Source organism: Myiozetetes cayanensis, unplaced genomic scaffold (genome assembly GCF_022539395.1).
Source record: "Myiozetetes cayanensis isolate MyiCay16 unplaced genomic scaffold, myiCay2020 scf29, whole genome shotgun sequence".
NCBI lineage: Eukaryota > Metazoa > Chordata > Aves > Passeriformes > Tyrannidae > Myiozetetes > Myiozetetes cayanensis.
In genome coordinates this window covers 5,124,013-5,189,401 of record NW_026087510.1, presented here as the reverse complement: position 1 = coordinate 5,189,401, position 65,389 = coordinate 5,124,013, and the positions used below count along the sequence as shown (strand labels likewise).

The window sequence follows — 65,389 nt, the reverse complement described above, 5'->3', positions numbered from 1 at the left end:
CCTACCTGGTCAGCGCCGGGTCTCTTCTGGCCGTTGGCGCCCTGCAGGAGCCCCGCCTCTTCGGGAAGTTTATCTGACTTAACTTCAACTACAATCTTGTCTTTACGTGCCTCTGGCCTTGTGCTAGGGGAGGGAGGGAGGTGACAGTTTTTGAGACACGGTCTGGCGGTACCAAAGAGGGGCGACGTGGCCAAGCCCCGGGGCTCCGTCTCGGGGGGGACGCTCTGGAGTGGGGTCGGGGCGAGAGAAGCTCCGGCTCTCAGGACGCTTTGGCCGCCCAGCCCCTCCCTGGGGAGGGCACCCTCGGCTGCTCTACCACTCTGCTGTCCTCTCACGGCCTCCCTGCACGGCCGGGGCGAGCAGTGCCCTGTGGGAAGCTGGAGAAGCTGCCAAGCCCCCCGTGCGATGCCCAAACACCCCCCAGGCTGTTCCCCCCTCACTGTGCAGGGAGCAGCTGGTGCAGTGGGATGGGAAGCACAATGAGCGATGGCAGGAAGCAGCCCTGGCCCCGTGGGCTCCCCGGGGGGGCGGGTGGCAGTGCTTACATGTCCTGCTTCCCAGCGCGGCCACACGGGATCTTGCCTTTCTTGTGCAGGAAGTAGATGACGGCGCCCAGCACGGCCACCACCAGGATGGCCACGATGATGGCCACGATGATCACCCCCTGGCTCTCTGCTGTTGTCTTTTGATCTGAACACGGGCAGGGGAGGGAGAAATCAATGCCTGCCCCACCGCGGTGCCCTCTCTGTGGGCAAGGAAAGGATCCCTCCCCCGGTTCCCAGCGCTTCCCCAGCTCCCAGCAGGATGCAGATCCCGGGACAGAAAAGCTCTGTATGCACACAGTCTGCCCTGGGATGCCACGCCCCACGTGCCACAGGAGGGTGGGTAACAGGGATTCCTGCAAGGCACCAGGGCCATCCCTTTGCTGCCTTGCCCAGCAGGGTCTGGGCTGCAGGGTGAGGTGGGTGAGGGCAAGCAGGCAGCTCTGCCACCGCTGGGAACAGTCCCTGCTTCCCTCCCTGCTCGGCAGGGAGAGGAGCAGCGATAGATGCAGCCCAGAGCCAGCAGCCAAGCTCCCCCCCCCAGGCTACATAACGTGACTCCTGCCAGAGCCTGGGCTGATGGACACCATCAGCAGACTGACCTTTCCTGACAGACTCCACTGGAAGAGCAGGAGGGGAGAGAAAGAGCGAGCTCAGCCCCGCCAGTGCCCGAGAGAGGGGCACTGGCACAGCTTGGGGGGGGTTCCTGGGGCGCAGAGCAGTGCCAGGCACTCACCCAGCAGCTGGATGTGCTTCTCGCTGACCCCCAGCTCGTTGGAGACGCGGCACTTGGCCCCGGCCCTCAGGAGGTCGTGGCTCACACGCACCGTCAGGTTGCTGGCGATGTGCTGGTTGTCAACGTACTCGTGAGCCTGGGCAGGGGAGGCAGGGCAGGGTTCAGCACCTGAGCCCCTCACAGGGACCTGATGCCTTAAAATCTGCGTTGTATCAGGTTTTAGCACGGCTCATCAGCGCCTTCAGCTTGCTAAGTACCTTCTTCAGCTTGCTAAGTACCTTCTTCAGCTTGCTAAGTACCTTTGCTTTGTTTCTAAAAACGCTGTTTAACATTCCCATCAAGAATTCCAGCGGACAAAGAGGTTTCAGCAAGGTGGAGAAAGAGGCACAACAGAGAACATGACACCTGACACAACCAGGCAAAGCTATTCACGAGCCTTGAAACCATTCCAGGAGGTGTGATGCTGTGCCAAGGAGCACGGAACAAGACGAGGAAGACGGGAGATAAGGGGTCTTTGGGACCTCTGACTCGAATTTGGGAGGCGTGGTAGTAAAGGAGGGATGGTTTTGGAGGTGGGTGTGACAGAATGAGGTAATGCTTTGCATTATTAATCAGGTGAGTAAATAAAATCAAGGGGCTTTGGGAACTCCGTGTGCACGCTTGGGAAGAAATCAGATTCTTGTACCCCCGCTGTCGTAACAATAACAGAAGTTTTGCCTGGCAGGCCGAGCGTTGGGAGTTTTCTTTCAAGAGCCTGGACCCAATTCCCCAGCTCTCACCGTGCCATTGACGTTCCAGCGGACAGAGGGCCGGGGGAAGGCGATGGCCTTGCAGGTCAGGTTCACCACCTCGTCCTGCCGCACGTACAGCGGGGAGCTGCTGATGGCCACGATCCGCGGCTTGCCTGGGGAAACAGGAGTTCCCTCCATCAGCCTTCACCTGCACCTGATGCCCTAAACTCTGTATATTATGTAAAATTTCAGCACAGCTCTTCTGGCATAGCACTTTTAGCCCACTAAGCACAGCTGTATTACACTCCTAAAACACTGCTCACCAACGTTTCTGGGTGAGGGTTCCAACAGGCAAAAGTTTCTGCAGGGTGAAAAACATTTTATCTGTTAGAAAATGTCCCCAGAGTAAGACAGAGCAGGGTCACTCCACTTGATATAACCAAGTCAAAACTTGAAGAAGCCTTGAAGCTGTTCCAAGGAGGACAGAGATGATGATAAGGAGGAGGATGGGGATGAAGGGGTGGTTGTTTTGCGACCACTGACTCAAATTTGGGAGGCGTGGTGAGGGTGGGATGATGGCACGGGCAGTTTTGGGGCTGGGTGCAACCAATGAGGTAATGTCTAGTGTTATAATTCAATGGTGTTATAAAAGTTGTAAAGGTCTGTGCTGTTGGGGTGTGCAGTACAAATTAAAAATTTGTGCCACAATTAAAGAGCTGTTTTCCACCTTTCTACGCTCAAAACTGTCCAGAGAATTATTTCTGATTTTAGGTAGCACCCCCACTCCAGCTCTTACCCTGGACAGCCACGGACACCTGCTTGCTCTGCTCCAGCCCTGGCACGCTCGGGGCCACCACCTTGCAGCTGAAGTTGTTGGAGGTCTCGAAGGTGAGGTTTTTCAGGGTGAGCTGCTTCCCTTCCGCCACCATCCTGCCCTGTTGGGAAGGGAGACCCCCAGCCATCAGCCCCAGGCACTTCTGTGCTCAGCTCACACAGGGGCTCAGGCCTCCCTGCCACGCTCAGCCTGCAAGCACAGGACCTCCCTGCAGTGCTGGCCAGGAGGCAACGAGGTAGAGAGGGACAGTGCAGGTCCATGGAAGTGGAAATCCTTCCCCTGGCCTCTCAGGAGAGATGGAGCAAGCTCCTGACCCTGCAGCAAGCTCCTGACTCTGCCCAGTTTGCTGCAAAGCCCAGGCTGAGCCTGAGCACGACAGAACCCTGCCCACCTTCTTGTCAATCCACTGGTAGTTCAGGGCCACGGGGCTGTGGGCATTGCAGCTCAGGGTCACATTGTCCCCTTCCTGAAGGGAGGAGGACGGCTCCATCTTCACACGGACCCCTTCGATGTCTGGGAGAGGGATGGAGAGCAGGGCAGGGTGAGCAGGAGGCACGAGGCACCCGCCACGGGGTCCACAGGGTCCCACCCGGCTGTCTTACAGTTCACAACAAGCTCCACAATCTTCTCTAGCTCTTTCATGTCATCCAGGTCCAGGCTCTGGCATTTGTAGACGCCACTGCTGCTCTTGTTCACGCCGTGCAGGGTCAGGACCCCGCTGTTGGGGTCTGCCAACCACGACAGGTCCTGCCAGTCGTCCAGCTGCAGGCAATGGGGAGAAAGCAGAGCCCTCAGCACCCTCCACAGCCACTGCCTCCCACCCCTCAGAGTGCTCCCACAAGGGGCAACCAGGACACGAGGTGTTTGCCGAGGCAGAGGTGCCCAGGTCCCCCCTCTCGGCCTCACCTCTTTCTTGAAGAAGCTGAAGACAGGAGGTGGGTTCCCATCAGACTCACAGACCAGCTTCACGTTGTCCCCTTCCTTCACCAGCGCCGAGGACGGCACGACCTGCAGCGTCAGGTGCTCGGCGGGGTCTGGGGGGGAGAGAAGGGGCAGGGTCAGCGCCAAACCCTGCTGACCAGGCAGCAGCACCGCCCCTCCCGGCCCCCCACTCACAGAAGACGGTGATCTGGACCTTCTGGGACTCCAGGGCGTGCCTCTGCCCCCTCAGCCAGTAGTGCACGGTGCAGTGGTAGCGCGAGTCGCGGTCCTCGCGGGTGACGGGGGCGAACAGGGTGCTGGTCACGGTGTACAGCCCGCTGGACTCGCGGATCCGCGTGTACTTCACCTCTGCAGGGGACACAGGCGCTGTCCCCAGCCACGGCAAACAGGGGCCAGCCCCTCCTCTGGGCTGCCAGCCCCCAGCTGGCGAGGCCCTGGGCAGCGCCAGCACCCCGGCGGTTCCCCATCCCCACCCCACTCACGGCTGTCCTGCAGCTGCAGCTGCTCCCCGTTCTTGTGCCACGTGATGTTGGGGGGTGGGAAGCTGTTCTTGCTCTCACACCTGGCGATCTGTGGGGGCACAGACGGCTTTGAGCCCTGGGGGGGTGCTCCCGGGGGGAGAGGGGAGCTTGGAGCCTCCCCCTGCCCTGCGTGGGGCCGCTCCTCACCAGTGAGTTGTCACTGCTCTGCACAGAGATGCCTGCCGGGTTGGGCTCAATCTCAGGGGTCTCGGGGACCTCTGGAAAGAGAAGCCACCCCACAGGTGTTAGGAGGGATGGGATGGGATGCCCTCGGGCCCTGCAGAGCAGCTGTGCCGCCCCCCTGCCCCATCACTCACTGTAGACGTGGAGCTCGGTGCGGTTCTCGCCCACGCCGGAGCTCCCCGCTCCGACCTGGCACACGAAGGTCCTGGCATCCTGCGTGGTCACCTTGCTGATGGACAGGGCCTTGTCCTCCCCCACCGACAGCCTCTCCTTGTAGGCTGTGTCATCCCTCAGGACCTCGGTGTCCGTGACGTGGCACAGCCTCACCGGGCTGTTGGTGCGGTCCACCTGCAAGGCCAGGGGCCGAGGCTGGGCTGGGGAGCCCGGGGGAACGCCCTGGGCTGGCTGTGCCCCCAGCCCACCACCCAGCTCTCCTCTGCCAGGCCAGCACTCACGTAGAACCAGTTGATGTAGGTGTAGGAACCATTCCCAGGGATGTAGAAGTTGCACTCGATCCTGGCCGTGCCTCCGACCTCCACTTCGACCTCGGCTGGCATGGAGACCTCCAGCTTGCTGGCTGCAGCTGTGGGACAGAGCCTGCTGGTAGGGGCAGGAAGCCCTTGTGCCTGTCCCCATCTCTATCCCCCAAAGGGTGTGGGGCAGAACCGTGTCCTGTGCCAGTGTGCCCCAGACTGGGGATCTTTCAGCAGAAAATATCCCTCCCAAGAAGCTAAATGAGCCCTGGGCAGATCACTGCCAGAGCTGGAGCCGTCAGCACATCACCACAGCAGCCCCAGCTACAAACTTAAAAGCTCTATTAGGCTTAATCATAGAATCTGATGATCTAATCAGATGTGCCCCCACCCATTACCCAGCCCAGCAGGAGTGCCAGCCACGCTGCCTTCAGCATCCCCAGAGTGCCCGTGGGCTCAGGTACCAAGCCCCTCACAGCAGTCCCAAGAGATGGGGCATGAATGAGGCACTGGGTTCCTCCACAGCAGGATGGGCACACAGGGCAGCAGCTCAGGAGGGGTGTCCCAGCCAGCTGTGGCTCCCTGCTGCTCCCTTTCCCCCTCCAAGGGCCCATCAGGGAGGTGGCATGTCCCAGAACACCACGGCCGTGGCACAGCCAGGGCTCCCAGGTCCCTCCACAGCAGCAGGAATCCAGAACCCAGTGGTTGGAGCACCCATCCCTGCAGCATTGCCAAGGCAAGCCCCTCTCTGCCCATGCAGCAGAAACAGCTCTGCCCACCCATAGCATGGGTGGGAGACCCACACCTTGGCAAGAGGGACTGGCCCATCCCTGCACCCACCTTCCCTCCCTGCACCCCTGCACCCACCTTCCCTCCCAGCCCAGCCACCAGCAGCAGTAATGGAGCTCCTGGCCACGCTCCAGGACGGATGGGCAAGGTAATGGCTATTGATCCAGGACAGGGAACGGAGCAGCTTCCCAAGGGATTGGGAGCAGCTCAGCCCCAGTCGGGCACAGCCGAGGCAAGGGCGGCATCATCGCAACAAGGCTGGGAGTGTCACTGCCACCAACCCCACGGGTGACAAAGCAAGGGGGATCTGCACGCCCTGGGCTGGCACAGGGCCCTGCAGAAGGTCCCCCAGCAACAGAGCCAGCCCAGGTACGGGAGCTGGGGACAAGAGGCTCGGAGGAAGCAGCTGTGTCAACATCTCCCGTGATAGCGCGGCTCGGTAACAGCCACCCGGGCAACTTCAAAGGGCAGCGCCCGTGTCCACAAACTGCTCTTTGTTCAGAGTGGGTACGTGGTGGCACAGTGCCAAAGCACAGCCAGGAGCCCCTTCTGCCACACAGCAAAGGCCCCGGGCTCACAGGACCAGCCCATCAGGCAGGTTTTGGCTCGTGCCCTTCCCATCGGCAGGCACAGCTGGCACTGAGCGAAGAGGGATGAGCAAAGCATGGCACAGCAAAGAAAGTGCTAGAAAAACAGCAGGTGATGCCCAGAGATAAGAGTGCACTGGGGACAGGAAATTGGACCCAGTGTACATAGGAAAAGATAACTTTGAACCGCAGGCACCTGCCCACCCTGTGCAGCCACGACTTGGCTGCCTGGTCCACAGCAGGCACCTGCAGAACTGGGCAGGAATTGGGCAAGCCTGGGGCTGGGGTGTGGCCCTGCTGCCACCCTGCACCCTCCTCTGAGCCGCAGGCAGCCAGGCCAGACTTTGCCTCTCTGTCTGACCCAGGGCAGAGCCAGCCCCTGGGAAGGGGAGAGCTGCTGGCCCTCCCCCTGACCCGCTCGGCATGAGGGCCCTCAACCAGGCAGCGAAGCAACCGAAACCATGAGCTCAGAGCTGGAGAATGGCTGGCATCTGGGGCTGGCATGAGGCACACATCGCTCCCAACCATCCACGCTGCCCTTGAGGAGGCTGACACAGTCGCTGCAGCCCCCACCCTGCCTGGAACAAGGGCTCACTGCTCCCCATCTCCCCTGGGACGAGCTGGAAGGAGCACCCAGCAGCCAGTTGGGGGGACACAAGGTGTCCCCTCCCCAACCCTGGGGACACAAGGCTTCCTTCTGCAGCTCCAAGACCTCTTTGCTATTTGCGTGGGCAAGCCAGAGAGGCGCTGGGCACAGGCACCCTGGCACGGCAGGCCCTGGAGGCTTGGCCATCCTCCCTTGTGCCCAGCACAGCTGCAGACACCGGGTCCGGTGAGGGGACCTGGAGACCCCCGAGCAGCACCAGCTGAGGAGCTGAGTGAGCTCCGTCCGTCCACCCCGAGCGAGCGCCTGGCACAGCTCCAGCGGGAGACCCGGAGCTCCGGAGAGGGAGGACGCCTGCAGCCAGCGAGCAGGGAAGGAAGGAGAGCCCCCGTGCCTTTCCATCTGGCTGGCCGACAGCCGGCCGGCAGCCAGAGCTCCACAAGAACAAAGATCTGCTTTTAGAGCCCGGGAAAGGGGGTGGGGAGCAGCACAAGTCCCTCGCCAGCCTCCTGCGGAGCCGAGGTGTGCGGGGAGGCGGCGGCTGCCGCACAGAGCCCCCGGCGCTGAGCCCCCCGGCCCGGAGCGAGAGGAGGGGCACGGCAGGGTGTCTGGAGCCGCACGTGGGATGCCTGAGGTTTCCGTGGGTTTGTGTTCCCCCGTCTCAGGGAAACCAGCTGCGGCCAGATCCCGCCTGCTCCCAGCCACAGGCACACATGCTACCCTCCTGTTCCCCGGGAAAGCTGCTCCCCCTGCGCAGATCTCCGAGCCGGGGTGCCCCAGCTCACAAAGAACACCATCGCTCGCACCTCCTTTTCTTCATGGAGAGAAAGAACAGGATGCAGAGCCCCGGTCCTGCAAGGAGCAGCACCAGCAGCGCCCAACAGCACCCAACAGCCTCCGCCCCAGCCCAGCCCCAGCTTGCTGTGCCAGGGATGGAGCCAGGGCTCTGCTGCCGCAGGGACCAGCACCTTGCACCCCAAAACAACCCCATCACCCTATCAGGACCCTGTCATGTGCACCAGAAGAGGCCAGACTCTCAACCCCACCCCACAGCTCGGTGACAACACCCAGAGTCCCCTCTAACAGCCGGATCGCGGCGCAGAAGGGGCTGGGGTCCCTCTGGCAGCCCCAGGGTGGGCTCAGCCCCCGCTCCGGCAGCATTGGCTGGCCTGGGAATGTCTTGGCTATGGCCCCTCGAGCTTCTGGGAAGCATCAAGCCTTTTCACGTGGCTGGGCTTCCAAACACACCGACGCCGCCAACCATTGAGAGACTCCTGGCTCGGCACATGTGCTATGGGAAGGGGATCCCGGCACGGGCCGGGGGTGGGAGCAGCCTGCTTTAGACTCTGCTCTGAGCCTGACTTTGGCTCCAACACCTCGGCCCGGGCAGGTTCCCAGCGGCGGGGCCACCTCCGCAGCACGGCGGGGCGAGGGAGCAGCCAGCGCACCGGGACCGCTCCCGGGCCCCCGGCGAGGGGAGGGAGGGAGGGATGCGGGGAGAGGGGCAGGGCAGGAAACGCAGCCACCCCCCGAGGGTGAAAATGGACTGGAAAGTGGATAAAAAAAGAAAGCGCTGAAAAAAGCCAAGAGAAACACAGCGCTCAGGGGAAAACTCCTTAGAAGGAAAGGGGTGGATGCCTCCCAATAACAACCAGCTCGCTGAACGCACGTGGGGCACCCCTCAACCTTGGGGGGGCTGCAGAGGAGCCCCCCAGAGCGGGACGGGGCAGCCAGCCCCACCCTGCCGAGGATTGCGGGGCCGTGCGGGCGGGGACACGCGCGGATCCCACCTGGGCTCTGCCCCGGCCCCGCGATCCGAGCATTCCCGGCGCCGCGCCAGGCACCGCCCGAGGGGCGCAGCGCTCCGGGGCTGCTCGTGCTTGGCCCCGGCGGGAGAACCGCCGCCGGCTGCCCCCCGCAACGGCGAGCAAAGCCCCGCACCCCCCGCCGCACCCCGCGGTGCGCCCCGGGGGGACGAAGGGCATCCCCCCGCGCCGCGCCCTCCGCAGCGCCCCGGAGCGCTCCCGCAGGTGCGCGCCCCGCACCGCCCCGCACCGCCCGGCCCGGCCCGCAGCCAACTCACCGCAGCAGAGCAGGAGGCAGCAGCCCCAGCCCAGGGCGAGCCCCGCCGCCCGCCGCCCCCCAGCCATGCCCGCCACCACCGCCAGCCGCCCGCGACTGAAGCGGGGCCCGCGGGGCTGACGTCAGGCGGAGGAGGAGGAGGAGGAGGAGGAGGAGGAGGAGGAGGAAGGCGCGGTGCCTGCCTACCGCCCGCGGCCGCTTATCACCCCCCAGCGGCAGCCGGCCGGGCGCCGCCGCGCCCATCCCATCCCCGCAGCGCCGTGGCCATCCCCGCACGGCAGCGGGCAGCGCTCGGCTCGGGGGTCCTCCCCCTCTGGCGACCCCAAACCCCCAACCCCAGCACAGCCTCTCGTATTCCAGGCGTTCCCAGCGGTGCCGGAGGGGCTCGGCAGCTCCTGCCAGCTCCTGCCTGCCCGGGCGTGCACGGGCTGAGCGAGGCAGACAGCCGGGCGCTGGAGGTGGAATCGCTCGCAAAGTGTGGGATCGGGCTGTTTTCCGTGGGGTTTGGGGAATGCCGGCGACAGGGACTCAGTCCCCGAGAGTGCGGTGTGCAGGTGCCAGCGGTGACGGTCAGGAGTGACCTGCTGCCCCCGCTCAGCCCCACAATCAGCCCTAAAGCCCAGCCGCAGCTGCTGGGTCACCTTTGAACCCGCAGAGCAAACACACAAAAACGGGTGGTGTGGGGGGGAAACCACTCTTTGTCATTGTCTGGGCTCTGAGGAGGCACCTGGTGACAGCGGGGTCCGCGGGGCGCAGCAGGGTCGTGTCCCAGGCAGGTCACCGAGGTCTGCGGGGTTGGTACCCCAGACCCGCGCCCCCAGCCCCACGGAGAGCCCCATCCTGTCCCCGAGGCAGGGCCCCAGGGCACAGCGAGCCGCGGCCGAGCCCCCGCACAGCTGCTGCTGAATGGGGCGGCTGTGCAGGCGCTGCTCGCCGAAGGGGCCGGGGCAGCACGGCTGGCCCGGGGGCGGGGGGGTTCGCGGGGCTGCACAAGGCTCCCATTATCCAGGGGTAATCACCCAGCCGAACGCAGCCCGGCCCCTCCGGCAGCCCGAGGAGGAGCACAGCCAACACCCTCAGGTGCTGCGAGTTGCCCACAATCAAACCACGCAGGACGCAGGGGGCCAGTGTCCCCACCCTGTCACAGCCCGGCTCCGTGCCTCAGTTTCCCCAGGGTCAGTCAGAGCCGGAGGGGCTGTGTTGGAGGACAAAGCACTGGGGTTTTCTTCCCCTTGGAAGCCCTTCTGTTTACCGTACTCACTGCCCATTCACAGGACTCCCAAAGCCCACTGATTCGGGATCACCCCACCCGGGGACAGGCTCAGGGCTGTCCCCAGCTCTTCTCCTACTCTCAGCCCTGGGGGCTCTCAACCTCTGCATATTCTTTGCTCTCTCTGCTTGCTTTCCCTGCAGCATGATCTGTGCTCCAGGGCCCAGGCAGCACAGGCTGCCTATCTCTGACCCTGCTGAGCCACCCAAGGGCTGGGCTGCAGGTTCCCCTGAGGCACAGGATTCCTCCCGGGAATCCCCGAGCACCTCTCGAACCACCAGACCCTTGTGCTGGCCCCCAGCCCCAGCCCTGCTCCCCCGCTGGTGCCATGCAGCGCCCCTTCCCATGCCCTCCTCCTCCTCCTCCTCCTCCTCCTCCACCTCCTCTTCAGGCCCGACCAACACCCCCCCCCCTTCAACAGAGAGCCAAAGACTTGATGATTCATCGGAAATGATTAAATTTTTTTCCCCACAGGATTAGTTGCTTAAAATGGCAATGCTGGGCAGCGATAAGGCTCGGAGCCCTTGTGCTGCCGCTGGAGAGGGGAGGCCTCCTCCCTTCGCCGGGAGGAACAAGTGCAAGGGAGCTGAGGTGTCACCCACAGGATGCTCGGGAGCTGCTCTCCGATTTAAGCCCCACAAGTGCCACCCTGCGAGGGAAGGGGGCCCAAGGGCTGCTTGGAAAGCACCCACCAAGTCAAACAAACAAGCGGGAGGACCGAGATGGCACGCTGCTGGGTGCATTTTGTTCCGGGGCTAACTTTTATTCAGTGTTAAAAATAAAGCAGAATGTTGCTAAGAAAACCTCTGCAGGAAAATTCCCAGCAGTTGGAAAGGGCAGTGCCCCTCCCTGGAGAAAACAGGCTGGCCAGCCACTGCGGCGGGGAACGTGCCACCCTCAAACAGCCTCCTGCTCCCACTGCCTGGCTGTGCCTCCAGTTGGTTGGGCTTCAGTCTTTTAACCTTTGAAAAAAACTTGGGTTTTTTTTCCCCCTAACAAACTAATGGCTCTGGGGAAGGCGGGCAGGGTTTGAAAGCAAGGCAGGAACAGATGGCATGAAATCGCCCTGTTGCGCTGTGTGTGGCACCCAGTGGGCTCGGGGCTGGCCACCTTCATCTTCCCTCTCTGCTGCCTGATCTCACGCCCTCTTGTTTATTTGCTTGCTTAATGGATTTGGCGTTGGCACCCATTCACAGCCACGCACACAAACATGGATTAGGCTCCCCTGTCCTGGTCCCACGCACACAGCCAGGGTGGGAAGGTCAGGGAGCACAGGTCTGGACCCACCTGAGGCACAGAGCAGATCTCACAGCTCTCCCTCTCTGGCACTGGAGGGAATATTGGTGCACTATCCTCCTCCATCCCTCCTGCCACCTCTCAGGTGAGGCTGTGCCCGGGCAGGCAGCTCTGCCCCTGGCAGCGGTGGGGCTTTGCCAGTCCCTGGCACAGCTGCTGGAAACCTGGGATGCACAGGACCGTGCCCAGGGCAGGGCTCATTCCCCGGCGTTATCCGAGCATCGCAGGTTGCAGGAATGATCTGGAAGTGTGTAATTGCATTTGCCTCCCCTCCCCTGGCTCCCGCTGAGCCCGGCTCTCCACAGCCAGAGAGGGGCACAGAGCCAGGCACAGAGCACAGGCTGCATCCCAGCACACACCTCAGCCCCTTCCACCTTTCCAGCGAGATCCCTGCTGGTGTGGGACAGAGGGATGCTGCCAGAGGGAGCTGGGCTGTGCTCTCGCTGTGCGTGTCCCGACACGTGTCCCAGGTAGGGACAGGGGGCCCTGTGCCTTCCCCAACCCCTGCAGTCCCCAGCCGAGCCCGTGGGGCCCAGAGCAGCTCGGGGGCTCTGTGGGATGCTCTGTGCCAGCTCCCTGCAGCCAGTGCCGGTGGTGCTGCCGATGGAGCTGTCGGCTGTCCCGGCTCCCCGTGCGCTTCCAGGGGGATGCAGGGCAGCCGTGCAGGGCGGAAGCCTCGGCTGCATCCGCCCAGGCCTGCACCTCTTCACACAACACCGGCAGGGCCGAGAGGGGCCCCGCTCCCCGGGGAAGGGACGGGCTGTGGGCCAGCGCTGCGCTTTCCCACACCGCCCCAGCTGCTTCGCTGCCGCTGGGCCATGGCAGTGCTGAGGGTCACTGCCCTCAGGCACCTTCCTGCCAGGCCCTGGTGCTGCCTTTTGGGGTGCTCGAGGGCTCTGGGGTAAGTACAGGAACCTGCCTGGGATGTCCAACCGCTGGTGCCCGTTCCCTGGTTGGAAGACAACGAGGAATGGGGTATCCTACATGCCATGAGGGCATCTCGGGGCACCTCCACCCCACCTCTGTTCACCTTTGAAAGCCCTCTTCGACACCCCTGTTGTTCGGTTCAGGAAAACGCCTCCTTCCAACCCCCTTCCTCGGCTGGGCTGCCAGCGGCTCCTTTGTGTCTCCCCTCTCCTTCCTCTCCTCTTCTGCAGGGCCTTTCTGTGGGGATTATTAACCATGGCTACAGGGCCTTTGTTCAGGAGGGGCCAGGAGCGGGAGCTGCCAGGAGGGTGGAGGAAGGAAGGGAGCAGAAGGGGGGGAGGAAGGTGACATCTGGATTTCTGTGCCGGACGAGCGCGATCTCCTGGAGCAGCTGCACGGCGATGGTCGGGGGGGTCAGGGGGTGCAGAGCAGTGGCAAAGCCCCAAAAAGGAGCCGAGCTGGCAAGGGTCAGCCATCCCCAGGCCGTGCAGTCCTCCCCTCACACCCTGGGCATGGCTCTCGCCGTGTGCAGGGTGGATGGACAAGGACAGCTGGGGCAGCGGGAGCTCCTGGGAGAGCCTCAGCCAGCTGACAGCCCAGGCACAGGGAGAGGGAGCCCTCTGGCCAGCCTGTCACTCGGCATCTTGGGGGTACAGGAGCCCCACGTCCCCGAGCAGGTGCTGCCCTGGGACAGGCTGTGAGCAGCCACGGACTGAGCCCTCGCTCACACCCTTTCAGCCGGGCTGGGCACGGACGTGCTCCAGGCTCCCCTCCCAGCCCTGCCGCACTGCTGCCCTGGCACAAGGGGCAAGCTTTGGGGCTAGGTGGGGGCTGAGTGAGAAGCCAGAGCCTGGGGATGGTTATGTATAAAGCAGCCTTTTCCTTCAGAACATTTCCAAGTCCATCTCCCCCCAGCGCCAGCCGGAAAAAGGCCCCATTGTCCCGGTGCCACACGGGCCGGGGCCGGACACTCGCCCACACAAAGGGGCAGATCCTGTGCCTGGCCGTGGGCTCCAGCCCTGGGACACCTCCCTGGGAGGGGCAGCTGCTCCAGCCCCCACATGGAAACCCTGGCGTGGGCTCCCTGTGGGCTCCAGGCAGGGATGTCTTCCTGCCTGCTTTGCCTGCAGGGCTTGGGGCTCCCCCGGGACGGCTCACCAGGATCAACTGTGAGAAAGCCTAATCACAGATTAGCCCCAGATGGGCAGCTTTAGGCCAGCCCCAGCTCTGGGGGAGCCCCTCTAGCAGGGGATCCCTTTGGAGGCTTTGGGAAGGCTCCCCATGGAGAGGGGAGGAAAGGCAAAGGCAGACAGGGCTGCCAGGGCAGCCAGCAGGGCACAGTCCCCATCCCACCTCCCCACAGCACTGGGGACATGCTGGAGCACCAGGGCCCCAGGGAACTGTGGGGCTGGCGTGGCCAAGAAGGAATTTCTCCTCGCAGGACTTTCCCAGGGAAGAGGACTTGCTTTTCCCAGGGCTGTCTGGCTGGGCTCCAGGAGGAGAGAGAGATCCCAGCTCCCACTGTGGGGGGACACCCAGCCCTCCAGAAACACGGTGGGCAGCCCTCGTGCTCCTGCTCTTCCACAGGTCTGCAGGGTGAGCAAAGGCAGGGAAGGTGCCTTTGGCTGCTGGGGACACCGGGATGGGCTCCCTGCAGCTCCCAGTCCTTCCTGCAGCCTGGCCACAGCAGGCTGGGAGCAGATTCCCTGCCAGCAGGGATACGTGCCTTGGGGGATACCATCCCCTGCACCTCCAAGGCTAAGGGAAGGGCAGAGGAAGAGCAAGCCACATCATCCTGGAGCCGAGCCCGAGTGGGGACGGGGGATTTTCCGGAGCGGATGCACCGAAATGAGCCATTGTTCCAGCCTGGGCCGCGAGCTCGGGGCTGCAGCGCCCGCCCCAGTGCCCAGGGACCTGCCCAGCCCTGGGCAGGGCCGGCTGGAGGGCACCCGAGGTAGGTGCTGCTGGCAGTGCCCAGGACTTGTGCCAGGGCTGCCACGGGGCCGGGGGTCCGCAGGGGAGGGCACCCTGGGGATGGTGCCAGCTGCTGAGCCAGCTGTGGGAATGCTGGGAGTGCTGGAGTGGTGCCAGCAGGACCCACACTCCAGAAACTCCCTTCCTGCCTCAGGACAGCGCCAGGGAAGGGACCTTTGTCCCCCCCGCAGAAACCCGGGAAGGGCTTTCCATCCTTGCACCCAAAGCCCCGCTCTCCTCTGCTCCAACCAAATCGCTGTTCCATCCTGAGCCCCCTCCTGGCCTGAGCCCTGTGCCCCTCTCCAGCAGGACTGGGAGCTGGGCGATCCTACCGCGATGGGAAGCAGGCACAGCTCCCCTCCATCCCCCGGAGCAGTGATGGAGAAGCGCCTGCACGGAGCCACGGACGTGTGACCGCTGCAGCCCCTGCAGCAGGAGCCCGCCGGGGTACCCCGGGCGCGGCCGGCGGGACGGAGGGGGAGGCAGGGAAGGAGCGGAGCACGCCCAGCCCTCGGCTCGGCTCCCTTTGCCCTTCTCCCGCTGGGTGAGGCGATGAGAAACGCAAACATCTCCATAAATGCCGAAAGCATCCCGGTCCGTCACGTGGGGATGCAGGGACCCGGAGCCACGGCCAGCGCCCGGCGGGCAGGGAGGGGACAGAGGGACAGCAGGACAGAGCCTGGGCAGGGACAGAGCCCGGGCAGGGACAGACGGACGCGGGTGGCACCGGGAAGCACCAGCGCACGCAGCCGGGGTCAGGATGTGCCCCCTGCCCCGGCTCGGGGTGTTCGGGGGGGAACACGGAGGGGGAGGAGCTGCAGGCATTGTCCCCAGCCCCGCCGCTGTTCCCCGGGCTGTGGGGCTGCCCTCGCTGGGGCAGGTGTGGCTCAGCATCCGCCGCGCTCGCTCTGCCATTCCTTAAAAAGCCACGGGCTCCAGGGCTGGGGTTTCCTGAGCTTGTCGTCACCGGCAGCGTGGCAGGGCTGGCCCATCCCCTGGGGCACCTCGGCAGCCCCCAGGCCTGGCCGGGAGCCCGCGGGGAGGGCCGGACCTGCTCCAGGGCTGGAACCTTGGGCTGGGTCGCGGACGGAGCTTTATTCCCAGATGTCCTGCAGGAAACAGCGGGAGAACAGCTCTGAGCTGCGCCGAGCCAAGGCCAGGCTGGTCAGAGCTCCGGGCAACCCCATCTGGAGGAAGGTTAGCCCTGCTCCTCCTCCCAGGACTGGGAATTGCCCAAATATTGTAATATTAACATTATATATTGTTATAATATAAACCCCTCCTAGTAAAATAAAACTATCAATATTAAGTAATATAATTAATATCTGGAATATAATATTATATTTTAAATAAAATATTATATATTGGATTATATTTATATACTATATAGTATATATAATATGTAATGTAATAGAATATAATTTTCATATTGTAATATAACTCTTACATGGTAATATAATGTAAAAATACTCCGTTTCAGGGTTTAAAAAATTATATATGTTATAGATATGATGTCATAAAATATTATTTTATATTGTAATATAAAAATACTTAATTTCAGATTTTAAAAATTATATATACTATAAATATAATGTCATATAATAGAATTTTTATATTGTAATGTAATTTTTATATTGTAACGCAACTTTCACACTGTACTATAATAATAAAAATACTTCATTTCATGTTTTTAAAAGTTATACATATTCTAAATATAATGCAATACAATTTTAATGAAATAATTTAATATTAAAAATACTTCGTGGTTTAAAAATTATATGTATATTCTAAATATAATGAAATATAATTTTTATATTGTAAAGAGATTTTTGTATGGTAATATAATATGAAAAATACTTAATGTCAGGTTTTTAAAGTTGCGCGGGCGCGGAGCGCTCCCCGACAGCGCAGGCGCTGGCCCTTTAAATGAGCCGCAGTGGGCGTGGCCGCGTCCTCCGAACCGCCCAATGAGCGCGGCGCGGGGGCGGGACCCTCCCCTGCCATTGGCCCGGCGCTGCACGGAACGGCGCGCCAAGATGGCGGCGCCCATGGCGGAGGGTGGCGGCGGCGGCTGAGGCGGCTCCGGGCGGGCCCCGCGGTGCGAGGGGTGCGAATTGGGGGGGGGACACACCGGCCATGGACGCGCTGTTCGCGCTGCTCCGCGCGCTGCGCCTGGCGCTCGACCTGCTGCTGCTGGTGCTCGACCTCAACTTCTTCCTCGTGTCCTCGCTGGTGTCGGCGCTGCTGTGGCTGCTGTCGGCCGCCTGCGGCCTGCCCGCGGCGGCGTTGGGCGGCGCGCTGGCGTGCTGGGACGCGGCGGTGCTGGGGCTGGCGCGGGGGTGCTGCGGGGGGCTGGAGGGGCTGCGGGCGCTGGCGCGGCTGGCGGCGCAGGCGGCGCTGCGGGGCCGGGAGCTGGCGCAGCGCGGGCTGGGCGCGGCGCTGGGCTGCGGGCAGGCGCTGGGCCGGCAGGCGTGCGAGGCGCTGGCCATCGCGGGCAGCCTGCTGGTGTACCTGGCCAACAGCCTGGTCAACGTGTGCCTGCTGGGCGCGCAGAACCTGCTCACGCTGCTGGCCGCGCTCTGGGACTCGCTGGCCGGGCCGGCGCTCCGCCTGTCCGAGCTGCTGGCCGCCCTCCTGGCGCACGTGTCCAGCGGGGCCATCGCCCTGTCCATCCTGCTCTGGTCGCCCTGCCAGCTGGCCCTCGAGCTGCTCTGCACCAGCGCCCAGATCTTCGTCAGCGTCTTCTTCGTCAACGTCTACGGGCTGGGGCTGCTCCTCCTCATCGTGGCCGTGGGCGCCTTCCTCCTCAACCCCGGGCTGCCGTGGACGCTGGCGGGACACTTGCTGGGGTACATCCAGGGGTACTTCCACGCCCTGCCCGCCTTCCAGCGCCTGAAGAGGGACGCGTGGCGGCTCTACCAGGTGGCCATCCTGAGCGTGGGCATGGCCATGGCCTCCCAGCCCTGGCGCAGGCTGGCCCACTGGGCGCTGCAGCTCACGGACTGGAGCCTGCAGGTGACCAACTGGAGCCGGGGAGGCAGAGGGACCAACCGGGGCAGCGACCAGCGAGGGGCTGTGGCGGTGGCCAGGGCGCTGGGCCAGCTGCTGGACGAGGAGCAGGTGGCGCAGCCGCGCCCCGGGAATCGCGCTGGGACGGTCCCCACGGCAGGGTGGCCGCGGGCAGGCTGCTGGACGAGGATGAGGAGCAGCTGGAGGCAGGACAGATGCCGCTGCCACGCCCTGCCCTGAGCCGTGCTGCGGCAGCACAGCATCCCCAGGCAGCCAGGCAGGAGCCAGGCCCGTCCTGGGGGAAGGCTCCGAGGAAGCAGCAGCTGAACGCGGCAGCCGGGAGCGCCGAGGGAGCGCCGGACAACGACCCCTGGATGCTGCTGAAGGAGCAGGAGGAGCGCAAGAAGTGCGTCATCTGCCAGGACCAAACCAAGACGGTGCTGCTGCTGCCCTGCAGGCACCTGTGCCTGTGCCAGGAGTGCACGGAGGTGCTCCTGCAGCAGGCCATCTACCAGCGCAACTGCCCACTGTGCCGCCAGATGATCCTGCAGACCCTCAACGTGTACCTGTGAGCCCCACGGCACAGGAGGGGCTTGGGTTGTTCTCCCAGGAGCAGGTCAAAGGCACCCCCCCTGCCTGCACTTCCTTCCCAGGGCTGCCCCGAGCAGCTTCCAAAGAAACTGAGGATGATGCTGGAAGGGCAGAGCACTGCTGGGGGTGTTTGCTACGTACCTAGGTTGTAGCTGGTCACGTTTGCTACGTACCTAGGTTGTAGCCCTTGCTAGCAAGCACAACACTGATCTCTGCAGGGGGCTGGAAGAGAGTTACCTGGGGTTGTGTTTTTTTTTTTTGTTGACGACTTTTGCTGTTTTTCAAGGCCTGTTGTTTTGCCTCGAGCCTGCAGCAGCCTGAGATCCAAAGCAGAGCGATGCTCTGGTCCCTCGTAGCCAAAGCTGATGGAAAAGTTAAAGGCTCTGCCCTCCCAGGAGTCACAGGGGCTGGTGCAAGGCAAGGGAGGAGTTTTCCCAAGGTCTCACTAGAAAACTACCTGGCTGGCTGCATTCAGGCCTCTGTTTTCTCCTCCCACCGTGGAAGTGGGAGAGTTCCCTGGGAGAAGAAGGAGCACACTCAAGTTTTTTTGGCTCTGCTCCCAGAGAGCTGAGCCTGGCTCCCAGCTGGAGAACAGAGTTTTCAGCATCCCAGCCACCCAGTGGCTTTGGTTTCTGAGGGATATCCCTTGCCAGGCCAGCGTGGAGCCCTGCAGAGCTCAGTGTTGCTGCTGCTTCCACGCATCACCTATGCAAGACTAGCAAGCACACGTCAGGTTTTCCTGCAAAGGGAGTTGGCTGGAGGGAGTTACTCTTTCTGCTTAGGGAATCTGAGGGGTGGCCACCCAGCCACTGCTCCCATCCCTGGCAGCAGCAGCAGCCCAGCTCTGAGCCAAGGCTGGAGAACCCCCTCCAGATAATAGATGTTTTCAGGCTCAGAGCACCCTGGGACAGGCAGGTTCACACCAGAGCTTGCTCTCGCCTTCCTAGGCTGGGCTGGTTAGAAGGAGGAGAGGAGGAGCACCCCAAAGCTCCTGGGAGCTCACAGACATTCCAGCTCCAGGCACAAGCTCTGCACATCTGCTGGGATCTGCAGTTGTGTGCAGGGAGCAGCACCAGGACCACGGATATCTTGGATTAGGGCAGGGTTGTTCTGTTGTTCTGTCTTACCGTCTGTCACAAGTGTAGCTGGTTTTAAAGTGTCCACTGAAGTCCAACGAGAGCATCTGCTCCTGGCTGGGGGGGCCTGAGGTGGCTCATCCCAGCCTGGGCAACCAGCACCATTCCAAGAAACTGCTGGGCTGCCAGGGGGCCTTGCACTGAAAAGCTTTCCCTTTCCCAGCTGCTTGCCTGAGGTCAACCACACGCCACAGCCAACTTTGGCTGCAGCCTGGCTGGAGAGAGCTGCCTGCTGGACTGCAAGCCAAGGGCCTGAGGGCAATTGGCATGCTTTTCCTTCCCTATTTCCCTGCTTGATGAGCAATTTGAGCCAAAACAGAGGCAGCAGAGAGGCCTGGAGTGCTGGGAGATGCCTCTGTGCTGTAAAACTGAGCTGTGGCAAGGTACTACCTTGTGGAGTGGCTTTTGCTCTGGGAGGCACTGCCAGAGCTGTTTTCCCTCACATTTTTTGGGAGCTGGAGGGACTCCCTGGCCCTGGGGCTGTCAGCTGCTTCCACTCCACTTCAAAGAGATGCAAAGCTCCCTGTTACTCAGCCTCTTGTCCCTGTGCCTCCCACACACCTCCCGTGGCAATGTTTGCTCTCTCCAGCCGCCAGCACTTGCAGTTGAGTAGCCAAGCTCTCACCAAAGCAGCGAGTGTGACCCCCCAGGCTGTGCTCCCTGGGGTCTGGCTTTGTCCCAGAGGACACAGGGAGCTGCACCCTTCCCTGGATGTGCCCCTGGAGTCACCCAGGAGTGGGAGTGTGGCCGTGCTGGCCACAGGCAGCAGCTTTTGGTCAGGACCATCTCATGGGTCGTTGGGTGCAATAATTCCTACATGAGTTACAGGGTGGGGTGGGGGGGGGAGAAGGACACCTCCCCAAAAATGCAGTTTGTTCCCTCAAACCCTTTTTTTTTTTGTTGTTGTAGCAGTCACGCTTGTTGTTTTAGGGCCTGTTTGTCTGCTGTTTATAAAGAGAAAGCTTTGCCTTAAGTTTAACTCTTTGCACTATGGACTAGATACTGAGCAGATTAAAGTCTCCTTTAGCAAAAGATGCCTTTTTCTTGGGAAGGGTTTTCTTGTGTGTGTGTGTCTCCATCACTCCCTCACTAAGGGTCAGAGCTGGAGGATCAACACCACCAGCAAACTTGTTGCTCCCAGGAGGGCTGTGCTGTGGGATACTCAGATGGGCAGAGACTCCAGGAGTGGTGGCTGGCCCTGCCCTGCACTCACCTGCCTTGGCAGGGCCGTGCCAGCAAACTGGCTGATTTTAACCAGGATGAAAACCAACCCCGGGGAGATGAGAGCTGTTGGAAGGCCAGAAGGAGATGGATATCTGCTGCAGGATGCTCCCAGCCCCCCTTCTCCCTCAGAACTCCCAGCAGGGGATGGATGGGGTTTCCAGCCACCTCAGGCCACTGCAGCTGAGCTGGGAGAGGACAGGATGTGCAGGACATGGCCTTCCCCGGGGAGCCATCCCGCACTCGCCGGCCAGGCAGCGAGAAATTGGAGCAGGGAAATGCAACCACCCCCTGGCTGATGGGCAGGGAGGCTGCTGACAGCCAGGCCAGGCCTGCCTGCTCTGGCAGCGTGGTTTTTGGTGCAGGGCTGCCCTGCCTGGGCAACACACACACACACACACCACCCCAGGGCACGAGAGCTGGGGTTCCCAGGGGCACTCCCCGCTCCAGGACTCGCTCGGGAGCCTCACATGCAAGATGAACGGGCTGCTCTGAGCTCATCAAAACACCCAGACCCTTCCCCGGGGAGGGAGAGGAGCACGAGGCTGATGAGGCTGCCGCGTTACCGCGGTTTAGGAGCGCCGGGGTGGTCGGGGCTGACAGCTTGCCGAAACCGGGGGGCCCCCAGGCCCTGGGAAAATCCTTTTGTCAGCCCAGCTGCAGCTCCCCTGAACTAATGAGCTGCCAGTCCCAGGCTGGGGACAGTGGGGAGCCGGCGGGAGCAGATGCGCGGCAGCAGGGGCAGACAATGATACCCGGCCGGCAGGGAGGGAGGGAGGGAGCAGGTGAGCATCAGCAGCAGAGCCACGGGGGGCCTTTGGGCTGCTCCTGGCACCAGCTTGGCTCCCTCATTAGCTCCCTGAGCAGCCTCGGAGCCGCAGTGCCCCGGGGACACGGAGAGCATGAGGCTGGCAGGGATATGGAGATCACACAGCCCAGGGCAGCTTGCACGGGGCTCTGGCCAGCGGGGTTCCTGAACAACCTGCCCCTCTGAACAACCCCTGCCAAGGTTTGATCTCCCTCACAGGATGGACAGCCCTCTGCTGGGCTCTCTCCAGTGTATCTGTGTCTTTTACTGGACCTAGTCCTGACTGGTGCTGAGCAGAGGGGATGGGTCACCTCCAGATCACCTCCCTGGAGCTGCTGGCAATGCTCCTGCTAATGCAGACCAGAGGGCTGGGGGCCTTCTTTGCCATGAGAGCACACTGCTGGCTTGTAGTAGACTTGTTACTCATTGGGATGGACCACTTGAGTTTGGAGAAACTGATCCTTTGTTCTCTTGGACACCTCCTTGCACCAGGACATGGGATCCTCCCAAGCAGACCCCTGAAGAAGCCACTGCCTGCTCTCCTAAAATCCAGGCTTGTGGTCATTTCCTTGCCCGCTCCATCCCCACCTGAGCCAGGATTGTCCCCTGCCCATTCCCAGTTTAAAGCTGTCCTTACCAGGTCAGCAGTCCTGCTGGCAGAGGTCACCTGAAGATGGCTGGAGATCGCTCCCTGCACCTCCTCAGCATCGAGGGCACTGAACCTGTGCCGTGACCACAGGGGTTTGGGTGGAGCAGGACCCACCCTGCTGCTGCCAGGAGTCACCAGGACACCCCTCAGCATCGAGGGCATTTCCACATTCAAGCCTGGCAGCTGAACACTCTGACACTGGAGTTGAAGGTCTGGACTCCTGTATAGGGTGTCAGAGATGATCCCGTTGATCTCTGATGCCACACAGCCTGCTGACCTCCTCCAGTGACCTTGGAGTGCCAAGGACACTTGTGCTGCTCCGAGGAAGATGTGCTGGCGTTTATTTCTGCTTCTAAAAGCCCACAAACAAACCACAAAACCTCAAAAAGAAACAACAAAGCAACCTAACTCTCCATACAAACTGCTGCCTCTGCCAGCTGCACTACAGCACCTGTGGGCTGAGCCTGGCTCTTTTATAGGCTTCTCCTCTGCCCTGGCTGAGGGATGCTGGTCCCTCCCTAACCTGGGCTCAGCTGGAACAGGGGCTCCAGGCTCTCCTTCCTCAGGGGTAGCTTGTAGAGCCCATCAGAAGCAGCTGGAGCTTACTAAAACCTTGCCAGAGTCTCCTGTGCCTCTACTTCTCTTTTCCTTATCCTCTTCCTCATCCTCCCCAGGCACCCCCATGTTCCTCAGGGGGTTCCCAGCACTCCCCCCACAATCTCAGACAAAGACCAAGAGCATCCCAAAGAAGGCAGAGCCCAAAAGCTGCTGTGCCAAGCACTGTGTCTGTGTCTGCCTCTGCTGACCACGCTCCCACACTCCTGACAGGGACCAGAGAACGCTCCCAGCGCCTCCCCCCCTCCCCCAGGCCTCGTCTCCAGAAAATTCACTTTCCTCCTCCCAAAATAGACAGTGCTGGCCATCGATCTGTGGCGTTGTTTGCCCCCAGGCAGCTCTGCTTACACGAAAGGCCATCACGAGCCCAAACAGATGCTTCTGCAGCAACCCAATCCTGAGGGGGTGGGGGTGTGAGGGGCATGCAGGGTGGCATACCCATGGACCCCTTGGGGATTCCCTTTTGGGGTGGCACTGTCCCTGTACGGGGGCAGAGATGTGGCCCCACGGCTGCTGCCAGTCTGTCCCAGCTCCCAGCCCACACAGCCGAGCAGGGATGCAGATTTGCTCGTTTTGACAGGCACAGCACTACTGCTGGGGGGCCATCCAGCGTGGATGGGGGGCAGTGGGGATCTGCGGCAGGGGAGGGGTGTGTAGGGGGGTCCCGGGCTTCTGAGCGCTGCAGGGATGGCCAGAAGAAGTGCCGGTCCCAGCTGGCACCCCACTCCCCGGCAGGGCACCGCTCCCAGACCATCAAGGGGTTCGGCCGCTGGCCAAGAGCCCCCTCCCCCGGCCGGTCCCCGCAGGGACCTATTTCGGGCAGGAATGAGGAAGCTCTTCATTCCCCTGCTAAAAATAGGGACCTTTCCCAGCCGCGGGTCAGCGCGTTCACACTGGAGCGGGGGGTGGGCACGGGGGGCTCCGCATGGCCCGGCCGGGGAGAGAAGGGTACCCACCCCCTCCTCCTCGGAGCGGGGTCCCTGCTGGCCCCGGACATGCCCACTCCCCCCAGGGTGGCCCTGGTGGCACCGGGACCCTCCCTCCCGGCGGGGGTCTGTCCTCAGGGGGGACACCAGGGATGTTCCGGCCCCGCTCCCCCCTCCCGAGCCTCGGGCAGGCGCCGGGGGCTGTCTCAGCTCCGCTACCGCATCTCAGGGACGCCGCTGCCACCATCTAGTGGCTCCCGCTGGCTCTGCGGGGACAACCCCGGCACCGCGTGCCCGTCCTTCTGTCCCACGTCCCAGACGTGGCCTCCCCCCCGAGGGCGCCCAGGCAGCCGGCACACGCGTGGCTGAGCAGCCCTTTATTGAGGGAATGGCTGGGGCAGGACCCGCGGGACGGGGCTCCTGGCCCCGCAGACCCGGCCTGGGGAGCAGCAGGGACCGGGCACCGTGCGGTGGGTTCCGCACCACCAGGGTGTGGGGGCTCCCCCAGAGCCGGGTGCCCGAGATAATAGTGAGCTCGAGGGGTGCTCCCCGCCACCCCCCGGCATGGCAGAGGGGCTGTAATCCTACCCTGAGCAGGGCAGGGGTCCCGGTACCCTCGCTGCCACCACGCAGGGGGCTGGGAAGGGGCACATCCCCAGCCGAGGGCGGGCTCAGGCGAAGACGGCGGAGTTCTGCCAGTAGGAGTAGACGAGGAAGCCGGTGAAGGTGCTGTCCGTCTTCACGCTGGCGTAGAAGCCGATGTAGTCCCCCACTCCCACCTGCACCCACACCTCATCCTCGGGCTCCAGGCGCACCAGGGTGCCCCCCGAGAGCGAGGTGGGCTTGGGCCAGTTCCCGTAGTACTGGAAGAAGGAGGCGACGGTGTGGCCGTTCTTCACGATGTCGAACTGCAGGCTGGTGCGGTACACGGTGGCGTGCACGGCGAAGTAGTAGAGCCCGGGCACCTCGCAGGTGAACTTGCCCGAGGCGGGGTCGTAGTGGCCCTGCTCGTTGATGAGCACCACGTCGAAGAGGATGGGCTGGTCGGGCAGGGGGGGGCTGCGCGACTCGGAGCGCTTGGCGCTGAAGGCCGAGCGAGGGGCCACGGCGCACTCGCCCTGCGCCCCCTTCTCGCCGTGCAGCCCGTCCAGGCCGGGGCTGCCCACCTCCCCGCGGGGGCCAGGCGCTCCTGGGCGGGCAGGAGGGGGACAGGGTTACCTCTAGGACATTGCCACCGCCACCCGAGCTCCCCCAGACACCCCACCCGCCACACCTGGGGTGCTGCCCGGGGAAGCAGCACAAGTGGGGAGGGCTGGGCGTGTGAGATAAGTTGGCACAGCATCAACGGTTTGTTGGAGAAAGCCCACTGGCTGGCAGAAAACCCACCCTAGGAGCCAGGGAAGGGATGATACAGCCCTGTTCCTGGTGTACTCTCCTAAAGCAGGGCTGGAAGAAAAGGGTGACACTGGGGACGGAGACAAATGCAGATTTGCCAGTGACAGGGAGCTGCTGCCTTTCACAGGAGCACAGTCACTACAGGCAGGACCAGAGAGGGGTGGTGGTGGCATGGAAGGGGCACTTTTGCAGGATTCGCCCTCAGTCTGGCAACGTGGGGCTGTGCCAGCATCCAGGACTCACTCCCTGGCATGAGGGCATTCCCCACAGGCAGGGCAGGGCAGGGCAGGGCAGAGCAGAGCAGAGCAGATCCCCCTCCCCAGCAGGGGTGTCTCCTTTCTTACCAGGAGGGCCCATCTCGCCCTTCTCTCCGGGCATCCCCATGGCCCCGTCCCGGCCATCTCGTCCGTCCCTGCCTGGCAGGCCCTGGCCCCCGTGCAGGCCCGGGGTCCCTGGGATTCCTGGCTGCCCTGAGCACAGCCCGGGGATCTTGTTGTCTTCGATCTGCAAGGAGCTGGTGATGAGCCCGAGCAGGAGGAGGATGAAGAGCTGCTTCATCTCGTCTGCTGCTGAGGGCCTGGAAGAGACAGAGAAGGGTCGTGGCTTTGGGAACCTCAGCAGAGAGGGCTGGCAGTGCTCGGCAGGGAGTGGGTGTGGGGGTCAGCAGGGGACATTCCCCTCTTCTTTTCCCTTTGCCTTTTTGGCAGCTCCTTGCAGCTGCACCTGCTGCAGCATCCCCATGGCTCGTGTGCCATCCCCCCACCCTGCAGGGCCCGGGGGGGCTCCCGGGGTGCTGGGGACAGGGAACTGGGGAGGGGGCTGCAGCACGGGCAGCTCTGTGGGTGAGGCTGGGGGCTGTTCAGGGTGGATGCTACCCCATTGGTATCCTGCCTGGCTCCGGGGGTGCGGGCAGGGAGGATTGAGGGGTGTCAGTGGGTGGGGTTGTTGCATCTGGGGGTGGGTGGTGGGGCGGCAGCTCGGGGAGCGCGGGGCTGTGCCGTGGCCCGGCCCTTGGCAGCATCCCGGTGGCTCCGGCTCCGCTCCACGCCCGCCCGGCTCCCTGGGGGCTGCAGCATCCCCGGACCACCCCGGTGCCGGGACCACCCCGCTGCCCCCATCCCTTCCCACCACGAGAACAGAGCCCCGCGGCCAGAGCTGGCCCCCTACCCCCGCCCCGTGGCCTCGACCCAGAAAAGCTGCTCTCTCTTCCCCCCTCCACGACTGCAACAAAGAGGAAAAGGAGGAGAAAAAGTGCCTCTTCTCCGCCCAGGCGCCGGAGCCAGGAATTCAGGCAGTCCCAGCTGCCCCCGGCTGGGTGTCCCCACTCACTGCGGTCCCAAAGCTCCTGCCCCGGTGCCTCGTTGCTCTCCTGGGTTGGAAGGGCTGTGGCTCTTCCCGGCCACTTCGCTCTGACGAAGGCCCTGGGAGAGTCAGCCTCTCCACCCCCCCCTCCTCCTCACGTCTCTCCTCCCAAACTCCAAAGGAAATCAAGGGCCTTGGGAGCCAAAAGCTACAAGACAAGGGGAAGAAGAAAAACAATCCCATGGTGTCAGGAGTGTTGTGAGCAGGGGGAAGGGAGAGCGAGGCAAACAGCCTGGACAAGGGAGGGGATGCAGGGGCTGTAAACTGCCTCCACTGAACACATCTGGGCACCCAGGCAGCAGGATGGAGGGGAGGGAAAACAGGGAAAACAGGCAGTGGGGGGGAAAGGGAACAAGAAAGAGGCTGAGGGAGGGAAATCCAGCGAAGACTGGGAGGAAGAGGGAGCCCTCGGGATGTGAAAGTCTCCTGAGTGACAGCCTTGGGGCTGCCTCTGGGAGCAGAGCTAAGGCAAGGAGGAATGGCAGGGCAGTGCCAGCCCCGGGATCACCCATGGGGAGCTGCAGGAGCCATCCAGGGGGTGGCTGAGCGGGCAGGGCAGGTGGAAGCGCAGGCAGAGCAGCGCTGTGGCCGTGCCAGGAGGCAGGGCTGGCCCTCAGGGGACCGTGGAGCACGTGGGGAAGCTTTCGAGGGCGCTCCCAGCTTGCCTTTAACTTGTTCCAGAGCCGAGTGCATCCAAGGGACACGGTCAGACGCCGGGCAGCGGGGCAGTCCCGTGGCTGGGGGAGTCCCCGTGCCCCACAGCCAGTGGAACATGCAGGGAATGAAGGAACCAGGCGGGCTCGAGGCCCCTGAGCCGTGTGGGAATGGCGGTGCCGTGCTGGGTACAAGGGCACAGCGGGGTTGACCCTGGTGGGTCCTGCTCCCAGTGACCCCAGCCGGGCTGGGGACTTCCCCACATGCTCAGGAGAGGTGAGGGCAGCAGGAAGCACTGCTGGCTCTCTCCTCCCTGTTCCAGTGCCCACAGCAGTGTGGTGGCATTGCTGGCTGAGCCTTCCTGACCCCAGTGCCCCAGGGCCAGGCTGGGTGCTGGCAGGGAACCGCCTGGCTCCTCTCTCCCAAGGTGTGAAGGGACTGTTGTTTTTGGCCAGCTGGGAGCTGGTTTGTGGCCGTGGGGTGTTGCCAGGACTGTGGCCATCAGGGTGGCCTCCAGCCAGCACAGCCAGCTCAACTAGAAAGGCCACAGCTCTTGCTCAGGCAGGATCCCTCCCCTGCACCATGAGGCCACCAAAATGACCCTCTCCAATACCCATCCATCTCTCTGGGACTTTGCAAGCCCCTAGCCCAGTGAGGGCACAGCTGCCCATTCTCCCTTGTGCCCCTCCCTTCCTGCTCAACACCCCCTGGCTTCCCACCCTGGGCCCACGCCTCAGTTTCCCTGAGGATCTGGCAGGAGCCACACACAGACCCTCCCCAAATGAACCACTTGTTTCATTGGGGTTGGCAGCTGCTGAAGCTGTTTATTCTGCTGGCTTTGGGGCTGCAGGACACGGGCAGCCTTGGGCTCCTCTTCCTGCAGCCTGGCTCACCTCTGCCCGGCCTTGCTCCGTTTGGGAAGCATTAACCCTTTCCCTGGTGCCCCCAGCACAGCCCCTCCAGCCCAGGCCTTTCCCTGGGGGATGTGTCACCTGCTCTCTGTGGGCAGAGGGCCTGACCCAGGGCAGGTGAGGAGCCAGGCAAGGGGAGCTGCAGGTGGGGGCCACCCCAGCAGCTGGGTATTCGCACCAGGAGGAGGACGGGGTGGGACATTTGGGGTGGGGAGGGTGTCTTCATCCCCTGCAGGGTCAGGGCTGGAAGCACTCCACGGGGTCGTTGGAGTCGGGCAGGATGTTGCAGTTGATGGGCCAGAGGATGCCCAGGAGGCCGAGGGACTGCTTGCAGCGCAGCTCTGCCGCCAGGCACACGGCCCGGCAGGGCTGCAGGACCCCCCCGTCCGGGGTGCACTTGGGCACGAAGAGGCTGCAGATGAGCAGGCGGAGGTGCTGGAAGCACGGCAGCTCCATCAGCGTCTGCGGGAGAGCCGCGGTGAGCCGGGAATGCCGTGCGGGAGCCTGGAATGCAGCCCGGGGGCAGCCCCGCGGGCGCGGCTCACCTGATAGTCCTGCAGCACCTCGGCAGCTCCCTCCTGGTCCGGGATGGCCAGCCAGATGTTGGGGAAGGAGGTGGCGTTGTAGCCCAGCCCCAGGCACATCTCCACGTGCACGGGCTCGCAGACAGACCCTGCCACAGGGCGAGGGGCTTCAGTCCTTACAGCAGTGGTGTGCCAGCCTGTCCCCTGCCCCAGGGGGGCTCAGGAGGGGGCTGAGTGTTGAGTGGCACTCACCGAAGGCTGGGTAGGACACCCCGGTGCAGTTGAGCTCGTCGGTGCCGTCGGGGCAGTCGTGCCAGCCGTCACACACCGACTCCAGCGCCCGGCACTCGCCGTTCCTGCAGGAGAACTCCGCGGGGCTGCACGTCTCTGGAAGGGGACAGAGGCCAGTGTGGCAGGGCACGGGTGTGGTGGGAGTCAGCCTGCTCGCCACCCCTGTCTCTGCTCTTCTTGATCACTGGGCAGGGGGTCTGACAGGTGACTATCACCAGCCCAGCTTATGGAGACCCCAAATTCCCTGGGTTGTTTAGGGGCAGCCCTCAGGTGATGGATTGTGCAGGTCAGCCCCTCCAGGTCACATTCCCACCGCTAGGATCAATGGGGTTATAGGGTAATTCAGAGAACAGGCCCTGTGGGCCTGTAGCCCAACCTGTTACTCCAGGCAGGGTCAGCTCTGGGGCAAGAGCAGTTTTTTACAGGGTTTTATCCAGCCTGGCCTTGAAGACCCCCAAGGATAGTGACAGCACAGCCCCCGTGGGCATCCTGTGCCCTTGGCTACCTACTCTCTGTGGCATTGTGGGCTTGGTAGGTGGCAAAGAACCCGTTGTCAGCTACTCCCTCGTCCGCCACGAAGAGGATGGTCATGACATGCCGTGAGGAGGTCAGGGGGGGTGGCAGCTGGTGGCCACAGAACCTGCCAAGGTGAGGGATGGGGTCAGGATGGGCTGACCAGCAGCTCCCCAAACCCCTGCCCTCCGGCTGCTCCTCCCCACCAGCCACTCCCGTGCCTCAGCTTGCCCGCTAAGGCAGGGCAGCCCAGTGCCCCCAGGCTGATGCAGCGGGGCTGGAGGTACTGGGGAGGGTGGGCTGTACCTGCCCATGAGGCTGGCGGCCCCCGTGCCCGCGCTGTCGTGCACCTCCACGAAGTCGAAGCTGCAGTCCTCGTGCGACTCCAGGCTGAAGTTGTGGAAGTGCAGGTCGATGACGTGGCCCACGGGCACTGAGATCTGCCAGAGGCACAGCTGCGGGGCGGGGGCAGCCGGCGACACCCGTGAAGCCGGGCAGGGGCACACCCCTGGCCCTCCCCGGGGGGAGGTTGCCTTTCCTCCTGCCCAACCTCACCCTCACGCTGCTCCCACCTCCATCCCTCCTCTCACCTGCTGGTGTGGGTATGGCTGGGGATGGTTTGGAGTGGAGAGGTGCCCCTCCAAGGCGGTCAGTGGCCCCCCACACTCTGCAGGGACACACAGACATGCAGCTTTACCCCTGACCCTCTCCTTTCCCTCCATCTCCCCAGCCACAGCGGCTGAGGGCTGGGGGCTGCAGGCAGGGCTGTGTCCCACCCACCTTTGTGCTTCAGGCTGCAGTTGGCCTCATCACTCTTGTCCATGCAGTCGTGGAACCCGTCGCAGACGAAGCCCAGGTGGAGGCAGAGCCCCTGGTCGCACAAGTGCTCGTCCCAGGCGCAGCTCTCTGCACGCAGGCAGAGACAACCCGGGATGGGGGGCGATCCCACCAGGCTCTGTCCCCTCCTGGAGGGACTCCCATGGCTCTCCCCACAGCCAGGAGCCCTGGCAGTGCCCAGGGTGGGGGTACTCACTCTCACTGGGGGCCACGGCGCGGTAGCGGGCGCTGAAGCCCAGGGCGCCCACGCTGCTGTCGGAGACGAAGGTGACGCGCAGGCGGTTGGAGTTGGAGTTGAAGGTTGGGGGGGCCACGTTGCCACAGAACCTGGGGGCACAGCAAGGGTTGATGCTGCTCACTGCCCCTCACACTGAACCGTACACTTCCCAGTGTGAGGGTCCTACCTGGTGGGGCCGCCCCGAGCCGGGGCAGCATCCACACCCTGCTCCTCATAGAGCTCCACACGGTCGAAAAGGCAGGAGGCTGTGCCCTCCACGCTGAACGTCTCCATCTTCAGCTGGATGGCGAGGCCAGGGCCCACCTCGATGCGCCAGATGCAGAGGGCGTCGGGGGGGTAGGGCCCGGGGTAGTTGGGGGAGCTGAAGGAGCCCTCGGGGCCCCGCAGGGTCCCTCCACAGGCTGCACGGGGCAACAGGGTGAGCATGAGCCGGTGCAGGGCACCCCTGTCCCCAAACACTGCCCCACGCAGGGACACTTACCCGGTGCTGCCGTGCGGGCTGTGGGCACCCAGCCCTGCGTCGGGGTGGCAGCTGTTTTGGGGGCTGGGGGGTCCCTTCGGGTGGGTGCTGTGGTGGTGGTGGCCGTGCCACGGGCGGGCAGGGCTGTGGCTGGGGCGCCGGGTGGGTGTGGGGACGTCAGCTCTGTGCCCAGGGAAGAGCAGGGACTGCTCAGCCCCGGCAGGGAGAGGTGGCTGCAGTGCAGGGAAGGGGCTTAGGAAGCCCACCCAGCCCCGGGGTGCAGTTCCCAGGGCATCCCACGCAGCTCTCCCAGGGGCTGGTGGTCCTGCCACATCCCAGGGAGGTGGAGATCCCCCTTGCTCCTGTGTGTGGGGGCACCCTCCCCCAGCCTCGAGCAGACCCTGGGATGTCCTCTGAGCATCCCTTTTCCCCTCTGAGCCAGTTCTGTGTGTCCCCCCCACCACAGTCACAGCCATCCCCCAGCCCCCCCTGCTCGGGCACTCACGGTGGATGACGATGCCCATCAGGAGGGCGATGAGGAAGAGCAGGATGGCGCTCATCAGAGCCACGCAGAGCCAGGTGAACTTGCAGTCGGCGCGGTACCTCCAGCCTACCTGCCCCCAGAGCTGATGGCCTGCGGGGAAGGCGAGGACAGCGGGCAGAGCCCGGGTGCTGCTAAGCCGTGCCCCCACCTCCCTGCACGGCTGGCTGAGCCCTGCCTGGGCACGTCCCCTCCTCTTGTTCCCGGGTCCCCTGAGCAGCCCCAGAGCCCACCAGCCCGCTGCTGCCAGCCCCGCGGGCAGGGAGGGGTGCGTACAAACCCCCAGGCTGGTACCGAGGCCATCCCGGGGTGATGCAGGGCCGATCCCGTCCTTGTCTGGAGGATGCTCGGGGCTCGGGGCTGCCCGGGGCTCCTCGCCCTCGAAGACGGGGTTGCAGAACTCGGTCTGTGGGAGAGCAAAGGCAGGTGGCACCAAGGGGTGGGCATGTGAGGACCTCCAGCTGCATCCGCACCCCCAGCCCTACCTTGCTGTGGTCCAGAGCCTCAGGGCAGAGCGTGATTTCGGTGAAGTCTCTCATGGCAGCGGGCGACTCCTGGCTGGCTAAAAGCACCCCCAGCACTCCGTGCCCCCCAGCTCAGCTCCCAGCCCCACACCCCGCTCCTCCCCAGCTGCCCCCATGGGCCCTGGGGCGCTATGGGGACCGGGCACAGGCGGTGGCAGTGCCAGCTGTGCCTACAGGTGCCACCAAAGCCCCGCAGCCTGCAGAGCCCCCAGGGCCATGCCTGCCGTGCCGGGAGTGTGGGGAGCCCCGGGAGGCAGCAGCCCCAGTCCCCTCTGCAGGCCCCTTCCCCCCTCGCCCCGTTAATCCAGCTCAGCTGAGGATGCCGAGGTCAGGCTCTGGCAAGGAGAACCAGCGTCTTAAAGGGGAATGTGTGCTCTCACCCAGCCTGCCAGGAGCCTGTCCCGACAGGGAGCCTGCTTTTGGGTGCACAGGGGCACCCTGGGTTTGGCTGCTGCCTCTGGGCTCCCTGCTGTTGAGGGCAGCACTGAGGGGATTGCTGGGGACCCCAGGCTGAGCGTGTCCCTCCTTCCCTCACTGGGTGCCTGAGCCCAGCCACCTGCATTAACACCACCCCTTAATGCCTCTGTGCCCGTCTGGGCCCTAAGCAGGGGAGAAAGGGGCCATTGTTCAGGGGCTTTGAGGAAAGAGTCTGGGCACTGCAGGGCTGGAAAGGCTCCTTCTGCCCCCAGACACTGCAGGTAGCTGGAGTGGAGGGGCTGCCACCTGCACACACATCTCCCTTGCTCCAGGGGACATGGGTGCTCCTGGTCCATGGGGGCTGCTGGGCCTCCAGAGCCATGCACAGCCAGGCTGTTCCAGCCCTGGTGGCAGCTTCCCACCCACCACTCACCCTCCCAGAGAACGCCACTCACACACACACAGAGAACTCTTTTTCAAGCTCGGATTTATTCCCGCACGAGTCTCCCTTGTATGAGACACTTCCCACCCATCTTGCTTACACAGTAAACAAGCCACCTGCCAAGCAGCAGAGCTGCCCCAGTCCAGTACCTGCCCCGGGCAGCCCCCCCAGCCTGGCCTGCCCTCCCTGAGCCCTGCTGGGATGCCCCAGGCTGGGCAGGGTGCTCATGCCAGGGCTCAGCCCGTGCCTGCAGGGCAGAGAGGGCGAAGCCAGCCGGGTGCTGGGTTGGATGTAGCTGCCCTGCGGGCTGGGATGGTGCTGGGTCGGGCCTGTCCCTCCTCCCACTGCACCTCAGGCAGAGGCAGGACGGGGAGGAGGCAAATAAATTAGAGAAAAGGCTAAAAAGGCCACTGGCATTTGCTTTAGCTGGAGGACGGAGCAGCAGGGCGGGTCCCCGGCACCCAGGGGGGCTCCTGATCACAGGGAGGAAAAAGCCCCAATTGCAGATGGTCCCGGAAAGCCACTGTCCTCCCCTCCCTGTCCTCCACAGGACGGATGTTCCTGTGCAACCCCGATGGCCCCCCGCTCCCCTAAATGGTTTAAGGCACCGTCGTATGAGGAGGCAGGTAAAAACCTACCCGAGGCATCCCCCGACACCAGTCCCTGGAGAGGCAGGAAGCGGCGGGGTGGGTGCTCCAGGTGAAGCAAAGTCCACTATAAATACATATAAATTCCACAAAATGTTTTCCTCCCTCCTGTCCGTGAGTCTGGGCCTGAGCTCAGGCTGCTGTGAGGAGTGTTTGTGTGGGGCAGCTGCTGGGGAGGTGCTGCCTGAGACGGCTCGGAGGCAACTGGAGGGCCGGAGTCCTTTGCCAGGAGGTTTGGAAGTGCCAGGAGGAGGTCGGGAGCAGTTCACCAATCCTCTGGGATAGCCAAGCAGATACAGGAGTGCCAAGAGGCCAGGAGGGACGTGTGAGGCTCTCCTGGGTCCCCAGCTCTGGGTGCTGCTGCCCCAGGGCAGCAGAGGTCCTGGCCTGAGTCAATGGGACAGGCGGCCCCATTCCCGTAGAGTCCCTTGCTCTGGATTTTTATTACACACCAAAAAAAAAAAAAAGAAAAAAAAAAAGGAAAAAGAAGGAAAAAAAAAAAAGAAACTAAACCCCCAAGGTAAAAATCGAAATGCCAGCAACCAGAAGGAGCCTGGGCTGCCTGAGCCTTGTCCTGCCATGAGCTGCCCCTCCTCAGTTCTGCAGCTGGGCTGTCCGTGCCCGGGCTCTGCTCCTGGCTGCTCCCTCTGCAGCCACCTCGGGGGTCTCTCCTCTTCACCTCCCTCTTGCACCTGGGGGGCCACACGGCCAGGGCCTGCCTCTGAGGGGTGGCACAGGGGTCCCCAGGGAGGCAGCAGGGCTGGCTACATGCGGGAGGACGGGCTGGCCAGCTCGTAGAAGAGCAGGTAGGCGTCGCTGCTGCGGACGTGGCTGGACGACATCGGGGTGACGCTGCAGAGAGGGGAGGAGGGGAGCTGTGAGAAACAGGGACGAGGCCCCAGGATCCCCCCCCCTGAGCAGGGGGGCCCTGCCCCACCCCACGGCAGCCTCACCGGGAGTCGTTGAAGCTGTGCCACTCGCTGGACACGGGGCTCTTGCAGTAGGCTGTGTAGTGTCCCCCCATGGTGGTGCCCGAGTGGTTGGAGACAGCGTAGAGGTTGTAAACGGCGTGGTCTGTGGGGGGGCAAAGGTGCTGCTCAGCCCCGCTGCCCCCCAGCATGCCAGCACGGGGCTGGATCCCCTGGATTCTGTGGCTCCCACCCCTCAAAACCCTGCTCCCCAACACAGCTGTGACACCCTGGGGAGCACGGGGAACACGGGAGTCACCAGAAGCTCAGGAGCAGTGCAGGGACTGGGACTCACTGCAGCTCTGGGAGGCGAATTCCCGGAGGTCCAGGTCCTTCAGCTGGAAGTTGACGAAGGTGGTGAGTTTGCTGCTTCGTATCCTGGCCTCCGAGAAGCGCTTCAGGTCTGGGGAGGGGGGTCACGTCAAGGAGCCAAGAGACAAAGGGGAGCCCGTGAGAAACCACCTGCCCCCACCTCAGACACTCCCTATACCCCCATCCCTCTGCCCAGAGGATACGAAGCACCAGGATCTTGGGGAACTTCTGGATGCTGAATTTCTTCGTGCACCTCGTCCTGGCTTTGCAGCGACAGCACGTCTGTGGGAGACAAACAGCACAAGCAAGAGGGTGAGGGCAGAGGCCAGTCTCCCCTGAGCCCCACAGTGCTGGTAACACAGGCACAGGGGGAAAGGTGCCCACCCTGCCCCCAGGAAAGCCCCCCTGCCCCGTACCGGTTTCTCGTCCCCATCCAGCACGTCCTCTTTGGTGAAGAGCCGGAGACAGTCCATGAGCGTCACCTCCCCGTAGCCTTTCTGTGGGAGCACAGTGAGGGTCAGGGACAGGCAGTGAGGGGCAGGGGGCCAGGGGTCATCCCCTGGGGATCCCTCACCTTGGGGATGGGCAGGGACAGGTCCCAGAAGGGGTCGAAGGCGGTGGAGCAGTAGCCGCACTCACTGCAGGTCAGCGAACTCTTCAGCTGCCCAACGAAGAGGTCTGGAGGGGTGGGACAGAGCAGGGTGAGACCCCTGGTTCCCAGCCCAGCTCCCAGCCCTGCCCTGCCCTGCTCTCCCCCCAGCCCTGCTCACCGCTGATGCGGCTGTCCTCCCTCTCCTGGTACCTCCTCCACATCTGCCGGCTCTTCTCGTCGTCACTGCGAGGGGTGGGGAGACACGGGGAGGGGAGTGAGCATGGCCTGGAGGATGCCAGCCCTGCCACCCAGCCCAGAGAGACCCGTGTGGTCGCTGTCCCTAGGCTGGGCTCATCTTGCCCAGTTCCTCCAGCCCAGGCAGCACTTACGGGAGGTGGTCCAGGCTGTCCGTGCTGGCCCGGGGCCGCACCAGCACGCGGTTCACCTCGCTGTGCAACCCGTCCAGCAGGAACCGCAGGAATTCCTGTGCATCCTGCTGGCTGCAAGACACGGGGCACTGCCGGTGAGCGGCAGCAGGGGGGGGCTCAGCTCTCAACTCCCCCCACCACCCCTGCACCCACCCCCCCTTACTTGTAGCCGACGAAGCGGGGGGCGTATCTCTGGATCTGCGTCTTGAACTCGGAGGGGCTCACGCTTTCGTTGGGGGACGAGGTCCAGAGCAGCTGGATCAGCTTTGCAAACTCTGCGGGCACAGAGGCAGGTCAGCGAGCTGGGTTGGCGTGGCATCGCTGTGCCCCCTCCCAGGGCAGAGCTCAGCACCCCACCTGGGGGTCCCTGGACCTGATCCTGCCCCTGGCTGAGCACCCACAGCACAGCGCCTGCCCCAGCAAGGCTGGGGAGAAGCACCGACCTCCGGGTGGGAGTCCCCCAGGATTTGGGGCATCCCGGGGGGAAGGGGATGTGCTGCAGGGCTGTGCTGCAGGGCTGTGCTGCAGGGGAGCCCCCGCAGCCCCCAGGAGCCTGTGATGGACACTCACCTGACATGAGCGCCGTGCGCATGCGGCTGTTGTTGTTGAGGTCCCGCAGGTACTGGTTCTGCAGGCAGTAATCCCGCAGCTCCTTGGTGTTGCTCAGGCACTGCAGGATGGAGTTCATGAAGCACTGGGGGAGGCAGAAGAGAAAACCATGGCAACGGGAAGCAGAGGGAGGCAGGCGGTGGCAGGGGGACACCTGGGGTGGGTGGGCAGAGGATGGATGGGGACTGAGCAGTGCAGAGCAGGGGAAGCTCTTCCTCAGGAAGTGGGGTGCAGGGAGCTGCCAGGGTAACAGAGTGCGTGCTGGGGGGCGAGGTGAAGGGGCAGGGCTCCCCCTGCCCCACAGATGTGCAGGGGGTGAGCTGGGGCCGTGGTGCCTGGGCGCACACTCACCGTATTGCCAAGGTTCCGCAGCCCGGTCAGCCCCTGCACCGCCTTGGAGCTCTGCAGAGAGAGGGGAGAAGGCTGAGATGGTGCTGCACTGGCCATGCCACAGACATGGTGCCACAGACCCCCCCATGGAGCAGACCCTCCTCCAGTGGCAGCAGAGGCCCCATCCCGCTGTGACATCATGGGCAGGGCCAGCACTGCCCTCTCTGGGCCAAGGACCTGGGGAGAAGCCATGGCTGGCCTGCCCCGTCCTGCCTGCCAGGCGGCTGCTGCTGGCCCAGGACGACGCACAGGGCTCAAAGTTCTCCCTGCCTGGTGACACTGCTGCCCCATGGCCTGGGCTGCAGGCCAGTTCAGCCCCCCCTGGCTGCCTCCACTGCCACCCCTGGGCCCCAGGACACTTGGGGATGGCAGTGCCCCGTGCCTGCCCCACACTGCAGGAGGAGCACGGTGCCCTCTCACTGCCCGCCTTGTCCCCTCCAAGATGCCCTGCATGAGCTCAGCCCAGACTTTGGCACAGTTCTTTTGCAGGATAAAGTCCACCTGGGAAAGTGCAAGCCCAGCCCTGCAGCAGAACAGGGCTGTGTGCCCAGCAGTGCCCTCCCAGCCTCTCTCTGCCCTGGCCGTGCTGTGTCTGTGCCATGGGGGCTCTTCCAGGTCCCTAAGGTGCTCCCTGAGCCAGGCCAAGAAGCCATGGGCACAGGCAGCTGGGCTCTGGGGCCAGGAGGCATTGCCACTCTTTGCTGGACACACTGAGACCAGAGAGGGGTCTGGAGGGGCCACCACCCCTCTCCCAGCTTGTGGGACAGGGTGCTGGTGGGGAGGAGTGGTGGGAGCCCAGGGGTCCTGCTCCCAGCCCTGCACTGGGTAGTGCTGGGACAAACATCCCCAGAGCAGGGTCAGACTGCTGATGCTGCTCCCCCAGATGACCAGGATTTAAGGATCCTCAGGCAAACGCCCCAGCTGCCCACCTCAGGCTTGAGGAGGGGGAGGAGGAGAGGAGGGGAGTGGAAGAGGAGGGGAGGGGGCCCAGCAGCTCCGAAATAGCAGCAGCTGGTGTGTGTGTGGGAGGTGCTGAGCACCCAGCCCTGACAGCAGCCCAAAATAACCCAGATCCAGTTACACGTGCTCCTTAGCGACGGCGCAGGCATCACCCACCGCAGCGGGCACCGGCACCGGCCGCGACCGGGCCGCCCTGTGTGGGCACACGTGGCCCTGCCGGACTGACCACGTACCCTGTGTGCCACGCCAGTGCCCTGGGGCGCCCAGATGTGGCTGAGCACAGACCTCAGTGCCAGGGGGTGGCTGTCCAAGAGTGCCAGGCAACCTCTCCCCCAGCTTCTCCCCAGGGAGAGGGCAGGCTTGGTTGGGTGGGGGTGCCAGCAGTGTGTGATGGGTCAGTGCCACACCACAGCTGCAGGAAACGGCCTGGATTTGGCCCACAAGCAGACAGGGCCGAGCAGGCACAGGAGAGGTGGGTCCGTGTCCCAACAGTCTCCATCCCTTGAAGGGTCTGACCCAGGGAGGGATTGCTGCTCGTGTCCCCACAGCTGTCACAGGGAAGGTCACGGTGCCAGGGGTGAGCAGCAACCCCTGGGAGCTGCCCAGTGCTCCCCAGCCATCCCCACCAGGACGCTGCTCGTCCAGTCACCCTGGTCGGGCAGCTCCTGCCTGTGTGCCAGGAGGGACCGGGCTGTCCCCCCAGTGTGGGTGCAAACCTTCCCACAGATCTGGCATTCCCCCACAGCCAGGACCTGAGCCTGCTCCTGATTCCTCCCAGAGCCTGGAAGGACCCCAGGGGAGGGCTGGGGCTGCGGTGGGGGGGGTCAGGCACTCCCCTACCATGGTGCAAGCCTGTGTGCACCGAGGTGTTATTTCCCCCCCTGGATTTCCCTCCCCTGGGTGACTCAACTCCAGCTAATCCCCCTCTCCCGTACAGGGCTTTATCTAGGACACGACATGCTCAGAGGCGGTGAAGGAGAGCTGGCTCACGCGGCGCGGCTGGGGAGTCCCCGAGGCTGCACTGCAGGACGGGGACAAGGGACAGCGGATGGGGGACAAGGGACACGACCCGGAGCGTCCTGCCCCTTCCAGGTCCGCGCGCCCCGTGCCCGTCAGCGGCAGCGGGAGAGCCGGAGCAGCCAGACTTACATAAGTGCCCATCCCCTGCCCTCCCTGCCCCTGGCTCTGCCATCCCTGCAGGGAAGATCCGCCCCGCCACCGTAGCCCTGGGGACAGCGCTCAGTCCGGTGACACTGCCGAGGGGCCGGTGCGGCCGGCAGACCCCTTCCTTGTGGTGGGCAGGCTGGGACAGAGGGACCCGGCCAAGGTCACCACAAGGGCAGGGCTCGGGAGGGGAGCCCAGGTGTCCCGACACGTGCGTTCAGCTGCTCCCCGCCACGCTGCGGGACACCGGGACACGCTGTCCCCGCCGCCAGCTCCCACCCCCGGACACCCCATCCTCGGGCACGGGGGCTGCCACAGGGTACCCCACACTCCCCAGCGAGGGCGGGGGGCCCCCCGTTCTCTGCCCCCACACCGCGGGGCTGTGGGCATCTCATACCTTGGTCTTATTGAGGACGAGCCCGACGAAGGTGGAGACCAGCAGCGACCCCGGCATGGAGGCGCGGGGCCGCAGGTCCTTGTGAAGGTCGGGGAGCGCGGGGGGCTCCTCGGGCAGTGTCACGGTGTAGGAGTCCCTCATGGTGGCCCCGGCGGGCACGGCAGGGCGGCGGGGACCCGCCGAGGGCAGCGGGGTGCCGGGGATTGCAGGGTGGGCACCCCTGGCCCGGGGCCGGCTGGAGCCGGGGGCGCGGGGTCAGGCGCGGAGCCCCCCGTGCTTGGGCGTGCGGGGCCGGGGCCGGTGCCGGCTGCGGGGCTGACGGGCACCTGAGCGGCTCTGACATCAAATGGGTGGGGAGGCGGCAGCCGGGGCTCGGTGACGGGCTCGGTGACGGGCTCGGTGACGGGCCAGCCCCCGCGCACCGCGTGGTACAGCGCGCCGGGAGACACAGGGGGGCCCGCGAGGGGCGGCTGTGCCCTGTGGGGACGCGGCTCCGGGGGGCTCCGGTGGGATGCCGTGCCCCCTCCTCACCTTCCTCAACTCTCCCGTACCCCGACACCGGAACCGTGCGGCGAAATGGGGCATTTGGGCAAAGCGGCAGCCGGAGGAGCGCCTGCCCACCCCCCCAGTGCTCCCCCACGCTCCCGGCTCCGCGTTCACGGGGCTGGTGGCACCGGCTGTCCGGCCCCGGGCACGCCGTGCTCTGGGCAGGCACCGGGAGGAGAGCGGGGCTACCCAACCGCGGCAGTCACTCGCCAAAACTGGCTCGGTAACGCAGAGACAGCCCCCCAGCGTGTGGGTGCACGGGGTGCCCGCACACAGAGAGGGGCTGTCAGAGAGGGCTGTGGGGCTCCCGGGCATGTGCCTTCCCTGCAGAGCCAGTGCCAGGTTACACGTTTTGGGGGAGCCCTCCTGTTCAGGGGTTGCAGTGGCGCTGAGCTCAGAGGGCTTTTAGTGCCCTGCGTTGGGGGAAAAAAAACTCCCCCCCCAAATCCTACGTGGAGCAAAGACCCCACCTGGCGTCTCCCCTCGGTAAACTGAGGCACGGCACTGGCAGGGCTCCAGCTCTTCTCCTGCAGCAAGGGCAGATGCGGAGGCTGGCAGGGAGCCCGGGTGTCCTGCGTCCTAGTCCTGCGTCTCCCTCTGCTTCACCCCTCTGACCGCAGCAGGACGAGCGGCGGAGCCTTTGCGCCTGCTGAGCGTGCCCAGGTGTCCTACCGCCCGCTCAGGGAAATTTCCATGGGCGGCCGACGCAGGGAGTGCTGGGCTGGGCTGCTCTGACACCGCCAGGGCACCAAGCAGAGCCTTCTTTCCCCCCCTGCCAGCCCCCAGCACACCCCCATCCAGAGGCAGGGGCTGCTGAATCCCGATGGCTGCAGATGCAGCCGGCGGAGGGGCTGGCTGGGGAAGGAGGAGGGGGGAGGGAGGAAGGGAGACTATTTTTGGCACCGGCAAAAAATATCTGAGGAGGCATCTTGCAGCGCTATTCATCTGCAGGGCCGGGGCTTTCGGCACCACGACGGGACGCCTGTCGTGTGTTTATGTACACACCCCGCGGTGTATACACCCTACACATGTGGGGACACGGCGTTCGCATGTGGGGACACCGCGTGTGCACACACCCACTGCCCTCTCCACCCTGTGGGGGTGCCCTGCAGCGCTCCCGCGGGTCACAGCCCGGGCCCCTGGGGCCGTGGCACAGCTCCCCGAGATCCAGAGCTCCTGCCACCCTGCCCGGGTGGGTATCCCGGGGGCAGGATCAGCCCCAGAGAGCAGCACTCCCCATGGGGTGCTGGTTCAGCACTCCCCACGTGCCGGCAGAGCCGGTTCCGTGGCGAGAGGGTGACATTCAGCCACATCCCGTGTTGAACCTCCTGCCCTGGTGTCATGGGGCGCCCTGGGCCGAGGACCAAGTTCCCCTCCAAGCCAGAGAGCGGCACACGGGCTCTGAGGGAGAGGCTGGGGCAGGGGAGATAAGGGGAGACCTGGTGGGGTGGCATCACCCAGAGCCAGGTCCGTGCCCTGAGCTGTCCCCTCTGCAGTGGTGACCTTCTGCCTCGGGCAGAGGTTGCCACAAGGCCCGGTTGGCACCGCCACGGCAGGCAGGGCCGGGACTGGCTGCGGGCCAGGGACGTCAGCTGCTCAGGATGGGACTGCGGAGAGCTGCCGGCGGGTTTGCGGGCGGCTCTGGCCTCCTGACCCTGTGTACACCCAGGGTGCTTAATGGGGCGGCACCGCTCCGGTCCTGCCCTTCCCACGAGCCAGCACAGCAGGGCACAGCCACTCACTGCAGCTGCACCTTTACCCTGCAGGACGGTAAACTGAGGCACAAAGTGATGGTGTGGGCAGGGGCAAACACCAGCACTCTGCTGGCTGCAAACCCCTCTGCAGGAGGTGGCTGGGGAATAAGGGATGGGAGGAGGCACAGAGCCATCCCTGCTGTGCCCTGTCTCCATCAGGAGTTCTGCTGGCACTGCCCTCGGGGCCGGGTAATGGGGCAGAACCGATGGCAGCGCCGGGACCGCAACGTGTGCCTGTTTCCGGCTCCCAGCACGGCCGCAGGCACCCAAAGCGGTTTTACGATCGGGACATTTGCTTGGGAAAGGGAGAGGGGAAAAAAGGCACAGCAGTGGAAAATAGCAGGTGTGCCCATCAAAGCGCCAAGGAAACCTAAGCCAGTGTGGCTGACCCAGCCTGCCCTGGAGTGGTGCTGTCCCAGAGCCACCTTTGCCACCCGTCAGCCAGCCCGGGCTGTGTTCACGTGCAGACCACAGGGCTGTGGTTTGGGGCTATGCCCCGTGGGCATCCTGTGGCAGCAGGCTGGCACCCACATCCCAGCAGTGTGTGGGCACTGGGGTGGGCACTCTTCCCTAGCAATGGCAGTCCCTCTCCCTTTCCGGAGTGCCCATGCCTGGCAGCAGCCACTAGATCCTCCCTTGGTCCCCCACCTTCCAGGGCCTGGTGTGGGAGGGGGAGGCAGGAATTCCCTTCCACAGCAGTGATGCTCCACTCTCCCAGCTCCCCAGCCTGCTCCCTTGCCCCAGAGATCAGGGAGGTGGGTACAGGGGGTCCCACACCAGGGCAGGGTGCTGCTGGCACTGCAGGTGCAGCTGCTTCTGTGGTGAAAGGGGCACACTAAGGGCACAGTAAGGGATGGGAGAGCCCTGGCTGCAAAGAGGTTCCTTTCCTGCTCCCAGGGAAGCAGAAGAGGATCCCCCAGCACTTTTCCTCAAGGTTTGGTGGATGTCAGTGGGACAGAGACGCAAGGAAGCAAAGGGCAGGTCAGACCCTGGGCTGGGACGGACCAGCCTCCACCATGGGGGAATGGAAACAAAGTGGGAGACACGGCAGGCAGAGCCTGACCAGATCTTGGAAGGAAACCTGAATGGAAAATTACCAGGCTGCTCCCCTGCACACCCGAGCTGGGCTGTGTGTGACTCCTGCTCCCGGCCCGGGCCAGGGCTCTGGGGCCGCTGCAGCACCGAGGGGTACCTGGGGCATGGAGTACCTGTCACCCTGGGTGACCCTGCCCAGTGCAGCACTGCCACAGGGAAACTGCTGCTGCCACAGGGCTTGGGGCACAGGGCCCCGAGATGGCAGCAGTGGATCATGCCAGGGGACTGGCATCACTGGGCACCAGTGAGCAACCTGACTGGCAGCTGGGCACCGAGTCACTGTGGCACAGTCAGCACCAGCCAAACCAGCCATCCCAGCAGGGCGAGTGCCCAGCCTGGTCGTGTCACCTGCTCTAGCCGGGATGAGGCAGCAGGAAGCCCCTCCTGGGGCCGGGGCCATCACCCCACTGGTCATGCACACACGCAGAAAGGTGCAGCGGGCACGGTCCTGCCAGGACACGGGCACCCTCAGCCCCTGGGTGAGGTTTGCTCCCAGCAGCGCACCCAGCGAGCACAGCCCCTCAGAGGACACCCTCCTGGCGGCACACGGGCTGCCTCAGCAGCTCCAGCCCCGCACTGCTGCGCCAGCAAGGGCATCTCGGAGGGTCAGGGCGCAGAACCGAGGCACACCGAGATTCCCAGGGAGAACACCAGAGCTCGGGCTCCCCGGATCAGCACAACCACGGACCGTGTACCCGCATCACACCCCCCCGGCCAGCGCCACGTACCGTGGGGTCCTGGGCGGGCACATCGCAGGGGTCGTCGCTCCTCTCGCAGGGCTGGCTGGCACAGCGGGTGCCCGAGGGCGGCAGGGCCGAGCCCAGGCTGGCCTGAGAGGGGCTGAGGTGGCCGGCGGAGAGGCTGCCGTGGTTGCTTTTCCTGCCGTAGCTCTCCAGGTACCCACGGACGTAGTCGGAGCGGGTGGCAGCCTGGTAGAGCCCCTGCAGGGCGCCGGGCTCCTGCCGGCCCCGGGCGGGCGCGTAGGCGCTGTCCGAGGTGTGCAGCCCCGAGAACTCCCGCGCCAGGTCCGAGTGGCTGATGGATTTGTGGCGGCTCAGGGGCGCTGCGGAGGGCAGGTAGCCCGTGGGGCTGCTGGGGGTCCCTGCGAAGGAGTAGCAGCCCCCTCCGCTCAGCCCCCCGCCGGGCGGCCGGGACTGGGCGCGGATGTAGGAGGGGCTCAGGCGGATGCTGGGGTCGGGGTACAGGGGCAGCCTGTCATAGCCGCTGGTCGGGGACAGCCCCGAGGGGTGGTAGCGGGGGGAGCCCAGGTAGCTGGCTTTGAAGCCGATTTTGTCGCTGTCCGCGTAGGACAGGGTGGATCCATAGGAGCTGTAGGAGCTGTACCCGCTGGGCACTTTGCTGTAGGTGGTCTCGGCGTAGCGGGAGGAGTCCACGTAGCGCTTCAGGGTGGAGGAGAGCTGGGACATGCTGCAGGCTGGGGCTCAGCGGGCTCTCCTGGAGGCATCGACTGCAAGAGAAGAGCCCGGGGGTCAGCACAACTGGACACCCACCACCACCACCCCCCCAGCAGCCCGCTGTCCTGGAACACCCTGGGAGAGGTGTGCAGGGGATCCAGGGGATGGGAGGTGCTGTGAGGTGCAGTGTGGCCGTGGCTCCTGCCACCTGTCAGCCCTCCTGAAGAGCCTGGGGCAGCAGGACTCAGCTGGCACTGTCACCCATGTGCCTTCAGGCACCTCACACCGCAGATAGGAGCCCCAGGGCACAGCCAAGGGGCATCCCAGGACCCACAGACACCCAAGCCAAGGGATTGCCCCAGCCCTGGCATCCCTGACACACTGTCCCATGGCTGGAGAGGTGTCCCCAGTGCCTCCTCCAGATGGGAGGCAGTCTCCTGGTCACAGTCACGATGGTTAGGCCCAGCTCTGCCCGAGACAGGCAGGTAGGATGGACTGATCCAGCCAGCCCAGCACCTTCCCCGGGTTATTCAGACTGAGTGCTGGGGCTCAGCAGGGGGCTGGCATTTCAGTTTGCTGCTAACAAACTGAGAGGGAAACTGAGGCAAGGTCAGGACCTGAGCAGCCTGCCTGTCTCCCTGCCACGGCTGTGCCCCGTGAGCCTCCCATCAGTAATTCAAGCCCACAGGTCCTCACTGTGAGGTGATGTCCGTGCCCCAGTCTGCCTGGCAGGGGTGGGCAACACCCCAGCACTTCTTCCCCACGGTGACCAGTGGGCTTCTGCCCTGTGGCACCCACCCAGGGCAGGAGAAAAGCAGACAGGGGACAGGGACAGAGGCACCCAGAGCACACAGAGCCAGCCCGGAGCAGGGACAGGGCAGTGTGGCAGCCAGCAGCCTCCAGCGCCTGCAAACACGGGCTGTGTGGAGCTGGAGGAAAGTTTTCCCTCAGCACCCACGCTGGGGCTGGTTCCCTACCTGTCCTGGGGCTGTGGGTGGCACCGGGGAGGGGCAGCCGGGACCCCAGCCGAGCTCCTCTGTCCTGGCGGTGCTGGCGCTCAGCTCCCCGTGTGCCCGGTGTCCCTTCCCTGGCAGGACAGTGGCTCATGTGGCTCCCAGAGTCTCCAGTCACCCGGGAGATGACCCTGATTCACAGGCTTTTCCCAGCCCAGCCGGGGCGGGTCCTGGCCCTGCTCCAAGGCGGGAGGTGACAGAGTCTGTGCCTGGCCCGTCCCTCGCACGGCCCCGGCAGCACACGGGGTACATCCAGGACTGGGGATGGGCACTGGATCCCAGCCTGTCACTCCCTACCTGACCCTGGGGGTGCCCAGGCTCCTGCTCAGAGCCCCAGGGTCTGACCCCAGTGTGGAAACAGCCTGGAATTGCTTTCAGAAGAGGGTGGTGAGAAGCACCCATGTGCTCCTGGCAGACGGCCCCGGGCTTTCCAGCATCCCGGGCGCTGTTGTTATTGCCCAGGGAGCAACCACATCCCGCAGTGGAGAGGGAAATATTTACAAGCAGGAGCAAGGTGGAGCACACAGACCTGTTTGGGAACAGAGGCTGCAGGGTGAATAACCTGCTCCCAGGCAGGGACTCCACGAAACACCCGGCTCTCCCCAGCCAGGAGTGAGGGCCCAGGAGAGGTTCTGCCAGTCAGGGTTTGACATGGATAGTGAGGGAGTCTTGCTTGGAGGGATGTGGGACCCCAGCCAAGGGGCTGGCACTCTCTGCCAGTGCCAGAATGAGCGCGGCAGAGCCCCTCGGCTCCATGTGCTCGTGCCTGGCTGCCTGCCCTGGCACAGGACCCTGTCTGGGCTATCCCTGATCCTCGTCTCCCTCTCCAGCAGGGATGATCTGGGCTTGGGAGAGGCGCCTGAGTGCTGGGACAGCCCCATGCCATCACCCACTGCCAGCAGTGCCCGTGCTCTCTGACAGCACCCTGTGCCATCACCCACTGCCAGTGTTGTGATCTCCCACGGTGCCGTGCCAACACTGACACTGGCAGCATCAGGAGAGCCTCTAATTTGGAAGCAGGAGGGCAGCAGGTGCTCTCTGGCAGCAGGACAGGTTTCCACAGGGCAGCAGCTGCCCTGGGAGAGCGGGGGAGCTGATGGAGGGATGCAGGGCCCAGGAGCAGGAGCCAGCTCAAGACACGACAGCTACCCCATCTCTTGGGAAGAGAGGTCTTACCATGGAGGAACATCACATCTGCCAGGGCTGCCTGTGCTGCTGAGTCCCCACGTCACATCCAAGCGTATCCCAGGGCAGAGGAGAGCGGAGCGTGCCAGGAGCCACAGGAGCTGAGTGGGGTGCGAGAAAACCTCGGTTCCTCCCAGAGCTTCCTGGGCTCCTGGCCCCTCCCTGCCCGTCATAGTGCTGAGCTTTCCTGCTGCCTGGCAAAGCCCTGGGGCTGGCACGGCTGAGTCAGCCCTCCTGCTCCCTCATCATCCTCCCGGGGTGTCAGGAGAAGCTGAGGCACAGGAATGTCCGGTCTGCACTCACGTGGCCAGGCAAGAGCCAGTGCCAGGACATGGGAGCTTGGAGCGCTGGGGAATCCTGCCCTGCCCTCCAGCTCCACCAGCCTTCCCAACGGGAAGCTCAGCTCAAAGAGGGGAGGCAAACCCTTCACCCTGGAGGCAGAGGAGCAGAGACCCTGCTCTGTCTGCAGCTGCTGCCCTGCCCCTGCCTGGTGGCTGCTGTCCCCTCTGTCCTGCCTGTGCCTGGTGGCTGCTGTCCCCCTCGGTGGCCACAGAGCCCCAGAGCGGGCTCAGCTCAGCTTACACAGAGCTGGCTCCATCCAAGGTGTCACAGCTCAGCTGCTTCTCACTTACACAGGCTTGGAGCTGTGTGCCCTGTCCCCTGAGACACAATGTCCCAGCCTGGAGGTTACGTGGGAGCTCCCAGCAGAGGCAGAGGGGGGACACTGTGTGAGGCACTTTGTGTGCTCCAGTGTACAGGTTTGGGGCAGAGGGGCTCTGTGTCCTGCTGAGAGTGCCAGAGGGGTGGGACAGCCTCCTGCCCATTCCCTGAGAGGCACAAGGCAAGGGATCCCTCTGGGATTCCATCTCCCTCTAGGGAGAGAGACCCTGAGAAGCCCTGGGGAGAACGTGCCACAAAATGTTTGCTCCCTACAAGGAGCTGGAGTCATCCTGTCAACAGATGGAGAGCCCAGTGCTCTTCCCCTGTGCCCCCACCACACTCTCCCCCCCCCGAATGATGGGCACTACCCAAGGTGACTCAGGCAGCCTGGCCAGGGTCCTTCCCCTACCAACCCTGGGCCCGAGAACCCTCCAAGCTCACACCACATGCTCTGGCCAGGAGTCACCACCCCGGACTCGCTCGGTGCTGCTGACACATCCCCACCTGGCTGAACAACCTGCTGCTCACCCCTCCCAGGCCACCCCCCCAGGCAGCAAAACCCACGGGGAACCCTGATGTAAGAGCCAGGGCACGATGTGTTATTGCTTTGAGGTCTGTGGGTGCAAGGAAAAAAGAAGGGACCCCCGGGCAGGCGGCTCTGCCCATGCCGGGGGGATGACGAGGCTGCCGGGGAGCTGCCAAGTTTCTGTGTGTGTGAAGTCTGAACCTGGAGAGAAACCTCTCCCCCGTGGTTTTACACAGATGGAGGAAGGGGAGTGGGGCAGTTTTGCCTGTCTCTGAGTCCCCCTCCCCAGGGTTGTGTCCCCTCCACTCACCTGCGTGTGGGGTGGGCGGCCGATGGCAGGTCATGGGGACGAACATCCAGGCATGAGGTGATGCCCACGGGGCTGATCCTGCCTCCTCTGGGATCTTCCCCTGGTGCCAGAGATGGGAGATGTGGAGATGGGCAGCAGCAGAGCCCTTTGGAGGGGACAGGGCACCCCCAGCTCAGCCCCTCCACCCTGGGAGCGAGCGCGGTGGCTGGAGGGGGACGAGCCCGAGGGCTGTGGGGCCACACGTAAAAAAAAAAAAACGCCACCGCAGAAATTCAGGGCTCAGGTTACCGGCCAGATAAATATAGTGTCTTTATCTGACCTCACAGAGCGCTGAAATGCTCCTCTCGCATTCCATCCTGGGGAGGCTTAAAGGGGACGTGAACCCGAGGTGGGCTGGTGGCTCATGGCAAGGGGGTGCCGGGCGGGGAGGGGCTGCGGGGGCTGTGGGGATGAAGGAGGATGACCCAAGATAAGTGTGGGGAAGGGAGGGATTTGGGGAGGGAGATGGAGGACCGAGAGGGAAAGGATAGATGAAGGGTTAAGAGAGGGAGCAGGGTGGGACACAAGTTGGTGTGGGGGCAGAAAAAAGGGGGGTCCGTGGCTGCCAGTAAGGCCTGGAGCAGAGCATCAGGGTGAGGGGATGGGTTGGTCTGGGGTTTGCCCAGAGGGGGAAGAGCCCGCTAAGGCTGCAGCAAAGGTGGGCACGGGGCAGCTGGAGTGGCACGGCCATTCCTCACGCGTCCAGGGGGACACAGGGACGCCCACCCAGCACCGCTCCCCGATGCCCGACCCGCCCAGGGAACGGCGGCACCTGCGCGGCCGTGACTCAGCGAGCACCTGCCGCGGGTAATGAGGAGGGACGTAATTAGGGTGGCATCTCCCGCCCGGCTCCAGCCCTGAAACAGGGAGGGACACGCGAGGGACGCGTCCCGGCGTCACTCTGGGAGGCTGCGCCGGGTCACCAATGGTGTTAGGGGGTGGTGGCTGCTCCCAAACTGTGGGAGAGCGTGTCCCACGGTGCCAGGGTGCACTGACTGCTCCGGCTGCTCCAGAGGACACGGGATCCCTTGGCAGCCCCACAGGCAGCGTGCAGGAACAGGGGCACGGGCAGGACACCGGTGTGACAGGCACAGGATATTTGGGACACGTGCAAACCCAACCCCCCCCGCCCCCATGTGTTCTCCCAGCCTGGTAATTCCCACCCCAGAGGATGGATATGTCAGGAATAGACCTGGAATCCCCTACTTTGCCTCCCTGCCAGCACAGTGGGCAGAGGGGGGGACCCCTGGGATGGAGCTGGGGGGGATAGGGACAGGTATGGGAATGGGGGCAAGGGGTCTGTGCTCCAGATGGGCAGGGAGGGGGTCTCCCTACCCAGGGCAGGCAAGTCCTGCCTCCCTGCCTGCTTCTTTCCTGCAGGGATTGGGGTGCTGGAAGCCTGGGGAGGCACGGTGGGGGCTGTACCCCTCATCCAGGATGCCGAGGGCACAGGCTGTCCCTGCCCTCTGTACAGGCTGGAGCCCAGCCCCACCCCAGCCCCTCATCCCACCACCTCACACACAGGTGCCCATGGCTCCAACACACAACCTAAGGAAGGGTTTTATTGTGCAGACAGAGAGGAACACTCCTGGATGATACTTGTTTTCTTTTCGTTGTTGCTTTTCGTAGGGTTCTCTTATTGGTTTTTTTTTTCCTTCCCTTTCCCCCTTTTTTTTTTTTTTTTCTTTTAATCCCTTTTAACAGAATTATTTCTCTTTGACGACAAGCTGTGGAAACAACTACAAATGTTCACCAAAAAAAAAAAATAAAAAAAAAGAAAAGAAGACGCGAGGCTCGTCCGCGCTCTGCCGCTGGGCCCTGCGCCCACCCCGGCGCTCACCAGCACGCCCAGGGAGCTGGGCACAGCCAGCCCTCAGCTATACACGGCCTCAGCAGCACTAGACAGCAAGCAAGCAGGCAGGGACTGGCTGGGAACGGGCACGGGCAGGGCAGGAGGCAGCTGGGGAGGAGCAGGGAGTGTGGCAGCAGCTGCTGTGAATCGCTCTACGCCGCGGTGGCACAGCCCGGGGCTGCACATCAGCTCAGCAGCGCTGGGGTTCACCCCCTTCCCCCCTCCCCTGTGGATGTGGATGCTCCTGCTTGAGTCTTCCCCTCCCTGTGCTCTCCCCTGGGAGGCTCCTCAGGGTCCTGTGGGCATCGGGGCAGCCCTGGGCTGCTGGGTGTGGGCTGTGCTGGGAATCCCTCTCCCCACTCTCGCCAGCCCCTCGGATCATCCCGGCCTTACTGAGGTTGTGGACAAGGGCTGGGCTGCACTTGGGTCCTTTTCCTGCTCTTAAATGGGGACAGGGAAATGCTGGAAGGGAGGAGGGAGGGGGCACGTGGGACTGGAAGACTGCTGACCCTGCCCATGGGGAAGGACTGGGACCTCAAGTTGTTCCCTCGGGGAAGACACTGAGTCCCTGCAGAGACCCTGGGGTCACACTTCCGAAAGGGATCCCCCTCCCCAGGAGTCTGGATGCAGCTCTGGGGGCCTTGGGGAGGGCAGTGGGGGCGAGGGCAGGGCTGTGTCTAGCTCAGAGAGGCTCTGCTTGGCTCCACTGCGAGCGGGTGCTGGCAGCAACTCTCTCGTCACAGCTAAGGGCTGTCCCCGGGGAGAGCAAGTGGTGGCTCTGGCTCGGGCAGCCCAAAGGTACCAGATGGTGTCTGGAGGAGGCCTCGCTTCCAGCTCAGCTGTAAGAAACAGATTGGGAAAAACTTGTTGCCAGGGCACATTTGCATTGAACCCGCTCCCAGGGCCCCGGTGGAACCCTGAGGAGGCAGGGGGAGTTTCACAGGTGCCTCCTAGACCTTTTCTCCTCCCAGCCTGGCCAGGCCCAGCATCCCACGGCTGCCCCTCTCTCCTCCTCCCTGGCTGGCTCTGAGACAGGGTTCGCCTCATGCCCACTCCCGCTGGTGGCATTTCGGGGTGACTCAGGGCGAGGAGCAGGATGAGGAATCAGTCACCTGGCTGGCAGGCAGGGCAGGTGGGGACACCCAACAGCCCCATCACCTCGGGGGGCTGCGGGCACAGCACCAACCCCGGGGACCCTCCGCACGCTCTCGCACCACCCCCTCTCTCTCTCTCTTACCTGCCAATCCAGCTGAGAACAGGCAAACCCCCCAAAAAAGTTAAAGGGATGGGACAAGCGAGGCTGAGGCTCCAGCGCTGCCAGCACCAGCAAAACCAGCCAGCCCGCGGAGCGGGGAGGGCGCGATGGGAGAAGCAGCGGTGCCCTGGCAGAGCCCGCCGCGCTCCGGAGCGGGGCCCTGCGCGCGTGGGACAGCGGGGAGCGTTAGATACACGGCTATATAGAGATAACACACAGAGCTGTCGCGGCTTCCACACGGGTCGGCTTCTCTCGGTTCCCGAGGGCTGCGGCCTGGCGGGGGAAGGCGGGTCGGCTGGGGGGGCTCGGCGTGTGCGGGTGTGCGCGTGCCTGTGCGGGGGGGTGTGTGTGCGTGGGGGGGGGCCTCTCCTCTCACAGGGACACGAAGTCCACGGCTTGCAGGAGAGGCAGGGAGAGGAGGAGCAGCAGGAGCCACGAGGTGTTCTGGATCAAGAGGCTGAAGCCGGCGCATTTCTCCAGTTTGTCTGTGAGGGGAAGGAACGGGGAGGGAGAGAAGAGCAGCAGTGAAATCTTTCGGGAACAGGGTGTTATAACAGCTCTGGGGCGCAGCTTCTCACCTTTCCTCCATCACAGGAATGCAGACCCCTTGCCTGTTTCCCTCCCACCATGTAGCAGCAAAGATTTTGGGGACCCTGGGAGGCATAACCCTTCCTGTGCCTGGCTGAGGTGACAAGGGAATGGGCAGCAGGTGAAACGAAGGGCTCTGCAGCTGCAGGGCTGCTCCTGTGGGACATAGGTGTGGAAAATACCCACTATCCTCCCTGTGAAAGGACACCTGGGTGACATGCCCGGGGTGGGACCCAAGAGAGGCAGAGTGAGATGGGGCAGAGTGAACCCATCTGTGGGGGTGCAGTAGGAAGGGCTGGGAAACCTTTATGGGGATCGGGGAGGGTTTGGGTGTTGCGTTTTCTCTGCTGTCCCTGCCAAGCCAAAGAGAGGGTGGGAAGGAGAGGCTGAATGACCAGCAGGTGCCACTGCCCAGCTCACCTTTGATGACGGTGATGTTCCGTATCTGGTTGCCGGTGTAGTCGTTGGTGGTCCTCAGCTCGCACATGTAGACGCCCTCGTCGCTGGTGGTGAAGCTCTGCAGGTGGAGGCACACCAGGTTCTTGTGCATGGTGACGTTGGCCCGGCTCCGGTAGATGTTCTCCGAGACGCCGATGGTGCTGTGGATGACGTGCTTCCTGTTGTCCTTGGTGATGCTGAACTCGTAGCGCAGGGGGTTGCTGGTTTTGTTCTCGTAGTGACAGTCCACGCGCAGGTTCTGGCCCAGCAGGCAGGCACTCAGGTCCTTGATCACCTGACAGTGGGCGGCCTGGAGGACTGGGAGAGAGGCAGGAGGGAGCTGGGCAGGGAACAGCGAGCTCTGGGGGTGCCCATGCAGCCTCCAGGCCCTGGCCTGGCTGCTCTGGGCTGAAGGAGCAGGGAGGGGTGTGCTCTGCCAGCTGTACCTGTCAGGATGATGGCGATGCCGACGGTGGGGTTCATCTTGTTGTCTCTGAGGTGCCCCCCGGGGGCTGTCTCTGAGAGGGGAGCCTGGGCAGGGGGAGAGAGAAGCAGTTAGCCAGGCCATGGCCCCAGCACACAGATGTGGGCACTCTGTGGTGCAGGAATGTCACAGGTGCCCTTCTTGCACCAGTGATGCTCCACAGCTCCTCATCACGACGTCTGGTTCACTGCACAGGGACTGGCTGGCACTGCAGTGACCTGGGGAATCAGGCACTGTGTGCCTGCCCAGCATCACCTCTGCACATCCTCAGGCATTGATGCCCCATCCACTCTCCCTTTTCCCTGTCTGGATCCCCCCAGCAGACATCAAATGTGCGTGGCACAGACCTGCAGCGAGGCCTGCCTGTCCTGCTTCCCATCCCTTCTGCCTCCTGCCCAGTAGAAGAACCGATGATCCCCCTGGAGCCTGCACACCTTGCCCAGAGGTCTGTGGCTCACGGAGTGGGGGGATTCCAGGTGAAAGACCCTCTCCTGGCACCGGCGGGTGCTCAGCCTGCCAGCCCCCCACATCCCCCCCGCAGCTCCAGCGGGTGAGCTCAGCAAGGATGAGTCACTGCGATGCAGTGGAGGGAAAGGGGCCAAGAGCAGCGAGAAGGAGGGACACAGCAGCTGGACAGGGCGCCAAGACCACTGAAGGATGGCAGCGAGTCCTCAGGAGCTGCGCTGAGCCTGCCCAGCCACGGGCAGGGAGGGTTTTGCGTGGCAGCATCACCCCCTGGGTCCCTGCCCGGTGCTTGTCTCTCTCCAGGATATGTGTGTGTGAGTAAGGGGCTTGTGGATGTGCCATCAGAACGCTGGGGCTGCTGATTCCAATCAGCCCAGTCCAGCCACGAGGAAGCAATTAGAGGTTTGCAGCCCGGCCAAGCAGCCGCGTGGGGACTCCAGCCGCAGAAATGCGGAATGGAGGGACGGGAGAGGGCGGGGGAGGCTGAAGGACACAACCAGCACCCTGCAGTCACTCCTCACGGGCTGGGCATGTGGGGCCAGCTCCAAGAGGGCGAGGTGAATCGCCACCCCCCCTGGTACCCCAGGCTGGCAGACCCTCACTTTGCTCCCTCTGAGCTTGGTTGAGCGTCCAGGGAAGAGCCAGGAATCTCCTGCACTGCAGCCAGCTGGATCTTTTTTTATTTAGCAATTTTTGGGTCTTTCATATAACATTCGAGGAGGAAATACCAAACCTGTTTGCTCACTCTGAAGCTCTGAAAAATCTCTTTATCCACAACCCCAAAACCTTGGGCAGGAAGCAAAATTCCCTTCTGTTTGGTCTTGACAAACAAGAGGTCGAAAATGGGGGCAAAGGCATGATGGAGGGGACAACTTGAGTCTCCTCTGGGTAGCTAGAAACTTCCCCTGTTCCTTGCTTTGTCATTTCCCATTCCTCTTTGAACGTCCTGGGACACTATCTAGGTCACAGACAGTCTTTCCTCCAGAAAATCAGTGCAAATAAGCTCCCAGAGAGGGGGGCCTTCCTCCACCTATGCCCCAAAGCACTCACAGCTTCCAGGCTCTGGGTTCATGAGAACCCTTCCTGTCCTCCTGACAGCAGAGCTATCCAAGTAACTCTCACTCCCACATGATCCCAAGGGTTTGGTGTAGGGACAGGGCTGGGGAGCACGGCAGCATTGCAGGGGCTCCAGCTCTTTTAGGGGGCAAAGCTTCCCAGCACAACCTCCAGCTGCTCAGGGGTCACACCACGGTGGTACCCACCCCCTCCCCCTGCACCCCACCGCAGTGCCAGGCTAAGGGTGAGAAACGAGTCGCGGGGACGGGAATAGGGAGGGGATGGGCATGGGAATGGCGATGGGAGGGGGCTGCAGAGCCAGACTGATGGGCTGAGAGAAACCGCGACCCTCAGGAACCGCGCCGGGGGGAGGGAGGGGTGCACGACGACCTCGCGGGGCAGAGCGAGCCAGGCGACCCCTGCGAGGGGCAGGAGGGCTCGGGGGGACGAAGGGGGTCGAGTTTATCCCTCCCTCCCCTTCCCCCGCGCTGCAGCAGCGCGGAGCGGGAGCGCGGCTGCGGTTGCGGTGGCGTGCGCGGGAGCGCGCCCACCGGGAATGCCGCAGTCCCGAGCCGGGGCTGTTGGGGCGGGGTGGGGGGCACCGGCACCGCTGCAAAAACCCGATAGGGTCCCCCCCTCCACCCCCCGAGCGTCCCCCCGGGCGAGGGGCGAGGTGCCCCGCGGTGCCCAGCGCGACCCTCCCCGCGGTGCGTCCCGCTCGCAGGGGCTGATGCCGGCAGAGCATCCCGGCAGAGCATCCCGGCAGAGCATCCCGGCAGAGCATCCCAGCAGCGGGTGCCGGCGCGGTGCGGGGCGGTGCGGTGCCTACCTGCGGGCGCTGTCCGGTGCTGCCCGCTGCCTGCGGGGCTGCCGGCGCTGTCCGGGGCTGCCCGGCGGGGCTGTGGGCGCGCCGCTCCCGCAGTCTGGGCAGGGCTGGGCGGGTGGACCCAGCGAATGGGACCGGGAGGCGTCACTGAGGCTCGGCCCCCGGCCCTGCGGCGGGGGCGGTGCGGGAAGTGGGGGCCCTGCCTCTGCGGGACTCAGACACCCCCCGCCCCGCCCCGCCCCAGGGGCGCGCGGTGATGCGGAGGGTCCCGTTCGCCCCCTCCCTTCACCCCCAAGACCCCTCCTTATCTTCCCCAGAAAGGGTGACACATCCCCATTGCCATGGGAACATCGTTTTGGGGAAGTGCTGCCAGCCCTCATCCTTCCCGGCAGCGTGGGAAGTGGTTTTTTGCTGGGAAAGGGTGTGAAAGGGGAAGAAGAGCTGGGCGTGGGCTTCTCTGAGGAGGGGGGCAATGCCATCCCCCCTCACCAAGTGAGTTGAGCTCAGGTCCCCTGCAAGGCCAGCCTGCACCAAGTCACCTAAGACCTGAGTGACACAGATCTCCTCCAAAATGGTGGTGGGAACAGCAGGACACACAGCTGAATCACAGAGTCAGTTAGGCTGGGAAAGACCTTTAAGGGCATCGAATCCAGCTGTTAACCCAGCACTGCCAAGCCCACCACTAAGCCATGTCCCCAAGTGTCACATCTACAAGCTCTGTCTGTGACGCCACTGACCACAAACAATCAGTTTTGGGTTCAGGGCTGGTGGCAGTGAAGACACAGCAAGGGTTTGCTCCCCACAGGCTCCTGTCAGCACATGGTTTGGAGGGGGATAAGTAGAGCTGCTTCTGCACAGGCAAAATGCCTTTGGATCCAGAAACAAGCCTGGGAAGAGACCTCTTCCCTGCTCTCGGGGAAGGGTGGAGATGACAAGAGAGGGAGCTGCTCTCCCTGGGAGTTTGGGTCCCAAGGCATCCCAGGAAGACAGAGGGACTCAGGATGGGCTGCCCTGTCCTCACCTCATCCCACACCCCCAGCTGGGCTCTGCAGAAAGGGCTGATGCTGTGAAAGTGGATATGAAAAGTCATATTCTGCTCCAGCAGAACCTGATCCCAGGTGACACTGGAGTGCTGAGGTTTTGCAAGCTGGCTCTGCAGGGGAGTTTGCTAATTCTACACAAGCTTGGCTCTGGCTGCACCTGGGTTGGTCCAGGTGGGGATGGACCCCTGAGCTGGCCAGGGAGGCCTGTGGTGCCCTGGGAGTGTGCAGCAGGGTTCCAGGGTGATGTCATGAGGAGGGAAAAGGCCTGACCCTGTCTGTTGTGGCAGCTGGGTGTCAAAGGTGCTGTGGATCACCGTGGCAGCACAGGGACATGCCACACTGGTGGCCCAGGATGGCCCAGACTGGTGGGGCTGGCTATGGATGCGATTAAAGGTCTGGCAAACTGACACAGAGAGATAACAAGACTGGGAGCAGATGGGTGCAAGGCAAGGAGACAGACACAAGAGGCACATTGCAATGTTGTCAGAGTGGAAAAACTGCAGGCACAAGGTCTGTATCCAAACACAGCTGTGATGTGGGGCAGCACATGTAATCACACACACACACACACACACACACAGAGGGGTCCTTTCTACATCCAGCCTCCCCTCTCCAAAACACACACCTCCCCCACACACACCCACCCTCACCCCCAGCTATCCCACAGGCAACCAGGGAATTCAAGCTGCAAGGACTGGCTTTCTGGTTTGGTTTTTTTTTTTGCCCAAGTCCCACAGCAAGAGATTTCAGCAGCCTCTCAGTCCCTGGCTGTGCAGGCAGGCATGAGTGTGCAGTTTCTGGGCGGTGGTGGCAGCCAGTGTCCTGCTCAGGCATTTGCAGGAGGGTTCTTGCAGAGATTCTCCCTCTGGACAGTCCTTTTGCTGCAGATTGCAGCCTGGCTGCTCTCTGTAAACCAGGGAAAAAACACTGCCTCAGTCACACCTAATGCAGAGGCGGCCAAAGAAAAGGGTGGGGAGGAAAAATCCTAATAATGACAGGCAAATGGAGAGGGGGGCAGGCAGCTTTTGCAGTGTCAGGTGGCAGTCAGAGAGACACAGAGCCAAGAATGAAGAGGGGCGAGGAGGCAGCCAAAGAGGCACGGTGCAGCACAGCAGTGCAGACACCAGCAGGAGGGGATGCGGCAGGACAGACGGACCAGCAGGCACACACAGCTCCCCTAGGAGCTCAGAGCAGCCAAAGTCTCCTCTCTGCAGAGAAAGCCAGGGCATGTGGGGAGCTCTCGGGGCAGATTCACTGCTGCTGGTGGCTCAGGGACTGTCCCCAGTAGCTGCAGGAGGCAGGCTGGGAGCAGAGGCACTGAGGGGGACCATGACTCGAGTGTCTGGTGATGCTGCAGCAATTAAAACCTGGCCTTGCCCAAGGACATCCTGCTGCAGGGGACACCCTTCTTCTAGGAGAAAGGTGGAAGCACATCCTTCCCCAGGGGAACATCTCTCCCCTGCCCCTCAGCCCACCTCAAGCACGGGAATTAGAGGGTCTCACCCTCCTGCCCGTGAATCACTGCACAGCAGCACGCTCTGGGTCCTGCCCACAGCGTGGCAGCAGGATGCCCACACAGCAATCACTGCTCATTCCTGGGGAGGGGACATGTCAGGACCCACACAACAGGACCTGGGGGCAGCACTGCTGGGGAGAGACCCCTGACACCCTCCCCAAGGGCTGGGAGTTACAGGGTGGGGGAGTAAGGGAGGGGGAATCAGTGCTATTGAGCTGGCAGAGACCACAGCCCCAGGAGTGGCTGACAGGAGGTAGGCAAAGGATTCACTGCACTAAGCCAGACCCAGGCCCTTCCCACCCCATCTTTTGAGGGACAAGCAAGGGAGGCTGCAGAGGAGCTTTGCCCTTGACAGGAGGGACAGGCTGGCCCCTGGGAGCCCAGGAGGCCCCACGGATGCTATATGTGTGGCGTGGCCCAGATAAGAAGCCCCTGGGCTTTGTGGCACCGCTGCACAGAGCAGGGGTGGAGGAGACTGTGCTCCCCCTGCTTCCTGCAGGCAGCACGGAGCCATGGAAAACAGGGGCAGGCAGGGCTCCTGCTGCAGCACTGGCCTGGGGTCTGCTGGGCTTCCATCAGCCTGGCAAAGGAGGCAGCAGGCTGGCACAGAGCCCCAGCCCTGACACAGCACGCAGGGCTCCTCCTCGGCAGCCTCTGCCTGCCTTGGGGCTGTGTCCTGTGCACAGAGAAGCCCCAGAGGCTGAAGACCCCAGCCTGGCAGTGATCAGGGGCTAAGAAGTGCCTGTGAGGGAGCAGTTCCAGCCCTGCCAGCAGGAACATCCCTCCCTCCCTGTTTGCTTGCACTCTCTGTCCCATCGCTGCTCTGTCCTGGCTCTGTGCTCACCCCCAGACAGGGCAGGGATGTTGTGACCTCCTGCCTCTCCTGGGGGCCTCTCCTTCCAGGGAGGCTTTTCTGGGAGGCTGCCAGCAGTGGGTGTTCACCACAGGTTGTGGTCCCACACAATAAATCCCTGCTTCACCAGGCACTGCTGCGTTTCCACCCTGCTGGGACCCACCAGGCAAGGTCCCAGCAGTGCAGCTCTCCTGCCCAGGCAGAGCAGACAGGTATCCACCTGGAGGAGTGAGTGACCTCTAGCACAAGGCCACTAAAATCTTCCTGCAAGACACCTGGGAGTCCTTGTGGGATCCAGACAGGACACTGGGAGCCAACTCAGGCTGGAAGTGGGGGCTGACTGAAGTGCAGAGCCCTCAGTCTGCTCCATCTGCTCCCCAGACTAAGTGGGAAGGGTGCTTGGCTGCCTGCTCCAGCCTCCTCCTCACTGCCTCCCATCACATCCTGCTTGGCAAGGGCTGGGTTTTTTTGGGAGAGCTGCTTTCTGCACCGTGCCCCACAAACCTGATCTCTGCTCTGAGCTCAGAGCGAGACATCCCCGGGGGAAGGAGAAGCACCTCTGCCAGCTGAGCCAGGCAGGTTTGGCAGGGAGCACCTCCTAACTCAGGGTTTGCAGATCCATCTCCTACCAGTGGCCAGAGGGCCTGTGTTCCAGCCCTTTGCAAGGGTGCCACATCCCACGGGCTCTCCAGATGAGAATTAACGTGGGCAGAGAGCTGGAACTGGGGACAGATGCCACTCCAGACAGGAAAACTCTCCAGCTGTGACACTCCACCATCCCTTTTAAAACAGAGAGCACCTGCAGGTTGGGCAGCTGATTCCCAGAGCAACTTTAAACCCCTTTGTTTTAGGGAAATTCACCTCTTTAGGGAAGGAGAAGCTGCTGGAGGCCTCCTAGGAAGGTGCTGAGAATAGAAAGGGGTGTGGAGCATGGCCCTGCCTCTGCTCCCCATCCCCAGCCAAGCTCTCTCCTCTCTGTCTCAGGAGAGATGACTAATGCAAGTTACAGAAAACCAAAAATAGCTTCCCCGAATTTTCTCTTCCTACCTGCTGGGCCTTAAGGAATGGAAAGTGTTTATTAGCATTCCTTATTTATGAAGGAACCGGTAGGCCAGGGTGGTTAACTCTCACCACACAGGCTCCTATGGATAGCTCCAGACAAGAGCCACTGGGAGCAGCTGCCTGCAGGCTCTCCCTGAGCTCCAAGGCAGCCAGGAAGCCCCTCACTCTGGAGAGAAGCAGGTTAAATATAATCTGCACCATTTTCATGAAGATATTCTGTGATTCTATGACAGAAAAAGGCAGTTCTGCCCCTTTCTGGCACCAGACAGAGCTGGGTCCTGCGCTGGGGCTGCCAGGCTGGCACCCTGGGCACGCACAGAGCATCCCTTGAGCGGCCAGGCAGCTGCTCCCCGAGCTGGGGTTTGTGTCACCGGCCCCAGAGCTCCCTCCTCCCCACCCATTGTTAGAGGGACAATGGGAGCACGTGGTGGGGTGAGCAGGAAGGGCTTCCCCTGCCCCTCCCATGCCAGTGCCTGGGAAGAGCTGGAGGCAGCTCTGCCAGAGAACCCCGGAGAACCCACAGCTTGTGGCAGAGCTTGAAGCCTCAGTCCCCCATCCCTTCCACCGTCTCCTTCAGGGACAGCAAGTGGGTCACTTCATGGCCCTGTGCAGCAGTTTTGCCACAGAAAAACACATCCTAAGAAATTGCTTCCTTTTTTTTTATTATTTTTTTTATTTTATTTTTATATTTCAGTCCAGGTCAACCCCCTGATTTGGAGTACTAATCTGGGAGAGATGGCATATAAAGGCAGCACTGACAGGAAGAAGCACTGAGCTTCAGGAAGGAGAAGCATAACAAAGATAGAAATTAAAGAGTGTGGGGGAAAATCAGGATTGTAGCAGTGAGAATTTACCCAGGCACCCAAAGAACTTGTGCTGGTGTGAGGGCTCTGCAATGCACTGCCAGCACCATTACTATGGAGGCCCTCCAGCAAACACAGTGCAATAATTTAATTTATGCTGTAGCACAGAGTGTTTCCAACACTGGTACATCAAATGCTTGAAAACATAAGCTGTTTCACCCCATCACCAGCATTTACCTACAAGGATAAACCATAGCTGCAGTTTGGCTTGGGGGTGGAAAGAGAATCACCTCCCTGTCACTACTGTGTTATTTATTACATATTGATTGTTATCTGGTAGCAATCAGTTATTATTTATTACTTATTATTTACAGTATCTAAACTCAAAACTGGAGGGTCCTGCCACTTCCAGCATGTTTTAAGAGTTTGGGCAAGGAGTACAACACACCTCAATCCCAGCTGGAGACCTCCTTCCTCCTTCCTGGAGGAATTCATGGAAGAGCAGCTGGGAAGCTCTGTCTGTGCCCTGTGCCAACACATATAAATAAGTAAAGGCAACACTTATCTAATAAACCTCTTAAAGTCCTCATTGGAAAAAAGTAAATGCCTCTTTGTCTGCGTGCAGTGGAAGGAATCACTCCCTGGGGCTCAGAGAACGTGAGCCTGTTCCAAAGAAGAAGCTGCACAGCACGTGGTGTAACATCCACGCCCGAAGGGGTTTGGAGTCCTGCCAGGGTGCACTCCATCCCAACCAACTTACTGCCCTTTCCAATACGGGTAATTCACGTGGCTTTGTTATTAAACTCAAATAAAAACAAAACCAAACCCCCGTGAAGAGCAAGTTATTCGCAGCCGAAGGAAAAGTGGAATATTCTGTTGGTGTAAATCAGAGGCAGGGGTAGAAAGATGGGCAAAAAGGAGAAAGGCAGGGAAAGAATTGGATGAAAAACATGAAGTGTCAGAGGAAAACGTTGTTATTATAAACATGCATCCACACAGGCACAGGGGAAGGCTCTACTTACATGTAAACACCCACTTAACAAAACAGGGATTTATTAAGCATCACGAACAACAAAACCTGCTGTTTTACTCCAGGAACAGTAAACAAGCACTAGGAACCAACCCACAGCCTATTTTCATGCAATTCCTGTCTGTGCTGGCAGGCCAGGGCTGCGTTCCTGGAAACATGTTACAAATAAATCACAAAAAGCTCCAGTCGAACGAAGCAAAGCGTTGTAAATACGAATCAATCAAGTGTGAAGGGCCAACAAAGGCTGCCCGTGTGTCCTCCTCAGGCAGAGCAATGACTCGGTGGCACCGGCTGCTCCCTCCTAAAAATGCAGGGTCAGGTGAGGCTGTCGCTGTTATCTCGCTGGGCAGCACGAGAGGGCAGCATTGCCCTGCGCTGGGCAGGTGGGCACAGGCTGAGCCCTGAGGGCTGTTCCTAGCGGGTGAACAGAAGCCATCCTACAACCCAGGAGCCCTGGGATTTGCCTAAGCACTGCAGGCCATTGGTAAGCCGGCGTTTGCTTGATTTTTAATTTTTATTTATTTTAATTGATTTTAAATTTTTATTTATTTTAATTGATTTTAAATTTTTATTTATTTTTATTTTATTTGATTTTAATTTATTTTTAATTTTTAAATTTCTATTTTATTTTAATTTTTCATTTATTAATTTTAAAATTTTTTTCTTTATCATATATTTATTTTCTTATTTATTCATATTTATATTCGTGTAATTTTCATGTATTTTAATTTAATATCTTTTAAAATTTTATTTATTTATTAAAATTTGTTATTTCTATGTATTTATATATTGGTTTTAATATTTTTATTCTCCTAATTTTTTACTTATAGTTTATGCAATTTCGATTCGTTTCTATTTTTTAATTTGTATTTTAATTCATTTTTTTTTAATTTTTAATTTTTGATTCATTTTTATTTCCATTTATTTCTATTTTTATTTATTTTAATTTTAATGTTAATGCATTTTTATTTTTACTTCCATTTTTAATTTTTGCTTTATTTTTATTTCTATTTATTTAAATTTTTTAAATTACTTCTAATATTTTGGTTTTATTTGTATTTATTTTTATTATTTTTTATTGATTGATTGATTTGTTTTTATTTTATTTATTTTTTAATATCTTTTTTTAATTAGGAAGCGGAGCCCTTTCAGTGCCTCTTGACGGGGATGGGGCAGGAATTCAAAGTGTGGGGTGAGCCTTGTTCTAGAACACTCACTGAGTTCTTGGTTGCAGCCCCTCTGTGTTCCCTGTGCCCTCCCTGGAATGTTTTCTTCTGCAGCCTTTGGCTCTTCCTCATCATAAATCCTGATGGATTTAACTTCTAGCTTCTGATCCTTTTGACAGTAATGGACCATTAACTAACTAGACATAAAACTGCAAGTGTAAATCCCTCTCCCTTGGGGAATCAGAGAGCAGGTTTAGGATGCAGGCCATGAAATGCAGGAGTTCATTGAAATCACAAATGGGGCCTGATTAACTCTGCCTGCCTGGCATTCCTGACCTGTGCCAGCTGATGAACAAGGAGCAGGAGCTGGAGCTGCAGGACATTTGCATGTGCCAGGGGAAAACCTGTGTGTCTGTGGGAGTGAGTTTGCTGCTGACTCCCTCCGCTAGACCTTGAGATCAGTGCCCACTGATTAAAAAAGTTAATTACCTTCCTGTTGCAGGAATGACTCCGCTTTCAAGGTCTCCCAGGCCCTCAGTCGAGCATCTTCCTTTGAAAGAAGTTTTGATTGAATTGCAGTGAGCTGCTATTAGAGCCAGGATGGCCAGGCCAGGGGGGGATGTCTGCAGGGACACAGCTGGGCTCTGTTTGAGGTGAAAGCAGTGCTCCCAAACTCCTCAGGAATAAGAAAGAGGCTCCATCAGAGAGAAGGGGATAATCGGGTTCAAACGCCGGGCGAGGTGGACTTGGCATCACTGCACCTCCTGGGAGATGAAGTGCCCGGTGGCCCCTGCACACCTGAGCCATCCTCACCACCTGTGGCTGCTCCAGCATCCCCCTCCTTTCCCTGCAGCCCGTGGCCACATTCCTGCAAGCCGAGCTGCCTGTGCCATCCATCACTCCAGCAGCACAAGAGCAACAGGAAAAAGTGTCTGGAATTTATCACCGATGGCAGGAGCTTTTGTCTGTAATAAAAAACATTTTCCCCTTCCTCTCTTCTAGCGCTTTCCCCCTTCCCTTCTCTCATTATTATTATTATTAAGAAGCTTAATGTCATATGTCTTGCTGCTCCATAAATAACCCCTGTAATCAAGCAGCACTGGGTAAATGGGCAGTCCAGCTTGTGCAATTTGTTTGACAAAATGAATCCAGGAGAATATGAGTCTGTGGAGGGAAGACAAATAGAGCAGCCTGGATGAATGTGTTAACCAAGAGGAAAAACGGCTTGGCAGAGCCGTTGGTGCTATTTTTATCCACACAAATGGAGTTTGGGGCTAATTTATTAAAAATATAGCGCGGAACGTGCCAGAATGGTCAGTGTGTCCTGGGAGGGAGAGCAAGGAATGTTCTCTGTCTCCTGGGGGCACAGGTGTGACCCTGATGAGATCACAGGAGACGTGGGGTAGCCAGGGTTCAGAGATCCGTGCCTTCCTGCTCAGCTGGGTGCTGCTGCCTGTACCCTGCTCCAGGAGCACCTGAGAGAGCTTCCCTGGGCAATGAGAGCTGAGGGGATGCCTTTACCCCCTCCTGCAAGGCTGTGTCTCTTCACCAGTGCTCTCAGCAGTCTCTTACACGGGAAATCCACCCCAGGAGACACTGAGAGCCTGCCTGAGCAGGGGAAGTGCTGCAACCTAGAGGAGAAATCTCTTCATCCTGCAGCAGGACCCTGCCTCTTCCTCGCCATCAGGTGGCAATACAGGCTCTGGTTCCTGGCAGGGCTGGGATGCGCCCAGAGCGCAGGCGAAAGGGAGCATTTTTCATTGATGAGAAACATCTCGGGCACTGCTCCCTGCCTCTCACCTGCCCTGTGGCCGTGGCAGCTGAAGAGCTGAATTTTTAATCAAAGCAAGGCTTGTGTTTTCAGGTAAGGAGAGGGATTGTGTGGAGGGGGATGTTCCCCTGCCTCCTCACCTCCCTCCTGCCCCCGGAGCACCTGAGCTGCCTTTGCTCCGACTTTTCCAGCGCAGCCTCGTCCTGCAGGCTCCAAAGGGAGCCTGTGGGATGAGCTCCACATTGGGATGCAGGGTGGAAAGGCAGAGGCTGGTGCTCCCCCAGCCCTTTGCTGGGCCTGAGCTGTGTGCTGGAGGGAGAGGCAGGCAGAGCTGCAGTGCAGGTGCCTCACGTGTGGAATTGCACACCCACAGCCAGGGGTGCCGGCTCATTAGTCGAGGAAACACCTCTCTCCTGTTTGCTTTCCTCCCCTTCCTTCCGAGTGGGAATGCAGCCCCCATCCTTTTCCCCCATTCCTGGTGTGTGTGAGTATTCTTTTTTAAGTGGCAAGCTGAATATTTTAAACAAACACTGCTTAAAATCTATAATTTATGGGCAAAGCTTCAGAAGAGGAGATCAGTCGTCTCTGGGAGCTGAGGGTGTCTCTCCAGCTGCAGAAGCCCTCGCTGCTCTGGTTCCAGTCAACTGGGGCAGCATCAGGGATCAGCCTTGGGCAGGGGCAGCTCCAAGCAGCACCCAGGAAACTCCCAGCTCTGAATGAAGGGAAACTGGATTGTCTCCTCTTGCAGGCAGGAACAACTCCAAGCCCTCCACCGGTGAGAGAGAGAACCCTCCTGCTAGCCCTCCTGGGAGCAGCTGGCTGGGCCCCAGGGTTTGGCCCAGAGTTGGGCTGTTCCAGCCAGTACAGCTCTTGGAATATGCAGGGCTGGGAATCTGCAGCCCTCTTGGGGCAACATGTTGGCTCCAGTGAGGGGTGATACAGCTTTGTGGCACCTCCACCAGACGCTTTTGGTGCCAGGACTGCACCTTGTGCCTTACCTAGAACCCGAGGGAGCCCTTGGCACAGGAGAGGAGTCTGAGCTGGCACGGGCTGAGCTCTCAAAGCTGCTGGGTCAGACATGATGGGAAGCTTAACCAGGACCTGAATTTGAGCTTACAGGCACTGCTGGGCTGGGGGAGAGCCCAAATCACTGGGAGAAGCCCCTGCATCTCCTTCTTCCCCCTCTCTGTGCCCCTGCATGTTCCCCGAGCTGAGCTGCATGTGGGAGCATTCCAGGCTTGTTCGTTAATGGGAGTGGAGAGACTTTTGCTTCGATTAATTAATTTGCTGCTCTTCCCCATTTTCAGGACCATCTTTTATTCATGGCCAAGTAGCTCAGGCACCGCTGCTTGCTGCCTGCTCGGGATGCCAGCATTAATATTTCATCCCAGAGCCTGCTCGTGCTGAAAAGAGCTCATGGCCCACGTACCTGCCTCTTCCCACTCATCTCCTGCCCTGGCCCAGCTCACATTCCACCCTCCAAGCCCCAGGCTGGGTCTCCCTGTCTCTTCACCGGCTGCACAGCCTCTCCTAGGATCATATTCCCTGGAAATTAAGAGTGGCACGCTTGGAGCTGGGGCTTGCAGCTCGCTGCCTTTGTGTGGTGCTGGGTGAT

At 61.9% G+C, this 65,389-nt stretch overlaps 6 protein-coding genes across 11 annotated transcripts in view; 1 reads left to right on the top strand and 5 right to left on the bottom strand.

Annotated features, from left to right (window-relative positions):
- The window catches only part of MCAM (melanoma cell adhesion molecule), an 11,408-nt gene extending 2,307 nt beyond the window's left edge, over nucleotides 1–9,101 (bottom strand). The window contains exons 1-15 of one of the 4 annotated variants that reach the window (XM_050323214.1): nucleotides 9,027–9,101; nucleotides 4,946–5,073; nucleotides 4,625–4,838; nucleotides 4,455–4,525; nucleotides 4,269–4,356; nucleotides 3,961–4,134; nucleotides 3,751–3,878; nucleotides 3,447–3,606; nucleotides 3,236–3,357; nucleotides 2,806–2,944; nucleotides 2,058–2,182; nucleotides 1,279–1,414; nucleotides 1,145–1,162; nucleotides 546–690; nucleotides 6–123 (exon numbers count right to left, since the gene is read on the bottom strand). In XM_050323214.1, coding sequence (XP_050179171.1) covers nucleotides 6–123; nucleotides 546–690; nucleotides 1,145–1,162; nucleotides 1,279–1,414; nucleotides 2,058–2,182; nucleotides 2,806–2,944; nucleotides 3,236–3,357; nucleotides 3,447–3,606; nucleotides 3,751–3,878; nucleotides 3,961–4,134; nucleotides 4,269–4,356; nucleotides 4,455–4,525; nucleotides 4,625–4,838; nucleotides 4,946–5,073; nucleotides 9,027–9,093 — 1,833 coding nt within the window. In that variant the 5' untranslated portion in view covers nucleotides 9,094–9,101. The remainder of the gene's footprint in view (nucleotides 1–5; nucleotides 124–545; nucleotides 691–1,144; nucleotides 1,163–1,278; nucleotides 1,415–2,057; nucleotides 2,183–2,805; nucleotides 2,945–3,235; nucleotides 3,358–3,446; nucleotides 3,607–3,750; nucleotides 3,879–3,960; nucleotides 4,135–4,268; nucleotides 4,357–4,454; nucleotides 4,526–4,624; nucleotides 4,839–4,945; nucleotides 5,074–9,026) is intronic. The other 3 variants (XM_050323216.1, XM_050323215.1, XM_050323218.1) reach the window with 3 other exon arrangements.
- A 7,438-nt stretch (nucleotides 9,102–16,539) lies between these two features.
- RNF26 (ring finger protein 26) lies at nucleotides 16,540–20,262 on the top strand. The gene is given in 2 exon segments (XM_050323228.1): nucleotides 16,540–17,651; nucleotides 17,654–20,262. Coding segments are annotated over 2 exon segments (1,443 nt in total). The 5' UTR covers nucleotides 16,540–16,628; the 3' UTR covers nucleotides 18,074–20,262.
- Nucleotides 20,263–23,809: 3,547 nt separating this feature from the next.
- Nucleotides 23,810–26,238, bottom strand: C1QTNF5 (C1q and TNF related 5). 2 transcript variants are annotated; one of them, XM_050322957.1, is made up of 3 exons: nucleotides 26,172–26,238; nucleotides 25,187–25,419; nucleotides 23,810–24,636 (listed from the first exon to the last, which is right to left on the bottom strand). In XM_050322957.1, exons 2-3 carry the CDS (start codon nucleotides 25,398–25,400, stop codon nucleotides 24,119–24,121), a joined length of 732 nt encoding a protein of 243 aa, XP_050178914.1. In that variant the 5' UTR covers nucleotides 25,401–25,419; nucleotides 26,172–26,238; the 3' UTR covers nucleotides 23,810–24,118. The 2 variants fall into 2 exon arrangements, with proteins under 2 accessions (XP_050178914.1, XP_050178913.1); XM_050322956.1 differs by having other exon boundaries at nucleotides 26,098–26,236.
- Nucleotides 26,239–28,006: 1,768 nt separating this feature from the next.
- On the bottom strand, nucleotides 28,007–31,712 carry MFRP (membrane frizzled-related protein). Its single transcript, XM_050322767.1, has 12 exons — nucleotides 31,659–31,712; nucleotides 31,468–31,579; nucleotides 31,138–31,266; nucleotides 30,339–30,573; nucleotides 30,131–30,261; nucleotides 29,878–30,003; nucleotides 29,688–29,764; nucleotides 29,404–29,552; nucleotides 29,094–29,224; nucleotides 28,546–28,680; nucleotides 28,315–28,442; nucleotides 28,007–28,231 (listed from the first exon to the last, which is right to left on the bottom strand). Exons 1-12 carry the CDS (start codon nucleotides 31,710–31,712, stop codon nucleotides 28,007–28,009), a joined length of 1,632 nt encoding a protein of 543 aa, XP_050178724.1.
- A 2,110-nt stretch (nucleotides 31,713–33,822) lies between these two features.
- Nucleotides 33,823–43,845, bottom strand: USP2 (ubiquitin specific peptidase 2). Of its 2 annotated transcripts, none has more exons than XM_050323222.1 (12): nucleotides 43,147–43,845; nucleotides 36,464–36,514; nucleotides 36,074–36,197; nucleotides 35,667–35,778; nucleotides 35,465–35,575; nucleotides 35,254–35,318; nucleotides 35,058–35,161; nucleotides 34,900–34,980; nucleotides 34,687–34,765; nucleotides 34,467–34,574; nucleotides 34,157–34,277; nucleotides 33,823–34,055 (listed from the first exon to the last, which is right to left on the bottom strand). In XM_050323222.1, the coding sequence occupies exons 1-12, from the start codon at nucleotides 43,843–43,845 to the stop codon at nucleotides 33,968–33,970; spliced, it is 1,743 nt and encodes a 580-aa protein (XP_050179179.1). In that variant the 3' UTR covers nucleotides 33,823–33,967. The 2 variants fall into 2 exon arrangements, with proteins under 2 accessions (XP_050179179.1, XP_050179180.1); XM_050323223.1 differs by lacking the exon at nucleotides 43,147–43,845 and adding an exon at nucleotides 39,024–39,373.
- Nucleotides 43,846–49,101: 5,256 nt separating this feature from the next.
- On the bottom strand, nucleotides 49,102–54,639 carry THY1 (Thy-1 cell surface antigen). Its single transcript, XM_050323145.1, has 4 exons — nucleotides 54,534–54,639; nucleotides 52,146–52,230; nucleotides 51,682–52,017; nucleotides 49,102–51,158 (listed from the first exon to the last, which is right to left on the bottom strand). Exons 2-4 carry the CDS (start codon nucleotides 52,180–52,182, stop codon nucleotides 51,046–51,048), a joined length of 486 nt encoding a protein of 161 aa, XP_050179102.1. The 5' UTR covers nucleotides 52,183–52,230; nucleotides 54,534–54,639; the 3' UTR covers nucleotides 49,102–51,045.
- Between the last annotated feature and the right edge of the window lie 10,750 nt (nucleotides 54,640–65,389).

What these genes read in the sequence shown, in the direction of transcription:
- USP2 (XM_050323222.1), bottom strand. Translation starts at nt 43,845, where the DNA reads ATGTCCCAGCTCTCCTCCACCCTGAAGCGCTACGTGGACTCCTCCCGC. An exon ending in GACAGCCTGGACCACCTCCC is followed by an intron (nt 35,319 to 35,464) that starts GTAAGTGCTGCC and finishes CACCCCTCGCAG; the next exon opens with TGACGACGAGAAGAGCCGGC. An exon ending in CACAGCTTCAACGACTCCCG is followed by an intron (nt 34,056 to 34,156) that starts GTGAGGCTGCCG and finishes CCCTCTCTGCAG; the next exon opens with CGTCACCCCGATGTCGTCCA.
- MFRP (XM_050322767.1), bottom strand. Translation starts at nt 31,712, where the DNA reads ATGAGAGACTTCACCGAAATCACGCTCTGCCCTGAGGCTCTGGACCAC. An exon ending in AGCCATACCCACACCAGCAG is followed by an intron (nt 29,553 to 29,687) that starts GTGAGAGGAGGG and finishes CCCGCCCCGCAG; the next exon opens with CTGTGCCTCTGGCAGATCTC. An exon ending in AGCCCACAATGCCACAGAGA is followed by an intron (nt 28,681 to 29,093) that starts GTAGGTAGCCAA and finishes GTCCCCTTCCAG; the next exon opens with AGACGTGCAGCCCCGCGGAG.
- C1QTNF5 (XM_050322957.1), bottom strand. Translation starts at nt 25,400, where the DNA reads ATGAAGCAGCTCTTCATCCTCCTCCTGCTCGGGCTCATCACCAGCTCC. An exon ending in GGGCGAGATGGGCCCTCCTG is followed by an intron (nt 24,637 to 25,186) that starts GTAAGAAAGGAG and finishes CTGCCCGCCCAG; the next exon opens with GAGCGCCTGGCCCCCGCGGG.
- THY1 (XM_050323145.1), bottom strand. Translation starts at nt 52,182, where the DNA reads ATGAACCCCACCGTCGGCATCGCCATCATCCTGACAG. An exon ending in CATCGCCATCATCCTGACAG is followed by an intron (nt 52,018 to 52,145) that starts GTACAGCTGGCA and finishes CCTCTCTCCCAG; the next exon opens with TCCTCCAGGCCGCCCACTGT. An exon ending in GAACATCACCGTCATCAAAG is followed by an intron (nt 51,159 to 51,681) that starts GTGAGCTGGGCA and finishes TTCCCCTCACAG; the next exon opens with ACAAACTGGAGAAATGCGCC.